At 42.0% G+C, this 72089-nt stretch overlaps 1 protein-coding gene across 1 annotated transcript; it reads left to right on the top strand.

Moving 5' to 3' along the window:
• Window positions 1–32286: 32286 nt before the first annotated feature.
• Window positions 32287–55598, top strand: tent5ba (terminal nucleotidyltransferase 5ba). The gene is made up of 2 exons (XM_021596781.3): window positions 32287–32912; window positions 53961–55598. Exons 1-2 carry the CDS (start codon window positions 32760–32762, stop codon window positions 54990–54992), a joined length of 1185 nt encoding a protein of 394 aa, XP_021452456.1. The 5' UTR covers window positions 32287–32759; the 3' UTR covers window positions 54993–55598.
• The last annotated feature ends 16491 nt before the right edge of the window (window positions 55599–72089 follow it).

Genomic DNA, 72089 nt, shown 5'->3' with positions numbered 1-72089 from the left:
GGAGGCCAAGAATTTGGTCAAAAAGAATGACACCGATTGGCCGATAGGTGGTGCTGTTATAAGCAGTCTCACTTAAACCTTTGTACCCCGTTTGACCTAGAGAATTTAAACCCAAAAGGTCCGTCAGGATAGATTTCCCTCCATCTTCAAAAAACGACCATGGTACGTACATCTCATGATGTAGTTTGAGAAAAGCTAAGGAATTGGTTAAGATATTGTTGAGTTACTGATACATCAGATTTTACATGTCCATTTAAACCCTTTGTAAATCCACTTCACAATGGGGCAACTTGAACTTGAATCATTTTAGTGTCATCAAATACTTGATGAACCATGTTGAGTTTGGCATTGATATCTATTAACAATTCACTTTTATTACTATGTAACACTAATGTTTGAAATAATCATTAAAAATAATATTCTCACAAAGTCAGATTCACTCAAAATTTGGTCTTTGAACTCATCACAATAGTCCCTGAAGTGTTTGAGAAAATAATGTTGATGCATTCAAAGATTAAAATCTTCTTCTCATGAACTACAGGACCAAATGACACCATGAAATGTAGGGCCATGGTACGTCTTAACTTAGTTTGAGAAAAGATGGGGGATTGGTGAAATGATGGCTGAGTTATTCACAATTGAAATATCACATTTTACGTGTCCTGTTGAACCACTGTAAATCCACTCCACAGTGGCCGATCAACTTGAAACTTGTCATTGCTATCACGGACGTCCCTAAGATGAACCACACTGAATTTGGTATTGATATCGCAAAAGACAAGGAAACTATTAACAACTCATTCAACTATATAATGCTAATGCTCAAAATCATCTTCTCCTCATGGACCATATGTCAGATTCACTCCAGATTTTGTATTTACATTGATTGGACATAAAGGAAGATACAGCTAACTTCCAAAATAAAGGAAACACCAACATGAAGTGTCTTAATAGGGCATTGGGACACCACAAGCCAGAATAACTTCAATGCACCTTGGCATAGATTCTACAAGTGTATGGAGCTCTATTAGAGGAATGTGACACCATTCTTCCACAAGAAATTCCATAATTTGGTGTTTTGTTGATTTTGGTGGAAAACGCTCTCTCAGGCGCCGTTCCAAAATCTCCAATAAGTCTTCAATTGGGTTGAGATCTGGTGACTGAGACAGCCAAGGCATATATGATTTATAGCATTTTAATGATAATCAAACCATTCAGTGACCACTTGTGCCCTGTGTATGGTGTAATTGTCATCCTATGGGGGCATAACCATGGTAGCCAAAAATATTGTCTTGCCTTGAATTTTTATACATGACCCTAAGCATGATGTGATTTTAATTTCTTTATTAACTCAGGAACCACATCTGTGTGGAAGCACATGTTTTCAATATACTTTGTATCCCTCATTTACTCAATCAAATGTTCCCATTATTTTGTCAGTTATCTATAGTTCCTACATGATAGAGTGCCTGCTTTGTTATCCAATGGATCGTATGTCCTTTCTGTCATCGTGTGAACCCTGTTCATTGCTGCTCGCACCAATGTAATTTTTTTACATGGACATTAATCAACATTTCTGTAAAAGTGCCAGTTTTAACCAGTTGGCTAATTTTCGACCGCAGTCCCTAGGCAGGTTATTAAAAACACTGACAATACAGACTGACAATAAGCACATACAGAGCAACATATAACTAGCAAAACTATGCCATGCAGATAGACAAAGTAAAAACACAAAAAGCAAGCAAACAAAATTACAAAAATGTGTCCATGTCTAAGAGATTGTTCACACACCTGATTATTCTTTAGCCATGTCTTTAGGTTCCCAGCTAGCACATAACATATTTTTAGCACATATGTTTCTTAAAGCTTGATGAGAGCATGGTTGTCCTATGGTTATGTTGCATACAACCTTCCCTCAATGTTTTGGGAATGGTGGCGGATACCCAGCTAGCGCGTAACGTTTTGAGAACCATATGTTTCTTAGGTGGGAATTTCAGTACTTCAGCATAATGGGGCCTAGTGGTTAGAGCGTTGGGTTGCTAGATCGAATCCTCGAGCAGACAAGGTAAAAAAATCTGTCGTTCGGCCCCTGATCAAGGCAGTTAACCCACTGTTCCTAGGCCATCATTGTAAATAAGAATTTGTTCTTAACTGACTTGCCTAGTTAAATACAATAAATCTTCATGGGTGTATTTAAAGTCATGTTCTGGGGAACGTTCCGAGAATGTTAAGAAACAACGTTCTTCTGTGGGATTTCAGTTCTTCAGCATAACATTTTCTGCAGATTTCCTCATGGTTATATTTAATGTTATGTTCTCAGAACATTAAGACAACTTTCCATAAAAAACACAAGAAAACATTAGTAAAATTCATAGAATGTTCTAAGAATGTTATTGAAAAACATGTTTTCAACATTCTCAACCTCAACAACACTCTCTATCTTGTTAAGTGTGTTCAGGTGTGTTGGCCGCGCCCACTAATTGGTCACACTTGAGCTTAATGAGTGCTTTTTTCCTTTGAAATGGGGTCTGTTTGAATAGACAAAAATGAACAGCTTTGTATGAGTTAAAAAACATGGCATGCTAGCTCCATCTTGGTGGAGCAGTGGACTTATTCCATGGATAGAGAATCGAAGATCATAGGTTTGAACTTATTGATGCCGTGCCACAATAAAAAATACATGTGTTTGCATGATGTTTGCATTAATGCCTGAGCAAATTAATTTTCAAGTGTCCTATCTGTGCTTGGAGTTCAAAATAGTTAACCTAAGCTAGCAGTGTTATTAAAAGTCTTATTGAAACATGTTCTGGGAATGTTAATTGAATTACCTTCAAACAACCTCCCTGCACCCTAAAATGAAGGGTCCCAGAACAGGCAACATTTTCACTTCCGTTCTCAGAACGTTTAAATTTTTTTATATTTTACTGGTCAGGAAACTTATGGCTTCATTCCCAGAACCAGTGGAGAACCAAAAATGTACGTTTCCACAACTTCCAAGGAACCAAATGTGCTAGCTGGGTTATGTGTGAAAGTGCAGTAGGTGGGGCAGTTCCATGTGTCAGAATGGAAGGTGAGGACACCCACACACAGTACATGAATCAAAGCCAACTAGGCCTGTGGAGTGTAAGAACATGAACTAAAACAGGAAGCTCTGTTGAAGTGAAATTCTGGGCTAGTGCATGTTATCTGATCTTACTGTGTGCATTTCAATATATATGTGTACCATGTCTTTCTAATGGGTGTAACCTGGGTTTTATTATCTCTGTGTGAGTTGGATGTGTGTGCATGGTGGTTGGTGGGCTGGGTGTGTGTGTATGCAGAGATCCAGCTAAAAGTAATTGGATCAATAGTGTGGCATGTAGGCCTATTGGATTAGACTGACCCTTGGGTACCTGAAGGTATGCTCGCTCTGCTTGCTTTCTACTGACACCTGATGGATCGAAATTCTTTATTAAATAGCTGGACATTGAGGGTGAACCTATTTGCATGCATAGACGTGGGAAGTTGTTTGGGGGTGGGGGAGCCGAGAATTTTTGGTTGATGACAACGACGGCGCTACAGATGGCTATATCTGTCCACTAATAAAGGACTAGTAAAGGCACGCCTTTACCGTGCCTTTACTAATCTTTTGTGAGATTTTTTTCTTCCAGAAATAAAATAAAATACGTATTCAGATTTTTCAGGGGGTGCTGCAGCACCCTCAGCACCCCTACTTCTCACTGCTATGTCTGCATGTCTCCTTTCCACATATGTAAGACCATTTTCTATGTGGGTCACACCTACCTGCCAGTTGTTTAATATGACATATAATAAATGCATAAGCTCTTTGCACCCTGTGAGACTTTCGGCCCCAATGTAACCCAAGTGTAGCCATTTCTTAATCATTTTTCATCTTGACTGGGTCCGATATTGATTCAGGTTGTTTCAGCAATCTCCCTAATATGGCTCTCGGTGCATCCTGTTCTGTTCTTATTGACGTTGTATGTTGGAGGGAAAGAAGTGCATGAGTGGTCAGCCAGTCCAAAGATCAGTGAGACCACCGCCTCAGCATTTTACAGTGTTTGGGCCTGCATGCACATTTCAATAGTTTACCATGCATGAGGTCATGACCAGATTTTGAGGTAAATGATTGAACAGGCCTTTGGACTTGGTTGCCTTTCTATCTCTCTGATGATGTGCGGTGCATATAGGCTACATGATTGTACTACAATTCTTTATGTAGCCTGTATCGATTTCCCATCTACATCAGGAACTCACTGTCCACATTTGATAGCAGAAAAAATATATATTTTGCAAGCTGCTATCAGTCATATAAATAGTGTTGAAATATGTTGGTAATATTATACATAGATATATTAAGCTTCTATTGTGGAAAAGTATACAATTGTGGAGAATGTTTGGAAACCTGAATGTGTGCCATGGAAAAGTCTCGGTGTACCAGGGTATCTATGGTTCAGGGCTTATCAGAGCAGTGCTTATCATAGTGGCTCTGTGATATGGATTTAATCACCATAAAATACCCTGGTTGCAGACAGCACATTAAACAGCAATCCTGACTTGTCAGCTTGTCTGCTTACAGAGTAATGTTTATCTAAAGACTGAAGGGAAACAAAGGCTGTGGAACTTCCAGAGAGACTAGAAACTAAATCCAGCGCCTTAGACCACTCGGCCACACTAACCATCTCTGTCCTCTTAGCCATACTTTCTCATCTGTTACTTAGGCCTGCTGCGCTCCCATTAATTTCGATCTCTTATTTTTTCCTTTTTTCCTTTTATTTTGTTCATTTATATCATGTTGCTTTTTCTTTAGGGCGGCTGGTAACCTAGTCGTTAGAGCATTGGGCCAGTAACCGAAAGGTTGCTGGATCGAAACCCCTGGCTGACAAGGTAAAAATCTGTCGTTCTGCCCCTGAACAAGGCAGTTAACGGTAGGCCGTCATTGTAAAGAATAATTTGTTCTTAATTAACTGACTTGCCTAGTTAAATAAAGGTTAAATTAAACATTTTTAAAAACGTGTTTTCGAAGAATGTGAGTTTACTTATTGAAAGGTTAACCCATATTTTGGCAGATTTCTGCTCTTTGATTATGTACCAACTGAGGCCACATTAGATATCAAAATGTACATACACAATCCCAACACTATAAAAACCAAAAAAAAACTAATTTATTACTCATGATCAAACAAAGGTCAACAAAAGGTCAACAGCAGTTAACATTTTGATTGGCTGTTGCATGGAACTAGTTGCATGGAGTTGAACAATTTGGAACTGGATACAACCAAATAACAGATCAGTTTTTTACTCATTGCTAACTAGGTGTTGCAAATCTCAATTGAACTTAGTTGCAATCAATTACATTTGTGTGCAATTGTGTAACAAAAGCCTAACAATCATAGTTCCAGTGCCTTCAGAAAGTATTCACACACATGGAATTGTTCCACATTTTGTTGTGTTACAGCCTGAATTGAAATTGATTAAATATAATAAAAACAAATTCACTGGACTACACACAATACCCCAATGTAATTTTAAATTTTACAAGTTGATATTTATTTTTATTTAACCTTTATTTAACTAGGCAAGTCAGTAAACAATAAACAATTAAAGCTAAAGGCACTGTATAATGGAGTTGATGCACAGTTCCCAGTCCGTCATTGAAAATAAGAATGTGTTCTTATTAACTGACTTGCTTAGTTAAATAAAGGTCAAATAATAAAATAAAATAAATGCTTGCCATCGGTCATTTGGACCTTGAAGGACTGAGAGCATAGACATTGAATATCTCAAGGACACTACTCAATAATGAACCATAAATGCTGTCCCTTGTATTATCTATAAGAACCATTGACAAAGCAAAACTTGCTAGGACAGTAGTTTGACTGAACATCAGTCACTTGGACATTACTTCTTTAGGAGCAATAACAATAAAGAAAGGTTGACAAGGCCTTGGTAATAAACATTTATTGATGCTCAACTACAACTATGCCCAGTCATGGTGGGATATGCAAATACATATACCCATACTAGCAGGGCAGGGACACAGAGACAAAGACATAGGCAGAAAACAAAGAGACAAATAGGCAAAGAAAGCTCCAGAAATACAGACTGTCGGGCAGAAACTGTGAGATGTACTGTATGTTGATGCGTAAAGTCATTGTGGGCAGCTACTGTTGGGTCTGTAACTCCAAACAGGCTTTGGCCTGCCTGCCCAATAACGCCTGTCCTGGGCCTGCTTTCATTTACACTTTTAAATCATAAAACTTAAAATGCCTCTTTTCAACTTCTGGCATCAGTTTGATTGCTATACATGTTTTATCTTTGCACATCAGTGTTCACAAATAAGACAAGGACTCAAGAATCAGGGAATTGACCATTATAATGGTGATATTTGAAAATAAGGAAATAATAGTAATTATCACTGTGTTTATGGTTGAATCAAAGTCCTGATTCAAACCACCCAGCTGGTGCCATTTGCCTCTCAGCACAATGGGAAAGAATGAACTAAAACTTATCTTAGCTTTCCCTGGAGTGTGATCTAAGAAAACCAACTGGCAAGTTACATGGCAACATATTGTAGCTGATAAATGTTAAAGTAAGTTGACAGACAGGACATAAAGCTGCTAATCCTGCACCAATATTTGAATAGGCTATTTTTTAGAAGTGCTGAACTGTGCTAGATGTGTGTGTGATCATGACCTTAGCTGATACTGCCACTGCAAGTGTTGTGCGTGCTAGTAGCGATTAGAAAGAGGAGTAGCTCTGTGTCTCTGATACTTTGCTGGGCCTGCAGGACTGTCTGTAGATTTATACAATGGCTTTCCAATGTGTTTTCCCCTGTTATATCCCAGACAGATCTCTACTTTCCCTATCAGCTCTTGGATGGGAATGGGGTGTTTTCTGGGAATTAAATCAGAAATTCTCTTTCAAGAAGGTTCACCCCCCATTTCTGTTAAATGGAACAGAGAGAGGAGGGGGTCACTTCCTCCAGTGTGTTTTTTCGCTTGCACACATGTCATTTACATGCTACTGGGCGATGGGAGAAAGCAATGGGGTGTCGTATTTGTTTATCGATGCGCATTCCCCAGCTCTGCTGATTCGATGGATTTTATCCCCTCTGTGTTGAGTAACCTAATACACAGGGAGGAATCATAACTGAATTGGCTTGCATCATGATTATCCCACTCTGATCAGAGATAATATTGTTGATAACAGGGATACTAGTTTGCTGTGAAACTCAAAGCTTGTCTGCAGCTAACTTTACAGTATAGGTTTTTGTTTATCAGAGCTCAAGAAATGTCTTAATGGGTTCCCTCTGGGTAGCAGCCAGGGGCTGCTTTGCTCCAGTCCTGGCAGGAAGGTGCTGTTGGGCGAGGGGTCCCAGCCCCGGCATTTTTTGCCTTTTGGGGTGTGAGTTGGCTGATGCGTAACAATGTTCCAAGACCCCAGCTATTTTTTTCTTCATTTATCTGACTTGAATTTATCTGCGTGTCCAGTCTTTATATTTAGGCTCACAATTTTCTTTTCAGGACAACCAGGGTTATAAGTAAAACAAAACTATTTGAGATAAATAGTTACATTCATGAGTTTAAGTGAAAAATGTCAATAAAAGTAAACAATTGATCAAAATGAATGTATATGAATGCTATAAATACAGAAATTGTTTGCTCAGTCAATAGCCCCAGTCCCCTTCAGGATCCGCCCTTGTCTCACAAACACCGCTCTAGCTCAGCCTTTGTTAATCACACAGAAATAGACAAATACAATGGTACAGCCCAGAAGTCTGTAGCTCAAACACACAATGTTTAAAATGGGTTAGAAGTCCAAAACGTGCTGACGTCACAGTGAGACTGTAGCAGAGGAAGCAGTTGGTGTTGGAATGTCCCAGACAGAGGGGGTAAGAGGACAGGATTCTCTGGATGCCTCTTCCCGATAGCTAAACAACCACATGCCTTCTGCACATGTGCCACTTGAAAGGCATGTTGTGCAAACTTATTTGCTGTAACTATAAATTACATAATGGACATGTTGTACAACCATCTTTCCCTGAAGTGTTGTAACTATAAACAACATAATGGACAAGTAGCCTACAAACATTGATTGCAACTATAACATTGACATGTTGTACAAAGTTGTATATGACATTTAGGAGTACACCACATCAGTCACTGGCTTCATCAATAAGTCGTCCCCACAGTGACTGTGCGTACATATCCCAACCAGAATCCATGGATTACAGGCAACATCCGCACTGAGCGAAAGGGTAGAGCTGCCACTTTCAAGGAGCGGGACTCTAACCTGGAAGCTTATAAGAAATCCCGCTATGCACTCCGACGAACCATCAAACAGGCAAAGCAGGACTAAGATCGAATCGTACTACACCGGCTCCAACGCTCGTCGGATGTGGCAGGGCTTGCAAACTATTACAGACTACAAAGGGAAGCACAGCCGACCAGATGACACGAGCCTACCAGATGAGCCAAATTACTTCTGTGCTTGTGTTGTGCATGGCAGAGATCTTCGTGGGCTATACTTGGTCTTGTCTCAGGATGGTAAGTTGGTGGTTGAAGATATCCCTCTAGTGGTGTGGGTGCTGTGCTTTGGCAAAGTGTGTGGGGTTATACCCTGCCTGTTTGGTCCTGTCCGGGGGTATTGTCAGATGGGGCCACAGTGTCTCCTGACCCCTCCTGTCTCAGCCTCCAGTATTTATGTTGCAGGAGTTTATGTGTCGGGGGGGCTAGGGTCAGTCTGTTATCTCTCTCTCTCTCTCTCTCTCTCTCTCTCTCTCTCTCACTCTCAGAATCTGAGCCCTAGGACCATGCCTCGGGACTACCTGGCCTGATGACTCCTTGCTGTCCCCAGTCCACCTGGTCGTGCTGCTGCTCCAGTTTCAACTGTTCTGCCTGCAGCTATGGAACCCTGACCTGTTCACCGGACGTGCTACCTGTCACAGACCTGATGTTTTCAACTCTCTAGAGATAGCAGGAGCAGCAACTGACATTTACTCCTGAGGTGCTGACCTGTTGCACCCTCGACAACCACTGTGATTATTATTATTTGACCCTGCTGGTCATCTATGAACATTTGAACATCTTTGCCATGTTCTGTTATAATCTCCACCCGGCACAGCCAGAAGAGGACTGGCCACCCCACATAGCCTGGTTCCTCTCTAGGTTTCTTCCTAGGTTCTGGCCATTCTAGGGAGTTTTTCCTAGCCACCGTGCTTCTACACCTGCATTGCTTGCTGTTTGGGGTTTTACGCTGGGTTTCTGTACAGCACTTTGTGACATCAGCTGATGTAAGAAGGGCTTTATAAATACATTTGATTGATTGATTGCTCGCTTTGAGGCAAGTAACACTGAAACATGCATGAGAGCATCAGCTGTTCCGGATGACTGTGTGATCACGCTCTCCGCAGTCAATGTGACTAAGACCTTTAAACAGGTCAACATTCACAAGGCCGCAGGACCAGATGGATTAGCAGGACCTGTATTCCGAGCATGCGCTGACCATCTGACAAATGTCTTCACTGACATTTTCAACCTCTCCCTGTCTGAGTCTGTAATACCAACATTCTTCAGGCAGATCACCTAAATGACTACCGACCCGTAGCACTCACGTCTGTAGCCATGAAGTGCTTTGAAAGGCTGGTCATGGCTCACTTCAACACCATTATCCCAGAAACCCTAGACCCAATCCAATTTGCATACTGCCCCAACAGATCCACAGATGATGCAATCTCTATTGCACTCCACACTGCCCTTTCCCACCTGGACAAAAGGAACACCTATGTGAGAATGCTATTCATTGACTACAGCTCAGCGTTCAATACCATAGTGCCCTCAAATCTCATCACTAAGCTAAGGACCCTGGGACTAAAGACCTCCCTCTGCAACTGGATCCTAGACTTCCTGATGGGCCACCCCCAGGTGGTAAGGGTAGGTAACAACACATCCGCCACGCTGATCCTCAGAACGGGGGCCCCTCAGGGGTGCGTGCTCAGTCCTCTCCTGTACTTCCTGTTTACTCATGACTGCATGGTCAGGCACGACTCAACACCATCATTAAGTTTGCCTTATGACACAACAGTGGTAGGCCTGATCACCGACAACGACGAGAGAGCCTATAGGGAGGAAGTCAGAGACCTGACCGTGTGGTGCAAGGACAGCAACCTCTCTCAACGTGACAAGACAAAAGAGATGATTTTGTGGACTACAGGAAAAGAAGGACCGAGCACACCCCCATTCTCATAGACGGGGCTGTAGTGGAGTAGTTTGAGAGCTTCAAGTTCCTTGGCGTCTACATCACCAACAAACTAACATGGTCCAAGCACAGTTGTGAAGAAGGCACAACCAAACCTATTCCCCATCAAGATTTGGCATGGGTTCTCAGATCCTCAAAAGGTTCTACAGCTGCACCATCGAGAGCATCCTGAGGGGTTGCATCACTGCCTGGTATGGCAACTGCTCGGCCTCCGACTGCAAGGCACTACAGAGGGTAGTGCACACAGCCCAGTACATCACAGGGGCCAAGCTTCCTGCCATCCAGGACCTCTATACCAGGTGGTGTCAGAGGAAGGCCCTAAAAAGCGGAATGTTGAGGACAGGTTATCTTAAGAGCGGGTGAGGTGGTGATGATGGGACTGGCTTCCTCTCTCACATCAAAACATACCTGCAGACGAGAGACAGATGGATAGAGAGAGAGCATGATTAAGCCTTGTTTTTTTTTATCCTAACACAGTCAGTCATCATAATCATCAGGAGGTGAAATGCAAAACTAACCTTGGATCATTAACTCTGGGACTACTACATCTCTGTCTGTATTTCAATGTAAAGCATCTCTTTAATAATACTTCCTGTTGACCCGACCAAGTGACCTCTCACCTATGATCATGCTGTGCCCTCTGTGTCAGCCAGTTCAGGTGCGGGAGGGGTTCACCAAAACAGCTGATATAACCTAGAGTATTTAGGGAGAAGGGGGAGAGGGATGAAGTGAAGGAGAGAGACTGTTATTGTGTGTGTGTGGTCTCACCTGGTGTACTTCATGCTTCATGAGTACTTCATGCTGAAAAACAGACACACGAGTACAAACTATAGAAGATAATGTCAATAGAAGATAGTGTATGTGACGGAGACACCTATCGGAGTGTACCTGAAACATTTGAATATAGAGGGTATATGTCTCACCACTTGGTTATTGCAAGGCTAACCCCCAGGGAAATCATGACTTGGCAGCAACAGATAGTCCAGTGAAAATGGATGTGTTTATGTGGTGTAAATCTGAAAATTAGCAGCTGACATCTTAAGGTTTTTTTAATTAATGCATGTGAGACAGGATCCATGTACAACAAGACAGGCGGAAGAGAGAAAAAGAACACAGAACAGTTTAATTACCTCTGGTTTTGGACACTTTTGCAAGCAATAAAGCTTCCACGGCCTATTCCTCAGACAGTGAACATCTGGCAATATCTACATTTTCGACCTCTTGATCAGCTCGCTCTCTGAAAGTAAAGAAAATAGCTTATTTTTTTTGTAGATATGAAAACAATAACTGAGATATGACAGTTCAATCTAAAGCAACAGATGTCATTTTCAGGGTACGTCAATACAGCACAGAAAGCTAAACACCAGACTGGTGTTGTTCATTAGGTGATGGGAAATATGCAATGATACCTGCACCATCTACACGCTGCAAAGACAACCCAAACTCTTTGTAACAGACATATTGTGTTCTATCATCCTTCTGTAAAAAAATATAACGGTTACACTGTCATGAAATATGATTATATATTGACTATGGAAGAAATATGACATGGCCTGCTTATGAGTTGGCATGAAAGAAAGTTAGATTTATTCAACTGGAAATAGCAAGAACAGGCGTTCATAGCTAAATGCTTTTGGTTAGTTTAAGAAAAATAATTATTATTCATTCTACGGTATGTATGTACAGTGCCTTGCGAAAGTATTCGTCCCCCTTGAACTTTGCGACCTTTTGCCACATTTCAGGCTTCAAACATAAAGATATAAAACTGTATTTTTTTGTGAAGAATCAACAACAAGTGGGACACAATCATGAAGTGGAACGACATTTATTGGATATTTCAAACTTTTTTAACAAATCAAAAACTGAAAAATTGGGCGTGCAAAATTATTCAGCCCCTTTACTTTCAGTGCAGCAAACTCTCTCTCAGAGGTCCGTTAAAAGCGCAGAGAGCATCATGAAGAACAAGGAACACACCAGGCAGGTCCGAGATACTGTTGTGAAAAAGTTTAAAGCCGGATTTGGATACAAAAAGATTTCCCAAGCTTTAAACATCCCAAGGAGCTCTGTGCAAGCGATAATATTGAAATGGAAGGAGTATCAGACCACTGCAAATCTACCAAGACCTGGCCGTCCCTCTAAAATTTCAGCTCATACAAGGAGAAGACGGATCAGAGATGCAGCCAAGAGGCCCATGATCACTCTGGATGAACTGCAGAGATCTACAGCTGAGGTGGGAGACTCTGTCCATAGGACAACAATCAGTCGTATATTGCACAAATCTGGCCTTTATGGAAGAGTGGCAAGAAGAAAGCCATTTCTTAAAGATATCCATAAAAAGTGTAGTTTAAAGTTTGCCACAAGCCACCTGGGAGACACACCAAACATGTGGAAGAAGGTGCTCTGGTCAGATGAAACCAAAATTGAACTTTTTGGCAACAATGCAAAATGTTATGTTTGGCGTAAAAGCAACACAGCTGAACACACCATCCCCACTGTCAAACATGGTGGTGGCAGCATCATGGTTTGGGCCTGCTTTTCTTCAGCAGGGACAGGGAAGATGGTTAAAATTGATGGGAAGATGGATGGAGCCAAATACAGGACCATTCTGGAAAAAAACCTGATGGAGTCTGCAAAAGACCTGAGACTGGGACGGAGATTTGTCTTCCAACAAGACAATGATCCAAAACATAAAGCAAAATCTACAATGGAATGGTTCAAAAATAAACATATCCAGGTGTTAGAATGGCCAAGGCAAAGTCCAGACCTGAATCCAATCGAGAATCTGTGGAAAGAACTGAAAACTGCTGTTCACAAATGCTCTCCATCCAACCTCACTGAGCTCGAGCTGTTTTGCAAGGAGGAATGGGAAAAAATTTCAGTCTCTCGATGTGCAAAACTGATAGAGACATACCCCAAGCGACTTACAGCTGTAATCGCAGCAAAAGGTGGCGCTACAAAGTATTAACTTAAGGGGGCTGAATAATGTTGCACGCCCAATTTTTTTGTTTTTGATTTGTTAAAAAAGTTTGAAATATCCAATAAATGTCGTTCCACTTCATGATTGTGTCCCACTTGTTGTTGATTCTTCACAAAAAAATACAGTTTTATATCTATGTTTGAAGCCTGAAATGTGGCAAAAGGTTGCAAAGTTCAAGGGGGCCGAATACTTTCGCAAGGCACTGTATGTAATATAGTAGAGTGTTATGAAATGACACTGAATCGTAGGAGCTAACTACTAACTATGTAAAAGTTGGACGGACGAACGCACAGTGCTGCTTTACTTGAGATGCCATCATCACAGTCCTTCTTCATAGGTGTCCGCTATGAATTCCTTTTGTGTCTGAAAAAAGTTGCTTTCATAACAATTATGAAAAAAAGTTTTGCTCTCGACAAAAAGACACAAATGTTCCTCCATAGCATATAACAATTTGCCTGTGAATAGCCACACCTTCATACAAACATGCTACTGGATGCAGAATTCTTGATACACAACCGAAGATGCTGCCATATCCTGCCAGCACTCCCACAAGTGAGCCACTCAGGCGCAGAATGATGACGCGTGGAAGAGGGAAAATAACAACAACAATTTGCTGCAAGTTGGGGAGGGGGCTAATAGCTGAACAATAGACTATTCAACCTTTACTAAAGAATAGTTTAATAGGGGGTGGCAGGTACCCTAGTGGTTAGAGCATTGGACTAGTAACTGAAAGGTTGCAAGATCGAATCCCCGAGCTGACAAGGTAAAAATCTGGCATTCTGCCCCTGAACAAGGCACTATGCCTAGGCTGTCATTGAAAATAAGAATTTGTTCTTAACTGACTTGCCTATTTAAATAAAGGTAAAATAATAGCAGAGCTAGGTGTGAAAACCCCCCCTGATATCACAGGCCAGATTTGCCCTAACAACCAAGGGATAGCTTGCTACTCAATATAGTAAAGTAATGACTTTTCAAATAAGTTACCTTACACATTATGTTGGCTGATAATTTGTTATTTACGCTGTCCTTACGAACCACATATCATTACAGCATTATGTACCAGTATGTTAGCTAGCTACCTAACGTTAGTCGTTGTACATCAAACTTGCCAGTATATTAACTATAGGCTATCTAACTACCCAACGTTTATTGACTTGATTATTCCCGTCATTCTTAGCTTAGCTGAATGGTATAGTTGTTGTGCGTTCTCAATGGTCATTCGGGTGCTTTTGTAAATTTGCTCTGGCTATCTATAGGCTGGACAAAATTCACCCATGGCTGAAAAACATCTAAAGAACTTTGGCTAAGCTGGAAACCTAGCGCAAACCCATATCAAATGAATGGAATCAAACATTCGCAGAGCCTGTTTTTACTGGAGTGATGCTTAGAATTCCAGTTCGCCTAAATGGCACAAAAAATGTATCCTTTTTATTTTACCATGACAATCTATTCGTTGGACGAAACTAGAAAAAAACGACTTGTGTAGAAAGTGAACATCCGCACCTCGATGATGTCAACTGTGCTTATGTCTGCGTAATGAGAAAGTAGGGAAAAAACTTTGGACTATTTTTGGTCTAGCGATCGATGACAAACGAGCTCACTGCCCAGACATAATTACAAAGAGGAGATTCTCCTGATTAAAATGGTGCCCAACTTGAAAAAATCTAAATATACACAGTGAGATATTTGGCGAAATAGACAGACATGCCTATATTTCCCCCATAGGACACAATGGGACGACCGCAGAGTTCCAATATTATTTAGTTGTCGTTTACATTTTAACTATAAAACAATGTGAGCAGGTCTCATTGCCAACAATAGCGAAGGAGGCATTTTGACGTTGAACAATAAACTGGGAATAGAAAGTTCGGAAGGCGAGTTGGAGCCACAATGCTTAATAGAACTAGAAGCTGGCCGGTTGAAAATGCACTCAAATAAGGCCTGTTTTTCGTGATTACTTCAAAACGAAATACGGAAATATGTTATGAAACTGGGCTCCACGGCGGAAGCAATGAACTAGTTTTTATCAGAAAAGTACGTTGTTAAACGTGTAATGTGTCCAGCCTATTATCTACATGGATTTCAGAGCACTCTCGTCTGAGTGTACCAGAGTGCAGAATAATTAATTTATTTCATTTATGAGCGCTCAACACCTGTTGAATATGGCCAGTGTCAGTAAACGTCGGCAAAAAAGCGTGATTAAATTGTTTCCAGCAGCACAGATAGAGTCCCCAACGCTCTGGTTAACACAAAAACTATCTTACAAGCTCTGCTAGGGTGAATAAAATGGTCAGAGTGGTCTCATTTGTGTCTGGAAGTAGTTAGAAAGCTAGCCAACGTTAGCTTGGTTGCTTGACTGCCGTTGTATGCTCAAATCAACACTACTCCTCAGCCCAAACGTCCAGTGTGCGCTCCGAGAACCAAATGGTCTGAATTTACAAACTGACAACCCTCTGAATTTATGAGCATCTGCATCACGCTATATAAACACAGAGGGTTTTTCATTTTTCATGGAATAGAAACACCATAATATTAATCTAATTAATTAAGCACCAGTCAAAAGTTTGGACACACCTACTCATTCCAGAATTTTTCTTTATTTTTTACTATCCTCTACATTGTAGAATAATAGTGAAGACATCACAACTATGAAATAACACCGGTCTCCCCTGAGCCCCGCATTCTGTAGTACAGACATGGCCTGCTCTCCCTTATGTAAGGATTTAAGCACTTTCCCATGTTTACTACAGTATGTATTGTTGACTGCACAGTAGCCTAATTAACAAAAAAACACATTTCGTTAATAAAATAATGATAAAAAATTATAATAAAAATGATAATAATGATAAAAAAATACTCTTTCAAAATGCAGATTTAGTTATGGATCCATAACGAATTACTATGGGAATAAACATCACTGATGTACAGAAACATTGGAACAAAGTTGTCTAATGAAGGCAAACAATTAGAATCCTCCAATCCTGTAGCCTACTCCCGACCGTCACGTTGTACGGCACTATATTTTCCATTCCATCCTAATGGAAAACCTGAGGGTTTCTTTTTTTCATTTTTCACTGAATAGAAACACCATAATATTAATCAAATAAATTAAGCCAAACTTATACTATGTTTTACAAAAAAGGCTTTAAATTATCTGGTATTGCAAGGTGTGCCACAGGAGGAACCACTGTAGTCTCTAGGCCTTGTCGAGTTCAACGAGGTGCCCCACTTGACTGTAGCTCGCTCGGTCTGACCGTGCAAAAAAGTAGGCCCAAAATTAAGCCTGACCTAAATTTGAGGTGCTTTTGGGTGACAGTGGCAGAACCGTTAAGGCTAGAAGCACAATTCAACCACAGAAAAGTTCCTAAGGTCCTCCTGATCTGTGCAAGCCTAACCGTGACCGTGTGGAATTAACCCGTAACAGTGAAAATGGGTGTATTTCTTATAACACTTGACCTCGACCTCTTTCCCCATAGGAATACATTGCCTGTTGCCCTAACTTCAACCTGATGCCTATGTGGGTTATGTTTGCCATATCAATCTATCTTTAATGACAATCCATCAGGCCACTAAAAGGATTACCTGTGTTGATTTTAAGCTTCCTGGGTCAACCGGAAGTGGTTAAATTGTTAGAGAAAAACACTGCATTCAAACCCTCTGTAAATCATTCAGTTCTTAGCGTAAAGACTTGAAAAGACTGGATTCTGTATAAGCGTGCCCCAAGGAAGATATGTGTTTACTTTCAGCTTCCCGTGACAACTGGAATTGCCTTAAAATAGGGGCTGTTTCGAAGGGTTAAAAAGGTCACATCTTTCCAAAATGTCATATGTGTGATTAGCTGTAAAACAGTCATTTCTCCCATCAGATGTCCAAGACAAAACTCTCACACACACAGCCAGGATGGAGTGACACAATGTGGGGCTTACAGACACACAGAGCCTGCAATCGTAACCGGCATTCGCACCATAATAGAACCGTCAGACCTAGAGCTCTGAAACTTTATAAACCTGTTCTAGAGCTTAAGTCGGTAGTGCACCGTGAGTCATGTGGCTCTAGAAGGTTTTAAGGCAGCCTCGTCCATTTGCAACGTATTCAATTATTTTTTAACATTGTGAAAATGATGACATTTAGAAAAGTCCCAGAATCACAAGACTAGGTGCATTGAAACAGCCGCGGCCCATAGAGACTGACGGATAGCTCGTTCAGGGACCCCGTAGCAACCGTCTAAATAGGTAAATTTACAGCATTAATTAAGATCTCTGCTCTGGCTCCAAATGACCTATCGAGCCGAAACTTGGGATTCGGGGTGGCCTCAGTGAGGCCTTCACATAATGTCAGAACTGGACCCGGAGCTCAAATGTAACTATGTTTTTAATTTAAAAAAAAAATGGTTTTAACAGAAGGCGCTATGAATTGTGGGCCAGCTCTGAAATATGTGATAGTTGGCTTCTAAAAGAGTTGGACAAAGTGAGTTTGGTGTCAGTATGTATAAGTTTAGTTTCAGTATGATATCTTATTGACTGATGGCTGACTTGATGGCAGTATAATGTATTGGCAATGTACATTTTATATTTCAAATGGACAGTGTACATTTCCAATGTATTAATGAGGAATTTACCATCACCAAATGGACAGGTTGAAATCAACACCAATGAGAAATTGGACAGTGTCCATTACAGTCAGTGTGAACATGCTCATCTGCAAGTTGACAGTGTCCATTGCCAATGTATATCCATAAGCACTTCAAATTACAAAATGGACATGCTGAATCAAAACCAATGAGAAATTCTGACTTCCTATGATCAAACATGACAAGTAGACCTTCTAGGTTGATTCAGGGCTTAACATAGTGATATACAGTATATTATTTGGTCAGTATATTGGCCATCTCGACATTATATATGCCATTTGCACATGGTTCACTGACTTTTGTGTAAGGAAGCCGACTTCCTATGATCATATATGGCAAATGGTCATAACATACTGATTTAGTACGTTCAATACTAATATATGCCACACTGATCCTTAACACTGGGGCCCCTCACGGGTGTGTACTTAGTCCCCTCCTGTACTCCCTGTTGACTGCGTGGCCAAACACGACTCTAACACCATCATTAAGTTTGCTGACGACGCCGACAACGATGAGATGGCCTATAGGGAGGAGGTCAGAGAACTGGCAGTGTGGTGTCAGGACAACAACCTCTCTCTCAATGTAAGCAAGACAAAGGAGCTGATCGTGGACTAAAGGAAATGGCGGGCCGAACAGGCCCCCATTAACAATGATGGGGCTGTAGTGGAGTGGGTCGAGAGTTTCAAGTTCCTTGGTGTCCACATCACCAACAAACTATCATGGTCCAAACATACCATGGCAGTCGCACAACAAAACCATTTCTTCTCAGAAGACTTAAAAATATTTGGCATGGGTCCCCAGATCCTCAAAATGTTCTACAGCTGCACCATCTAGAGCATACAGACCGGTTGCATCACCGCCTGGTATGGCAACTGTTCAGCATCTGACCGTAAAGACGCTACAGCGGGTAGTGCAAACGGCCCAGTTCATCACTGGGGCCAAGCTTCCTGCCATCCAGGACCTATATAATAGGCGGTGTCAGAGGAAATGCCATAAAATTGTCAGAGACTCCAGTCACTCCGGGTATAGACTGTTTTCTCTGCTACCGCACGGCAAGCGGTACCGGAGCGCCAACTCTAGGTCCAAACGGCTCCTCAACAGTTTCTACCCCAAGCCATAAGACTGCTGAACAATTAACAAAATCGCCACTGGACAATTTACATTGACCCCTCCCTTCCCTTTTGTACACTGCTGCTACTCACTGTTTATTACCAATGCATAGTCACTTCACCCCTACCTAAATGTATAAATGACCTCAACTAACCTGTACCCCCGCACACTGACTGGGTACCGTTGTCCCCTGTGTATATCCTCGTTATTGTTATTCTTATTGTGTTACTTTTTATTCTTGTTTTTTACTTTAGTCTACATGGTAAATATTTTCTTAACACTTATTGAACTGCACTGCTGGTTAAGGACTTAAGTAAGCATTTCACAGTGGTTAGAGCGTTGGACTAGTAACCGGAAGGTTGCAAGTTCAAACCCCCGAGCTGACAAGGTACAAATCTGTCGTTCTGCCCCTGAACAGGCAGTTAACCCACTGTTCCTAGGCCGTCATTGAAAATAAGAATTTGTTCTTAACTGACTTGCCTAGTTAAATAAAGGTAAAATACAAATATAAAATAAAGTTTGTTTTGATATGCCATTTGGACATGGTTCACTGACTTTTGGGTTCGGAAGCCTACTTCCTATGATCATATATGGCAAATGGACATAACATAGGCCTTATTGACAAACTCAATAAAATAAGACAAATGTATGTAAATAAGGTATTTCTGTTTTTTATATTTAATACATTTGCAAAAAATTCAAAAAACCTGTTTTCACTTTGTCATGGGGTGTGGATTGCGGAGGAATATTTGATGGGAGAGAGGGGGTTTTCCAGCAACCCCATCATCATCACCCCAGCTCCCACAACAACCCACACCGCTGTCCACCCCTCCTTCACCTGGATCTAGTGGGATTCGGCAAGCGCTCCCGAGGGTATACGATGGAACGGCTGCCGGGTGCCAGTGGTTCCTACTCCAGCTGGGGCTCTACCTGGCAACTGTTCACCCAGCTCCTTCGGGACGCGAGAGTGTAAACGCCCTCATCTCCTGTCTGACTGGTAAGCAATCGAATGGGCCAACGCAGTCTGGGGAAGGGAAGGACCGACGTTGGACAATTATGAGGATTTTACCCGCTTCCGGGCGGTTTTCGATCATCCACCTGAAGGGAGAGCGGCGGGGGAACGCTTGTATCATCTCAGACAGGGGATGAGGAGCGCACAAGACTTCGCTATGGACTTTCGAACTCTGGCCGCCGGCGCGGGATGGAATGAGCGGGCCCTGATTGACCACTACAGGTGTGGTCTACACGAGGACGTTCGTAGGGAGCTAGCCTGCAGGGACACCATCCTTATCTTTGACCAGCTGCTGGACCTACAGTGCCTTGCGAAAGTATTCGGCCCCCTTGAACTTTGCAACCTTTTGCCACATTTCAGGCTTCAAACATAAAGATATAAAACTTTATTTTTTTTGTGAAGAATCAACAACAAGTGGGACACAATCATGAAGTGGAATGACATTTATTGGATATTTCAAACTTTTTTAACAAATCAAAAACTGAAAAATTGGGCGTGTAAAATTATTCAGCCCCTTTACTTTCAGTGCAGCAAACTCTCTCCAGAAGTTCAGTGAGGATCTCTGAATGATCCAATGTTGACCTAAATGACTAATGATGATAAATACAATCCACCTGTGTGTAATCAAGTCTCCGTATAAATGCACCTGCACTGTGATAGTCTCAGAGGTCCGTCAAAAGCACAGAGAGCATCATGAAGAACAAGGAACACACCAGGCAGGTCCGAGATACTGTTGTGAAGAAGTTTAAAGCCGGATTTGGATACAAAAAGATTTCCCAAGCTTTAAACATCCCAAGGAGCACTGTGCAAGCGATAATATTGAAATGGAAGGAGTATCAGACCACTGCAAATCTACCAAGACCTGGCCGTCCCGCTAAACTTTCAGCTCATACAAGGAGAAGACTGATCAGAGATGCAGCCAAGAGGCCCATGATCACTCTGGATGAACTGCAGAGATCTACAGCTGAGGTGGGAGACTCTGTCCATAGGACAACAATCAGTCGTATATTGCACAAATCTGGCCTTTATGGAAGAGTGGCAAGAAGAAAGCCATTTCTTAAAGATATCCATAAAAAGTGTTGTTTAAAGTTTGCCACAAGCCACCTGGGAGACACACCAAACATGTGGAAGAAGGTGCTCTGGTCAGATGAAACCAAAATTGAACTTTTTGGCAACAATGCAAAACGTTATGTTTGGCGTAAAAGCAACACAGCTGAACACACCATCCCCACTGTCAAACATGGTGGTGGCAGCATCATGGTTTGGGCCTGCTTTTCTTCAGCAGGGACAGGGAAGATGGTTAAAATTGATGGGAAGATGGATGGAACCAAATACAGGACCATTCTGGAAGAAAACCTGATGGAGTCTGCAAAAGACCTGAGACTGGGACGGAGATTTGTCTTCCAACAAGACAATGATCCAAAACATAAAGCAAAATCTACAATGGAATGGTTAAAAAAAAAACATATCCAGGTGTTAGAATGGCCAAGTCAAAGTCCAGACCTGAATCCAATCGAGAATCTGTGGAAAGAACTGAAAACTTCTGTTCACAGATGCTCTCCATCCAACCTCACTGAACTTGAGCTGTTTTGCAAGGAGGAATGGGAAAAAATGTCAGTCTCTCGATGTGCAAAACTGATAGAGACATACCCCAAGCGACTTACAGCTGTAATCGCAGCAAAAGGTGGTACTACAAAGTATTAACTTAAGGGGGCTGAATAATGTTGCACGCCCAATTTTTCAGTTTTTGATTTGTTAAAAAAGTTTGAAATATCCAATAAATGTCGTTCCACTTCATGATTGTGTCCCACTTGTTGTTGATTCTTCACAAAAAAATACAGTTTTATATCTTTATGTTTGAAGCCTGAAATGTGGCAAAAGGTCGCAAAGTTCAAGGGGGCCGAATACTTTCGCAAGGCACTGTATAGGTTCTCCAGGGAGTCGAGGCAACTGGTGGATAATCCCTGGTGAGTAGGCACCCGACTCACCCAGAGCTTCCTGTTTCGCACGTGTGTATGTATAGAATTTCATTAGTTTTCCCCGCATTCCCAACATAAGGCGCTAGTAGATTCAGGTGCAGCTGGGAACTTTATTGATCGTTCATTTGCAATTAGATTAGGGATCCCTATTGGGATCCTGTTGATCTGCCCTTCCCTGTACATGTCTTAGATACTCGTCCATTAGGGTCGGGACTGATCAGGGAGGTCACAGCTCCACTATGTATGATAACGCAGGAGAGAATTAGCCTCTTTCTGATCGATTCACCTGTGTTTCCTGTGGTGTTGGGGTGTCCCTGGTTGGCCGATCATGACCCCACTATTTCGTGGAAACAGGCGACTCTCAAGGTTTGGTCACGTCAGTGCTCAGGAGGTGTGTAGGTGTTTCCATAGGTGCAACTACGGTGGAGAGTCCAAAACAGGTCTCCACCATGCACATCCCCCATGAATATGCCGATTTGGCTCTCGCCTTCTGTAAAAAGAAGGCGACTCAATTACCACCCCATCGTCGGGGGGATTGTGCGATAAATCTCATGGTAGACGCAGCACTTTCCAGGAGTCACGTGTATCCTTTGTCACAGGAGGAGACGGCGGCAATGGAAACATATGTCTCCGAATCTCTGGGGACAGGGATACATTCGGCAAGGTGCTTGGTTGACTGTTGGAGCATGACCTGTACGTCAAGGCTGAGAAATGTCTGTTCTTCCAACAGTCCGTCTCCTTCCTAGGGTACCGCCTGTCCACGACAGGGGTGGAGATGGAGAAGGACCGTATTTCAGCCGTGCGTAATTGGCCGACTCCAACCACTGTAAAGGAGGTCCAGCGGTTTTTATGGTTTGCCAACTACTACCGGAGGTTTATCCAGGGCTTTGGTCAGGTAGCGGCTCCCATTACCTCTTTGCTAAAGGGGGACCGATGCGACTGCAGTGGTCAGCTGGGGCGGACAGGGCTTTTGGTCACCTGAAGGCTCTGTTTAACTCGGCTCCCGTGCTGGCTCATCCTGATCCCTCTTTGGAATTTATAGTAAAGGTGGACACGTCCGAGGCTGGGATAGGAGCTGTGCTGTCTCAGCCCTTGGGTACGCCACCAAAGCTCCGCCCCTGTGCTTTTTTTTTCAAAGAAGCTCAGCCCGGCAGAGCGAAACTATGATGTGGGTGATCGGGAGCTGTTGACTGTTGTCAAGGCTCTGAAGGCGTGGAGGCATTGGCTTGAAGGGGCTAAACACCCTTTCCTCATTAGGACTGACCACCGCAATCTGGAGTACATCCGGGCGGCAAGGAGACTGAACCCTCGTCAGGCAAGGTGAGCCATGTTTTTCACCCGTTGTGTTTTCACCCTTTTCTACAGACCAGGTTCCCAGAACGCTAAGGCAGACGCACTGTCCCGGATGTAAGACACATACTTCCGGCTTCTTGCCTGGTGGCACCGGTGGTATGGGAGGTGGACGCGGACATCAAGCGGGCGTTACGTACAGAGCACACTCCCAACCAGTGTCCAGTTGTGCGTCTGTACGTTCCCTCTGATGTCCGCGATCAATTGATCTGTTGGGCTCACACGTCACCCTCCTCTGGTCATCCTGGCATCGGTCGGACAGTGCGCTGTCTTAGTGGGAAGTACTGGTGGCCCACTTTAGCAAAGGACGTGGGGGTTTATGTTTCCTCCTGCTCGGTGTGCGCCCAGTGCAAGGCACCTAGACACCTGCCCAGAGGGAAATTACAACCCCTACCCGTTCCACAACTGCCGTGGTCACACCTATCGGTGGATTTCGTGACGGATCTTTCTCCGTCACAGGGAAACACCACGATCCTGGTTGTTATGGATCTAAGTCCTGCCGCCTCCTTCCTTTGCCCGGTCTCCCTACAGCTCTACAGACTGCGGAGGCCCTGTTCAACCATGTCTTCCGGCACTACGGGGTGCCTGAGGATATAGTTTCTGATCGGGGTCCCCAGTTCACGTCTACGGTCTGGAGGGCATTTATGGAACGCCTGGGGTTCTCGGTCAGCCTCACCTCAGGTTTTCACCTCAGGTTACCGAGAGTAACGGGCAGGTGGAGAGAGTTAACCAGGATGTGGGTAGGTTTCTGCGGTCATATTGCCAGGACCTGCCGGGGGAGTGGGCGGCTTTCATCCCCTGGGCAGAGATGGCCCAAAACTCCCTCCGCCACTAACCTTATCTCCTTTTCAATGTGTACTAGGTTATCAGCCGGTCCTGGCACCGTTCCATCAGAGCCAGATTGAAGCACCTGCGGTGGGCCTCCGCAGAATGTTCCTGTGATGTTTTCTCAGAACCATTTCTATTGCTCTCACATTTTGTTGTGGCAGTATGTTCTAAAAACATTACTGGTACATTGTGTTATTACATTACCTGGAAACCTAATGAGAACATTTGGGGAATGTTCTGTGGTGGTTGTTACAGATGTTGTGCACCACGTTCCAAGGATATATCACTTAAAATAATTTCGGGAGAAAGAAAAATCATTCTTTGAATGTTTTGGGTATGTTATCATCCTCATAAGTAGAACTTAAAGGGAATCTTAGATAATGTTCTGGGAATATTTCCAATTTGCCTCGTACTTTCCTCCACTTGAATCAACAACTTGAAGTAGCCTAATCTGAAATGGTTTAAGACTGATCAGAAAGTGCCTTTGAAGCAGAATTACACTACCTTCAGATGTTAGAAACATGTGATGTAACTCTATATTAAAGGTTGACTTCAAAATGACAGAAAATACCTTTGCTCTACCTACAGGGCTGTACCTAACTTCTTCTGTCTGCAATTCAACACTATCTACTAATTACAGCTCTATGGCATATGCATGAAATGTCCACTCTTACATAATGATGCATTCTGAAAAGGTTTTATAGCCTTTTGAGGGTGATGGTTTTATCCTTCCCCGCCTGACTGTTTGTGTCCAGTTAGTCATTGTCAACCATATTGTCTGTGTCCCGAATGGAACCTTTTCCCTATAGTGCACTAATTTTGAGCAGGGACCATAGGGCTCTGATCAAATGATTTAGTGCACTAGGCCTATATAGGGAATATGGTGCCATTTGGGACCCAAACTTTGTTTGGTAACATCTATTTACAGCTCTGCCTTACAACATGCTGACGGCTTGCGTCATTCAGCCGTTTGAGTGACATTTATTTAACTGGATTCTCTGTTGTCTTTCTGTTGCTCTAGGGCCAAAGGTAGTCTATTAATCATCAATGTAGTCAATGCTGCAACGTACAGCCATTGATTAGCCTCCATTATAATCAGACTACACTTATCTCATTGATGTCTAAGATTGTGCCCTTAAATCAATTTCTCCATGGAGACAACTCAAGTGTCAAATACATCTTCTGTTCAGGATTAGATTGATGAAATTCGTAGTGGCTCCTTTTTTTTTAAACCTTGTTTGAGCATGATTAGTGCAGGATTAGTGGTTTGTTTTACGCACCATTTATTCAAGGTGTGATCAAATACTGCAAATCTCACCCCGCCTACAAGACTCACACTTCCAGTGTGCAGGACTCCACCAGGATGTGGCCTATGCCTCTGGGTCTGACATAGAGTTGGGTGGCAATAGAGAGTTTATTGGCTCTTGACCATTAGATACAGTAGGGATAGTAACTGATTATAATAGAGAAAAGTATTATCATTCAGCTCACAGTGCACACTATTTCATTCACTGCTTCCTCTGTCCTGTTTTTGCCTTTTTTTCTACAAATAGTGAACCCTTTACCTTGTTTGTATTGCACTTTGTTATGACACCTCTCGTGATGTCAAACACTGACACATCTGATCCGTCTTACCCATCATCACTAGGGAGCTGGAATGGCAAGTGCTTTGACATTCTACACGATCCAGGGTTGCCTCCCACAATGCCTGGCTGCCACATGGCAGGTTATTTATAGTTTGATGACGCAGGTGTCTCACATCACCACCTGTTGGACCCTTCGCTGGAGCTGCCTCTGCACAGCTGCCAAACGACTGATGATGTTGTTGCCACGGAAACTGGATTATGTTGACATGAAGGCCTTTGAAATTGTTGTCCATGGAGACAAAATCCATGGTCCCTCAACATGCAGGACGTGGTTATCAGCCTCCCATAGCTTCAATGAGTCACTACACAGCAAAGTCTAGCCGCCTGTTATGTGTGTGGATACACACACACACACACACACACACACACACACACACACACACACACACACACACACACACACACACACACACACACACACACACACAAGCACGAGCACATACGAGCCCACATAGTTATTCAAAGGGGAAATTAAGTGTGTGTGTTTCTTCAATGCATGACTTAACGAACACATGACAATAAACAAATCTCAATCAGCAAACAAACTTTACAATGTCATTAAAATTGCTCGGATGCTATAATTACAATTAAACCTGGCAGAGTCGAAGGAGATTGGGTGGGTATGTGGCTTGTGTAAAACTACTGTCTGAGAACACGAGAGACATAATCGGTTTTACCATTGGGTAAGAGACCATACTGACTACCTCTTATGTTATTCATTAGTCATCAGCACAAGACATTGCAAATAGTCAGCTGCAATGCAAAAAGTTATGTGCATTAACCAAACATGAGTTTCAGTAGAGACTCATGTTCGATTCTGTTTCATATTTAGTATATTGCCGTGTAAGGCATAATACGAGGAAAATTGCAGTCTAATTCAGTTATGAGTTCATGATTCATTACCACACTCCATTCTAAAACCGAAATGTAATACAGACAGTACATACAGTATGTGAAAGACACATAAAGTCTACACAGCATTTATACTGAGTATACAAAACATTGGGAACATCTGATCTTTCTATGACATAGACTGACCAGGTGAATGCTATGATCCCTTATTGATAATCCACTTCAATCACTGTTTGGGTTTTTCACGCTCAACAGTTTCCCGTGAGTATCTAGAATGGTCCACCACCCAAAGGACATCCAGTCAACTTGACACAATTGTGGGAAGCATCGGAGTCAAGATGGGTCATTATCCTTGTAGAGTCCATGCCCCAATGAATTGAGGCTGTTCTGAGGACAAAAAGAGGTGCAACTAAATATTAGGAAGGTATTCCTAATGTTTTGTACACTCAGTGTATATTCAAGATACTGCCGTCATTTTGTTTCTCACATTTTGAAATACAGATGTGCCTATACATTACATATTGAGATGAGGTGTTTTCAACAGCATTAATCCTGCCAGGAACCCTTTGTTTTGCATAATGTGACATAATTTCTGGTTTTGTCTGCAAGATTTGCATGCTATTTTAATCCTGAAGAGTCTACTGACACACCCGTGCGTCAATCTAAGTATCAAAATCCGGCAGTTTAAGCTAGAGATATCATGTGCTGCGTCTCAATTCACAGCATCCACCTATGTCAGCCTTCCACATCTGCGGTGGAAGGTGGTGTCATGACGTGGCCCTTTTTGGGTATAGATAGTTGCTTCTCCCTCTCTCCTACACCTAGGTTCTGTTATCTCAGATTGTAAATTCCTGGAGGAGACTTTCTCCCCCTGGCCATGCAGAAAGAGACACATAGAGAGAATAAATGATTTCACATGGCGAACTCCTAAATCCTCAAAAGGAGGATTTGATACAAAATGTCCACTTGTGAGAAGGTGGGAATGGTCCGTGGACACTTAAGGGATGGGTATGACGAGTGTGTTTCATTTGGTGACAGAAAACACACATAACTATATCTCTGAATATGTACATTTCCCAATTATGGGGTTTGCATCTAATTATTGTATAAAATGAATGAGTAAAGATGAAACTATTTGTGAAATGATGCATGGTGATGTTAAACCTTTAATGAAAGAGAATTGTATTCCCTTTAAAGTTTAACTAAGTCATTGGCCCGTCAGTGTGAGCACAGACATGATCTGGCGTCACGGAACAACCCTTTTCTACTGCTACGAATAAAAACCCTCCTGAGGAAATCCCCTTCAGACCATGTGTACCTCGGTCAGCTGAGGGGGCAAAGGTTTGAGTAGAGACCACAAAAACTTCAGTGTCGGCTAAGGTTGCAATGGTTGTTGTATTCCTAACCATACCACGTGGAGCATTGGCTACACGGGTGGAAATGGTTCAACTCTGAGACTATCGATCCTGACAGAATAAGAGCAAATCTTAGATACTAATTACTCGTCTACAGCTAGAAATGATGTCAACCTGGGATGCGAAGACCGACAACTGACGAAACATCTATTCGATGAGAATATTTCTGAATGGTACTCTGAAGTATCCATTCTAACCATGAAAGACTGATCTTCAGGGAAGCAGAGAGAGAGACGATGATGAACTGACTCTCCAACAGAAGGACTGACGATTCCAACAGAGATAACGACGACACACTGGGCATAAATATATATTGATTGAAATTATTCCCAAATGAGTAAGCGTTGATGTGCAAAGGATTAGCATTTCAATTAATCTAATTATCAACTGTATAGTGACTCCTTTTGTTCTTTCCCGCCTTTTCAGTTCCCCCCCATTTACCTTTGTCAACCAAGCCGTCATATCGGCTTAGCCCACTAGGGAACCTCCCCTATCATTTCCATATCTACTGTGTTGTTTGTTTATGCATTTCTGTGATTATTTAGTTAGTAAATAAATGATTAAGACAATTGATGTATGGGTGATTTATAGTAAAGGCTGGGTTCGTGCGGATAACCAACAATATATGACCTTTGGAATGAGACTAACATGAGGTAAAGAATAATTAATTTGTTAAGGTTTTCTTCCGTCGAGAGAGGAGGACCAAAATGCAGCGTGGTTATTTGTAAACATCTTTAATAAAGATGAAAAATACAAACAGTATACAAAACAATAACAGTGAAAACCCAAAACAGCCCTATCTGGTGCAAACAAACACAGAGACAGGAACAACCACCCACAAAACACTCAAAGAATATGGCTGCCTAAATATGGTTCCCAATCAGAGACAACGATAAACACCTGCCTCTGATTGAGAACCACTCCAGGCAACCATAGACTTTCCTAGACTACTATACTATACCACAATCCCATAACCTACAAAAACCCAAAGACAAAACACACCACATAAATAACCCATGTCACACCCTGGCCTGACCAAAATAATAAAGAAAACACAAAATACTAAGACCAGGGTGTGACATAATTAGAAGACTAATTGATCAAATATTAAAATATCTGATTAATTAGAAGACTAATTAATCAGATATTTAAAGAGTTATATTAAGAAAATTATAACTTTGTAATCTGAAGATTTTCCTTGGTGTCCCGACTTCCTAGTTAATTACATTTACATGATTAGTTGAATCATGTAATAATAATTACAGAGAATTGATTTGATAAAATAACTGTCTTCACTTTAATGATGCCAAAGACACGACAGTGGCCAAGCTAAAGCGGTGTTTGTCAGACCACGAAAACGTCTGTAGCGTCCAAACCGTTTGGCCTACATACTATGATCGTTTCCTCCGTTTTGCTCGACGACCCCCACAAGTGTCATGGGACTCGTCTGAAGGTAACTCATACAAATGAATGGAAATATATGGAGGTAGTTTCAAAACCTTATTCCTTATGATTTTTTTATGCAGTCTTTTTTTGCCATTCATAAATGTGTTATTGAATGCATTTCTATGGGCCATAGCAGTAAAGGCCAAATTCAATATTTTATGAAATAATCTTTTAAATTCGTTTTTGTTAGACCTAAAGGGGTCCCTTGGCTTTGACTTTTAGAAGATTAATGACATTCCAAAGGATAAATGTGTACTTTGTATTCTATGTTATTCTACGAATTAAGGGAACAACATGTTCTTTAGATGAAGAAGGGGAGTGGAAACAGCTGGTGATACTGTATCAGAAAGTATATAGAAAAGTGCAGCAGAAAGCTGTATGTGAATGATGGCTTTCCACATAACGGTTATCATTGACTTCCAACATTAATGAAATCAAAACACGACTGTACAAAACAAACTCACAAGTGCCACGTACAGCAAATAGACTTCTTCTGATACGCTTGTGGATATTTTCCATTAGTTGACTCAGACTACAGCAAAATGATTACATTTCTCCCCATATCACATAATGCCACTCATTATTGATAATGGAAATTTGAAAGCTGTGTGCGCTTGGAAAACAGAACATTTGTTTCATATTCAAGAGTTTCCTGTTATGTAACGCTTATGTAGTTTAAGCATCAGTAGGCTTAGCCCATGCTTTTTGCTTTGCAAGTCTTAGCTTTTGCACCTCAAGGTAAACAACATAATCAAAAGGCAATACATTTGCATAAAATGTTGCACAGTAACTATATGCTTGTGATATTATTGTTATGGTATGCTTTGACAAATAGTCAGCATTCGGAAAGTATTCAAACCCCTTGACTTTTGCCACATTTTATTACATTACAGCCTTATTCTCAAATTGATTAAATACATGTTTTTCCTCACAATACCTAATAATTTATTTTGCAAATAAAAAAAAGATATACAGTACCAGTCAACAGTTTGGACACACCTACTCATTATAGGGTTTTTCTTTGTTTGTACTATTTTCTAAATTGTAGAATAATAGTGAAAAAATACATATGGAATCATGTAGTAACCAAAAAAGTGTTAAACAAATCTAAAATATATGTTGATTTGTTTAAGTAGCCACCTTTTGCCTTGATAACAGCTTTTCACCTTCTTGGCATTCTCTCAACCAGCTTCACCTAGAATGCTTTTCCAACAGTCTTGAATGAGTTCTCACATATGCTGAGCACTTGTTGGCTGATTTTCCTTCACTCTGCAGTCCAACTCATCCCAAACCATCTCAATTGCGCTTAGTGGGACTGCTTTTGACTGGTGCTGTATATGTAAGGTCCCACAGTTGACAGTGCATGTCAGAGCAAAAACCAAGCCATGAGGTCGAAGGAATCGTTTGTAGAACTCCGAGACAGGATTGTGTTGAGGCACAGATCTGGGGAAGAGTACCATTGAAGGTCCCCAAGAACACAGTTCACACTTCATTATTCTTAAATGGAAGAAGTTTAGAAACCACCGGAGCAAATTACAGAGAAAAACCTGCTCCAGAGCGAGCAGGACCTCAGACTGGGGTGAAGGTTCACTTTCCAATAGGACAACGACCTTAAGCACACAGCCAAGACAACACAGGAGTGGCTTTGGGACAAGTTTTTGAATGTCCTTGAGTGGCCCAGCCAGAGCCTGGACATGAACCTGATCGAACATCTCTGGAGAGACCTGAAAATAGCAGTGCAGTGACGCTATATAATGGGAGAAACTCCCAAATACAGGTGTGCCAAGCTTGTAGCATGATGCCTTTTAGAAGACTCGAGGCTATAATCACTGTCAAAGGTGCTTCAACAAAGTACTGAGTAAAGTGTGAATACTTATGTAAATGTGATATTTCAGCTTTTTGTTTTTAATAAAAAATATAAAAACCTGTTTTTGCTTTGTCATTGTGGGATATTGTGTGTAGATTGAATAAATAAATACTAATAATAATTTTCATAAATTTTAGAATAAGGCTGTAATAAAATGTGGAAAAAGTCAAGGGGTCTCAATACTTTCCAAATGCACTGTATGATGACCATAATCTATGTAGAACTCTGAGGCATTGCCAACTAAACAATTTGACATATGTTTAGAATGATGGTAGCTTATTAATGATGGTAAGTGAACAACAACTTATTTTATTGTAAATTGTAACTGATCTACTGACTCGTTATTTATGATGCAAGTTGATTTGTAGATTAGTCGGTCTCGACTCGAGTTTAATGTCAGCTGCAATAGAGTTTGCCAGCTTTTAGTCCTTAAAAAACGGAAATGAGTTACCTCTGGTTTGTTCAGCGATTCATATGGTGGAAATGAATGGGGAAAGAATAGGGTTTTGTGTTAATTAAATGCCAAACATAAGATCTGAGGTTAACACAGGCTTAGGAGCTCTTATACGTTTTGTTCTATGAGATAATATCAGTCCGTTAACATGACCTTTATGAATTATGAAGCCTTTTATGTGCTTTATGTGCTTTTTTTATTACATTAATACTTACAAAATTAAGAAACAGTGACATTAGCTGATGAAGATTATCGCATAGGACTCAATGTACACGATCTCCTCAGCCTGTGTTTACAACATACCTTATTTTCTGCGTTTATCCAAAAACCCTACAGAAATGCATTTGTCCAACGAACCATGGCGGAGTTAGTGCCTTCAAAAATACTCTATTGCTCTCAATGTCGAACGCGCCCAATGTCTTGGGGGATATCAGTGAGTATGGAAAGGGGTGGAGGCTCTGGAAATGCGTCACTAGTACACAGGTTGTGCCAAACATTTCTCTGCACTGACTGGTGGCACTCGCAACAAGGCAAGGTCTTGATAATTAATGAGTGAACAAAAAAAATCAGAGCCTCTATGCAAATGAGGAGCCTTTATAGACCTTGGATGAGCTTTTTGGATAACGATTCGCTGCAAACTTGTGACTGATCAGCTTAACATCTGTGGATAAAGAGTTAAGCGTGTCTTGCATTTCAAACTTCAAGTATCTGACAGCAATCACGTCTTCATTACTTTGCTGAATGAGGAAACGGATACTGAACATTTGTAGGCTATTGGAATTTACCACGGTTGACCAAACTCATCCATTCATTATTCCCCCCTGCATTTTTAAGACGCACACCTCAACCGATTGATCCGGGAGTGATACAGCAAGATTAGACTACCGCATTCTTTCCAATATATTTTTAAACTCTGTTCAGTGCCACATCGCCATGTCAAGCGATACATCGGATCAGAGTAGGCGGTTCTGTGTGCTGTCTTGGGATCAGGTACGTCGTTTGAACTCAATCATCAGAGAAGCAATCCCGATTCACGGCCGCGGAAATTTCCCTACACTCTCTCTACAACCCCGGCAGATCGTTCAGGTATATCGCGTGCGCCACAACTTCTATACTGAGTATATGCTGTCTACTCTGAATCGCTTCATGTTTTGTGATGTACTGTTAGTATGCCAAGTATGCATGTGCTTTGTTGCAAATAAAATGTCCCTATGGCATATTAAAGTAGTCTATTCACCTATATTCTATTGAGTGATGGAGCCATGTCTCTGACCGACCTGGTCACAGAAGATGTATTATTCTGTATGTCAATCCGAGATACTCATTTAGTATGGCGTGTTACCTTTCGTATAGTATGCATTAATTTGTGGATGTCCATCACTCATTTTGTATGATACGATTTTTTTTTAAGTACAATATGTTACGAATTTGCGAAGCTTATGATATTACGAATTCTAGCTAGATGGTTAACATCAGTTAGGCTAGGAGTTAGGGTTAAATTTAGATTAAAGGGTTAGCCAAAATGGTAAGGGGAAGGTTTAGCTAACATGCAAAGTAGCTAAAAAGTAGTAAGTAGCTAAAGTTGCTAAAATGCTGAAGTTGTCCGTGATAAGATTTGCACCCGCAACCTTAGGGTTGCTCGACGTTTGCGTTTTTATGCCCACTATCCACCCCGACCAACCACCCAACATTAGTTCTTGCCATATGTTACGTTTGGTTACTTATCATACCAGGTTGAGTACCTCCGATTTAAATGTACTATGCATGTACGTCTAGTCTGAGACCAAACTGATGCCCATCATTCATATCTCTTCACTGTAGCAATAGTCATTCTCTAGTTCAGGTCAAAGTGTGAGCTGAACTCCAACCCTGCCCCATATAGGACCTTTACTGTTGACTTCCACTCTGTTCAGTAGTGAGCTTCAGTAGGTGTTAACCCATTAACAATAGCCATTGCGGTAACTCTTTGCAACAATTTAGATTTCTGTAACTGTATTTAAAGATAAGTAGCCTACAGCAATGTGCTGATTCATACAGTTAGTTAACAAAACAGGTCGCTTAATTTACCTTGCTGCTACAGTTTATGTCATCAAATCTCAAATCTCTCATCAAATCCCTTTGTCATCAGTCACCATAGTATATTAATTACCACTGATGAGTCACATTTGACTGGAAGTGTCTTGCACCATTATGGGTCTGTTTCTAATATCCTTCCAGATGGGAGTTTTGATATACTCCACTTTTCTGATATGCCTATTGACAATACCTTTCCAATTGACGGTGGCAGAAGGCTCGGTCATTTTGTATCATTAGAGAACAATGGCGGTCAATGCCAATTAAGATAAGGGAGGATGATTTTTGTTTTCATGAGCATATTACAGCATATTGGATGACTCTCATTCGTATTCCATTCACCCAGTTCAATGTAACATCGATACGTTTAGGCTACTACTTGATACTCAAATTTTCTCTATACCCATCATGAGGTTGCTACAACCTAGCCTATAAATGCAAGTTTACAACGTAGGTGCACACAGGTCGAGAGAGAAATTTGAGGTCACAGACAGTGACACATGGACAGACAATGAAATGAAATACCGTCGTGCACACTCTTGCCTGCATCTAGCTTATATAGTGTGTAATCATTAGTCCAACAGTTGCAAACGAGAGTTTCTATTGGACAAATTCAGGTATGTTATCCCCGTTTTGTTCCGTTTGCTTCCGTTTAAGAAACTTTTTCAACAGAATCAGCGGAATGAATACACCCTGAAACACAGTTCACTTTCATAGCAGCCACTTTGTCTTCCTCGTCACATCTATGCGCTCTACTCCTCTCACCTCTTCCCTTCGCTTGTGGACTTCAATGCACAACACATCAGCTGTATGGGATCAGGTGAAAAAACCTTTCCAAGCAGAACTGCTACACACAGCCTACATTGTTGTCACCATATTAGTTAAAGTGACGTCATAGTCAGCATATTCATAGTCAGCATAGCTAATAAAACTAACATGTTATTAAACCTGCTACAGTGTACAGTCAGAAAGCAGTTACACCGGCAGGCCCCGGTGGCAATAAGTTAGTAATACCAAAAGCTTACCTTGACTTGGAAGAGTTCCACTTTTGTGTTGGAAAGTCATAGCCAGCTAACTAACATAGTATCACTCTGTATGAGCAGGGTGTTTCAGTAGCCTTAACTAGCTAGCTGCATTTGCTAAGTAAGTGAAACTGAAAGTGGAAAAAAATAATCTTTCTTTATTTCTCTCTTGCTTCTCCTTAATTTTGGAAGAAATTAATTTGTTCAACTATTATCCTTCTCTCTCTTTGAGTCAACTACTCACCACATTCTATACACTGCAGTGCTAGCTAGCTGTAGTTTATGCTTTCAGTACTAGATTCATTCTCTGATACTTGATTGGGTGGACAACATGTCAGTTCATGCTGAAGGACGTCATCCGAAAGTTGTCATAATTACTGTGTAAGTGGCGCAGTGGTTAAGGGCGCTGTACTGCAGCGCCAGCTGTGCCATCAGAGTCCTGGGTTCGCGCCCAGGCTCTGTCGTAACCGGCCGCGACCGGGAGGTCCGTGGGGCGACGCACAATTGGCCTAGCGTCGCCCGGGTTAGGGAGGGTTTGGTCGGTAGGGGTGTCCTTGTCTCATCGCGCACCAGCGACTCCTGTGGCGGGCTGGGCGCAGTGTACGCTAGCCAAGGTGGCCAGGTGCACGGTGTTTCCTCCGGCGCATTGGTGCGGCTGGCTTCCGGGTTGGATGTGCGCTGTGTTAAAGAAGCAGCGGCTTGGTTGGTTGTGTATCGGAGGACGCATGACTTTCAACCTTCGTCTCTCCCGAGCCCGTACGGGAGTTGTAGCGATGAGACAAGATAGTAGCTACTACAACAATTGGATACTACGAAAAAGGGGTAAAAATTCAAAAAAAAATAAATAATAATAATTACTGTCTAAGTCTATGGAAGGGGTTGAGAACCATGAGCCTCCTAGGTTTAGTATTGAAGTCAATGTACCCAGAGGAGGACAGAAGATGGCTGTACTCCGGCTATATCATGGTGCTACCCTACAGAGTGCTGTTGAGGCTACTGTAGATCTTCTTTGCAAAATAGTGTTTTAATTATTTGGTGACGTGATTATATTTAGTATAATTTTATCTAAAAATGATCACTTTTTAAATGTTTTACCATTTACATTTTTATGAAATTGACTGAGGAGGATGGTCCTCCCCTTCCAGACAGTGGCTTGTGTTGTGTCTACCAAGGTGGTGCTGCTATCTGTACAGGTCTCTCTTGAAAAATAGATTTTATCTCAATGAGACTAACCATGTTAAATAATCTGGACTGGCCAGTACCCTGCTGTAACTCTCCAAAAAAAAAAAAAACATCTCCAGCCCCCGTCTGCTGGTTTTCATTAATGCCCCCCTCTACATCAGACATGTTCTTATGCATGGGATGGATGGTGGTTATGTAATTGAAAGATCATACCAGCTGGTTTAACAATTAACATTGATTTGACTGACAGTTATGTAGTTAGTCATGATTAATTAATCCAGGATTTTAGGATGTGGTAGTGGATATTTTCAACCTTTATGATAAATGCTTGATTGACTATGCAGGTGCTGTTCCATATTTTGGAACAGGGTGTTCCCCAGGATTAGTGAGAACCATATGTCATCTTCCCAGCCTGACTTTCATAACAACCCCATTTGCTTGCTGAAATAGTTACCAATAAACTGGACACACGTCAGTTCTGTTCAAACAAAAACTTCACATTTTACTCTATAAGCCTCTTCTGAAGAAAAGTAAGTGTAATAACAAACATGAATGAGTCTCTGAAGATCAGCTTGATTTTATGTTCTTTAAATAGGTTTAGTGTTTTTTGGACTTTCTTATGGCACCACTCATAGGAATAGAATAATTGTTACCCAACAGTGTTTTGGGAACATACGTTTGACAACATTTCTGCTGTGAGTGTTAACATACTATTCAAATAATGTGTTGACAATAGTGTTTGCGCGATATTGTCATCTGCTGTTGTCACTTGCCAGTCGCTATAGCATCCTCAAGTCAGGAACGTTCTCTTGTGATCAGTGGCGGTTCTAGCTTGTTTGGCTCACTGGAAATAAGAATTTGTTCTTAACTGACTTGCCTAGTAAAATAAAGGTACAATTAAATATGTCATCACACAGACGGCCATAGCGAAGGAGGTTTACATAGTTTACAGAGTGCATACTTCTCTGATCTGGAGAGATCGCAGGTAGTTGGTCAGAAGGTTCTGGAGGTCCTAGGAATATAGAGAGATGGATAGAGGTACTGAATGCAATTGAAAGAGCGAGTTAACATTTACATTGTTGATTATTGAGGACTACAAGGGTGCCTTCCAATCAGACACATGGATGCGTAAAAGACACAGCATCCCAATGGCGTTCAAAGTAGAGGTCGACCGATTAATCAGACTGGCCGATTAATTAGGGCCGATTTCAAGTTTTCATAACAATCGGAAATCTGTGTTTTTGGACACCGATTTGGCCTATTTTTTTTAAATATATATTTTTTTACACCTTTATTTAACTAGGCAAGTCAGTTAAGAACACATTCTTATTTTCAATGACCTAGGAACGGTGGGTTAACTGCCTTTTTCAGGGGCAGAACGACAGATTCTTACCTTGTCAGCTCACTGATTCAATCTTGCAACCTTAGATTAACTAGTCCAATGCTCTAACCACATGACTCTCATTGCACTCCTTGAGGAGCCTGCTTGTTACGCGAATGCAGTAAGCCAAGGTAAGTTGCTAGCTAGTATTAAACTTATCTTATAAAAAAACAAATCTATCATAATCACTAGTTAACTACACATGGTTAATGATATTACTAGTTTATCTAGCTTGTTCTGCGTTGCATATAATCGAGGCGGTGCGCATTCGCGAAAAAGGACTGTCGTTGCTCCAACGTGTACCTAACCATAAACGTCAATGCCTTTCTTAAAATCAATACACAAGTATATATTTTTAAACCTGCATATTTAGTTAAAATTGCCTGCTAACATTCATTTATTTTAACTAGGTAAATTGTGTCACTTCTCTTCTTGCAACAGAGTCAGGTTATATGCAGCAGTTTAGGCCGCCTGGCCTGTGTGAAGACTATTTCTTCCTAACAAAGACAGCCGACTTCGCCAAACGGGGGATGATTTAACAAAAGCACAATCGTTGCATGACTGTACCTAACCATAAACACCAACGCCTTTCTTAAAATCAATACACAGAAGTATATATTTTTAAACCTGCATATTTAGCTAAAAGAAATACAGGTTAGTAGGCAATATTAACCAGGTGAAATTGTGTCACTTCTCTTGCGTTCATTGCACGCAGAGTCAGGGTATATGCAACAGTTTGGGCCGCCTGGCTCGTTGCGAACTAATTTGCCAGAATTGTACGTAATTATGACATAACATTGAAGGTTGTACAATGTAATAGCAATATTTAGACTTATGGATGCCCCCCGTTAGATAAAATATGGAACGGTTCGTAATTTCACTGAAATAATAAACGTTTTGTTTTCGAAATGATAGTTTACGGATTCGACCATATTAATGACCAAAGGCTTGTATTTCTGTGTTATTATGTTATAATCAAGTCTATGATTTGATAGAGCAGTCTGACTGAGCGATGGTAGGCAGCAGCAGGCTCGTAAGCATTCATTCAAACAGCACGTTAAGGTTTTCTTCCGGTGAAGGAAAGGAGGAACAAAATACAGCGTGGTTATTATTAAACATCTTTAATAAACATAATGAACAATACAAAAACACTAAACGTAACGTGAAAAACCAAAACAGCCCTATCTGGTGCAAACAAACACAGAGACCGGAACAATCACCCACAAAACACTCATAGAATATGGCTGCCTAAATATGGTTCCCAATCAGAGACAACGATAAACACCTGCCTCTGATTGAGAACCACTCCAGGCAACCATAGACTTTCCTAGACTACTATACTATACCACAATCCCATAACCTACAAAAAAACCCAAGACAAAACACACCACATAAATAACCCATGTCACACCCTGGCCTGACCAAAATAATAAAGAAAACACAAAATACTAAGACCAGGGCGTGACACAGCAGCTCTTCGCTGTGCTTCAAGCATTGAACTACTTATGACTTCAAGCCTATCAACTCCCGAGATTACGCTGGTGTAACCGATGTGAAATGGCTAGCTAGTTAGCGGGGTGCGTGCTAATAGCATTTCAGACGTCACTCGCTCTGACACTTGGAGTAGTTGTTCCCCTTGCTCTGCAAGGGCCGCGGCTTTTGTGGAGTGATGGGTAACAATGCTTCGAGGGTGGCTGTTGTCGATGTGTTCCTGGTTCGAGCCCAGGTAGGGGCGAGGAGAGGGACGGAAGCTATACTGTTACACTGGCAATACTAAAGTGCCTATGAAATACAAATCGTATAGAGATAAATAGTCATATAAATACTATATTAACCTCAACCTAAAACCTCTTACCTTGGTATATTGAAGTCTCATGTTAAAAGGAACCACCAGCTTTCTTATGTTCTGAGCAAGGAACTTAAACGTTAGCTTTTTTACATGGCACATTATTGCACTTCTACTTTCTTCTCCAACACTTTGTTTTTGCATTATTTAAACCAAATTGAACATGTTTCATTATTAATTAATTTGAGGCTAAATTTGAGGCTACATTTTTATTGATGTATTATATTAAGTTAAAATAAGTGTTCATTCAGTATTGTTGTAATTGTCATTATTACAAATAAATTAACAAAATCGTCCGATTAATCGGTATCGGCTTTTTTTGGTCCTCCAATAATCGGTATCGGCGTCGAAAAATTATAATCGGTCGACCTCTAGTTCAAAGGGAGAGGTCAGTTGGGGAGAGGCTTGTGTTGTGCTGTCCGTCAGAAAAGTTGGAAAGACTCTCGTTCAGCCAATTAATAACGTAGAACAGCGTTTTCCCCGACCAAACAGCTGCATTGGACATGCGTTTTAGTTTGAAGGCAGCCTTACTCTGTGGTTCAAGTTGTATCTCATTTCCCCCTAAGTCCTCAGCCTCTCACCCTTGACCTTCCATTGACCCAGGGCCTCCTGCCAAACCCTCTGAGTCTCTTTGATAGGGAGTTCCTCCATGAGTAGACATGTTTATGGTGCATAGGGCTTCTCCACTCCTCATATTAGTGGCATATCTTGTATACTGAAGGAAAATGTAAATGCAACAATTTAAGATTTTACTGAGTTACAGTTCGTATAAGGAAATCAGTCAATTCATTAGGGCCTAATCTATGGATTTCACATGACTGGGAATACAGCTATGCCTCTTTTGGTCATATATAGAATACCTTAAAAAAAAAAAGCTAGAGGCGTGGATCAGAAAACCAGTCAGTATCTTGTGTGACCCCCATTTGCCTCATGCAGCATGATCCATCTCCTGGAAGAACTGGGACATTTTCAACTTCCAGGAATTGTGCACAGATCCTTGTGTATTATCATGCTGAAACATTAGGTGTTGGAGGCAGGTGAATGGCACGACAATGGCCCTCAGGATCTCATCACGGTATCTCTGTGCATTAAAATGGCCATCGATAAATTGCAATTGTTTGTTGTCCGTAGCTTATGCCTCCCCATACCATAACCCCACCACCACCATGGGGAACTCTGTTCACAACGTTGACATCAGCAAACCGCTCGCCCACACAATGCCATCCACGCGGTCTGCCATCTTCCCGATACTGTTAAAACCGGGATTCATCTATGAAGAGCACACTTATCCAGTGACGTTCGAAGGTTAACATTTTTCTACTGAAGTCAGTTATGACGCCGAACTGCAATCAGGTCATGACTCAAGGTTTGATTTTTCAAGAGGCTTTATTACTGCCACTTTAAATTAGTTTGGTACACATCCGGTGGATAGGGAGCCATTTATTATATTCAACATAGGAGGGCCAAGCACAGGAAGCAGCTCTTTCAGTAGTTTAGTTGGAATAGGGTCCAGTATGCAGCTTGAAGGTGTAGAGGCCAAGACTATTTTCATGAATGTGTCGAGATATAGTATTAAAAAACTTGAGTGTCTCCCTTGATCGTAGGTCCTGGCAGTGTTGTGCAGACTCAGGACAACCGAGTTTTGGAGAAATACGCAGATTTAAAGAGGAGTCCGTAATTTGATTTCTAATGATCATGATATTTTCGTCAAAGAATTTCATGAATTTATCACTGCTGAAGTGAAAGTTTGGGGATTGCTGCTTTTTAGTTAGCTTTGTGATAGTATCAAAAATACATTTAGGATTGTTCTTATTCTCCTCAATTAAGGATTAGGGTTAGGGCTCTAAGTACCATGCAGTATCGGTCTTTCCAAGCTAGTCGGAAGACTTCCAGTTTGGTGTAGCGCCATTTCTGTTCCATTTTTCTGGAAGCTTGCTTCAGGGCTTGGGTATTCTGTATACCAGTTTCTTATGACAAATGTTTTTTGTTTTAAGGGGTGCGACTGCATCTATGGTATTACGCAAGGTTAAATTGAGTTCCTCAGTTAGGTGGTTAACAGATTGGACTACAACAATGTCATTGGGTAGGCAGAGGGAGTCTGGAAGAGCATCAAGGAATCTTTGGGTTGTCTGAGAATTTATAGCATGACTTTTGATGATCCTTGGTTGGGGTCTGAGCAGATTATTTGTTGCGATTGCAGACGTAATAAAATGGTGGTCCGATAGAACAGGATTATGAGGATAAACATTAAGATACACAATATTTATTCCACGGGACAAAACTAGGTCCAGAGTATGACTGTGACAGTGAGTAGGTCCGGAGACATGTTGGACAAAGCCCACTGAGTCGATGATGGCTCCGAAAGCCTTTTGGAGTGGGTCTGTGGACTTTTCCATGTGAATATTAAAGTCACCAAAATATATATTTTTTATATTTGAATATGCCATGACTACAAGGTCCGATAGGAATTAAGGGAACTCAGTGAGGAACGCTGTATACGGCCCAGTAGGCCTGTAAACAGTAGCTATAAAAAGTGATTGAGTAGGCTGTATAGATTTCATGACTAGAAGCTCAAAAGATGAAAACATACTTTTTTTTTCTTAATTGAAATTTGCTATCGTAAATGTTAGCAACACCTCCGCATTTTGCGGGATGTGCGGGGGATATGGTCACTAGTGTAACCAGGAGGAGAGGCCTCATTTAACACTAAATTCATCAGGCTTAAGCCATGTTTCAGACAGGCCAATCACATCAAGATTATGATCAGTGATTAGTTAATTGACTATAACTGCCTTGGTAGTGAGGGATCTAACATTTAAGTAGCCCTATTTTGAGATGTGAGATTTCACAATCTTTTTCAATAATGACAGAAATGGAGGAGGTCTTTATTCCAGTAAGATTGCTAAGGCGAACACTGCCATGTTTAGTTTTGCTCATCCTAGATCGAGGCATAGACACAGTCTCAAAGAGGATAGCTGAGCTGACTATGCTAGTGGCAGACTCTACTAGATGGCAGGGTGGCTAACAGCCTGCTGCCTGGCCTGTACCCTATCTTATTGTGGAGCTAGTTGAGTTAGACAGGGCACTACATTCATAGATAAGATGAGAGCACCCCTCCAGCTAGGATGGAGTCTGTCACTCCTCATCAAGCCAGGCTTGGTCCTGTTTGTTGGTGAAGAGTGCCAATTATCTACAAATTCTATATTGTGGGAGGGGCAGAAAAGTTTTCAACCAGCGATTGAGTTGAGACTGCTGTAGAGCTCATCACTCCCCCTAACTGGGAGGGGGCCAAAGACAATTACTCGATGCTGATCTTTCCATCTGATTTACACGCTGAAGTTATGTTGCGCTTGGTGACCTCTGACTCTTTCATCCTAACGTCATTGGTGCCAACGTGGATAACAATATCCCTATACTCTCTACACTCACCAGTTTTAGCCTTAGCCAGCACCATCTTCAGATTACCCTTAACGTCGGTAGCCCTAACCCCTGGTAAAGAGTGTATGATCGCTTGATTATTATTTTTTAAGTCTAATACTATGGGTAATGAACTAGGGTGTTCTCGGGAAATGACTAGGGTGTTCAATTTGTCAGAGCTAATGGTGGGAGGCTTCGGCGTCTCAGACCCGGTAATGGGTGGAGGAGAGACCAGAGAAGACTCGGACTCTGACTCCGACTCGTTGCTTAATGGGTTGAATGTTTCTGTCGGCTGAATGAGTGACACCGGTTGAGCATTCCTACAGTATTTCCTTCCAGAAGCCATGAGAAAATTGTCTAGCAGCGGGGACCGTGCGAGAGGATTTATGCTACCATCTGTACTTATTGGTGGCACAGACGCTGTTTCATTCCTTCCTACACTTAAATGTCCCTTTCCTACACTTAAATTACCCTTGCCTAAACGATTGCGTCTGAAGCTGGGCTTCCTCGCCATAAGGCGATCGCTCTCCTGTATATTATGAGTACAGCGACTGCATTTAGAAAGCATAATGTTAATGTTACTAGTTAGCTTCGGGTGGTGGCGGTCGTGTAGAACCATGTCCAGATAAAGTGTCCGGGGTGAAAAAGTTGAATGGAGAAAAATAAAAAATATTAAACGGTAATTAAAAAGTAAAAATCTTAAAGTTGGCAGGTAGCAAAGAAATGTTAGCAACAAACCGCACAGCAGCACGTAAACAAGTTTACAAGTTGTGACCGGAAATGACGATAAGGAAAATGATGTTTAAGATGGTTAAACTAGCAAATATTTTATTTGTTTTCTCCTCTCATTTAAAGCTTCCTGATTTTTAAGCTAGCCAGTTGATAGTAATGCTAGGATGAATGTCATTACACTTCTTTGGACACTGTGTTATCAAACCTCCAAACAAGCTTCAATGCCATACAACACTCCTTCCGTGGCCTCCAAATGCTAGTAAAACAAAATGCCTGCTCTTCAACCGATCGCTGCCCAAACCCTCCCGCCCGACTAGCATCACTACTCTGGATGGTTCTGACTTAGAATATGTGGACAACTATAAATACCTACAGTTGAAGTCGGAAGTTTACATACACCTTAGTCAAATACATTTAAACTCAGTTTTTCACAATTCCTGACATTTAATCCTTGTAAAAATTCCCTGTCTTAGGTCAGTTAGGATCACCACTTTATTTAAAAAATTTGAAATGTCAGAATAATAGTAGAGTTATTTATTTCAGCTTTTATTACTTTCATCACATTCCCAGTTGGTCAGAAGTTGCCATACACTCAATTAGTATTTGGGTAGCCTTCCACAAACTTCCAACAATAAGTTGGGTGAATTTTGGCCCGTTCCTCCTGACAGAGCTGGTGTAACTGAGTCCGGTTTGTAGGCCTCCTTGAGTGGCACACGCTTTTTGATGGCCACTCCAATACCTTGACTTGGTTGTCCATAAGCCATTTTGCCACAACTTTGTATGCTTGGGGTCACTGTCCATTTGCGACCAAGCTTTAACCTGACGGATGTCTTGATGTTGCTTCAATATATCCACATAATTGTCCTTCCTCATGATGCACCAGTCCCTCCTGCAGCAAAGCACCCCCACAAAATGATGCTGCCACCCCTGTGCTTCATGGTTGGGATGGTGTTCTTCAGCTTGCAAGCATCCCCCTTTTCCCTCCAAACATAACGATGGTCATTATGGCCAAACAGTTCTATTTTTGTTTCATCAAACCAGAGGAAATTTCTCCAAAAAGTATGATCTTTGTCCCCATGTGCAGTTGCAAACTGTAGTCTGGCTTTTTTATGGCTGTTTTGGAGCACTCGTTTCTTCCTTGCTGATAATGATAATGTCGATAAAGGACTCGTTGTACTGTGGATATAGATACTTTAGTACCTGTTTCCTCCGGCATCTTCACAAGGTCCTTTGCTGTTGTTATGGGATTCATTTGCACAGTACGTTCATCTCTAGGAGATAGAATGTGTCTCCTTCCTGATAGGTATGACGGCTGCGTGGTCCCACTGTGTTTATACTTGTGTACTATTGTTTGTACAGATGAATGTGGTACCTTCAGGCATTTGAAAACTGCTCCCAAGGATGAACCAGACTTGTGGAGGTCTACAATATTTTTTTGGCCGATTTCTTTTGATTTTCCCATGATGTGAAGCAAAGAGGCACTGAGTTTGAAGGTAGGCCTTGAAATGCATTCACAGGTACACCTCCAATTGACTCAAACGATGTCAATCAGAACCTTCTAAAGTTGTGACATAATTTTCTGGAACCTTCCAAGCTGTTGAAAAGGCACAATCATCTTAGTGTATGTAAACTTCTGACCCACTGGAATTGTGATAGTGAATTATAAATGAAATAATCTGTCTGTAAACAATTGTTGTAAAAATGACTTGTGTCACGCACTAAGTAGATGGCCTAACCGGCTTGCCAAAACTATAGTTTGTTAACAAGAAATTTGTGGAGTGGTTGAAACACTTAGGTCGGAGTCATTAAAACTAGTTTATGTAAACTTCCGACTAACTATAGGTGTCTCGCTAGACTGTAAACTTTCCTTCCAGACTCATATTAAGCATCTCCAATCCAAAATTACATCTGAATTGGCTTCCTATTTCGCAACAAAACCTCCTTCACTCATGCTGCCAAACATACCCTCGTAAAACGGACTATCCTACTGATCCTTGACTTCGGCGATGTTATTTACAAAATTGTCTCCAACACTCTACTCAGCCAATTGGATTCATTCTATCACAGTGCCATCCGTTTTGTCACCAAAGCCCCATATACTACCCACCACTGCGACCTGTATGCTCTCGTTGGCTGGTGCTCGCTTCATATTCGTCACCAAACCCACTGGCTCCAGGTCATCTATAAGTCTTTGCTAGATAAAGCTCCGCCTTATCTCAGCTCACTGGTCACCATAGCAACACCCACCCGTAGCGCGCACTCCAGCAGGTATATTTCACTGGTCATCCCCAAAGCCAACACCTCCTTTGGCAGCCTTTCCTTACAGTTCTCTGCTGCCAATGACTGGATTGAATTGCAAAAATCACTGAAGTTGGAGACTTATATCTCCCTCACTAACTTTAAGCATCAGCTGTCAGAGCAGCTTACCGATCACTGCAGCTGTACACAGCCCATCTGTAAATAGCCCATCCAACCAACTACCTATCTCGTCCCATATTTGTTTTTGTGCTTTTTTACACACCAGTATTTCTACTTGCACATCCTCATCTGCACATCTATCACTTCAGTGTTAATTGCTAAATTGTAATTACTTCGCCACTATGGCCTATTTATTGACTTACCTTCTTACTTAATTTGCACACACTGTATACAGATTTTTTCTATTGTGTTCTTTACTATACGTTTGTTTATCCCATGTTTAACTCTGTTGTTTTTGTTGCACTGCTTTGCTTTATCTTGGCCAGGTCGCAGTTGTAAACTGCCTAACTGGTTAATCGGGATAGCCCCCCTTTTTTTAAATTTTCGCCTAAAATTACATATTAAATCTAACTGCCTGTAGCTCAGGCCCTGTAGCAAAATATATGCATAGTCTTGGTACCATTTGAAAGGAAACACTTTGAAGTTTGTGGATTTGTGAATTGAATGTGGGAGAATATAACACAATAGATCTTGTAGAATAATATACAATGAAAAAAACAACATTTTTTTTCTTCCTACAACCATCTTTGAAACGCAACAGAAAGGTCCCAAATCTAGCCATCACTCTGGTTGTAATTCTGATGGTGTCCACAAGAGGGCAGCAGTGTATGTGCAAAGTTTCAAACTGATAACTTGAAGTAGGAGCAAGCTACTTGACATTTAGAGTGAAGTCACCCAGGTACATTTGGGCTAATCGTGAAGGCCACATTTACATTTGCATTACATTTATCTGTAAGAATGTTGTCAAATCTGTATACTTAGACTTTGATTTAGCTCTTCCAGTATTAATAGCCATATTGTAAGTTCAACATTAGCAAAACACCCCGTTTTCAAAACTTCATAACTCTCCATATTCTTGCAATTTTTGTCTAAAAGGAAAAGGCTTGCTGTCAAAGGTCAGCAGCAACATTTTGCGACAGATACGGGGTTTCCGCATAATACCGCAAAGCCCAGCTCATTGGCTATCTAGCTAGCTTTGTTTGACCCTGATTGGTGCTTATTTGACAAAGTTAGTCAATCAAGTGAAGACCGCCTGTGTCATTAGGCGTCGCTCTCTGACCAAATTTGGTGTCCTATAGGATATACTACTCTCCTCATGATATAGTGAAGTCTGGTTACGTTCTAGGATCTCTGAGGAAAAAATAAATATGTAATTTGACTGGTTGAAACAACGTTTAGGGTAAAATTTTCAGATTCCCTTCTTTGCAAATTGAATGAGTGGAAATACAAAATCGATCGTGCATGCCATATGGACCTTTTTTATGGATCTGAAAAAGGATTTTATTTTTTATTTATTTATTTATTTTTATTTTACCTTTATTTAACCAGGTAGGCAAGTTGAGAACAAGTTCTCATTTACAATTGCGACCTGGCCAAGATAAAGCAAAGCAGTTCGACAGATACAACAACACAGAGTTACACATGGAGTAAAACAAACATACAGTCAATAATAAAGTATAAACAAGTCTATATACAATGTGAGCAAATGAGGTGAGAAGGGAGGTAAAGGCAAAAAAGGCCTTGGTGGCAAGGTAAATACAATATAGCAAGTAAAACACTGGAATGGTACTTTTGCAATGGAAGAATGTGCAAAGTAGAAATAAAAATAATGGGGTGCAAAGGAGCAAAATAAATAAATAAATAAATAAAATACAGTTGGGAAAGAGGTAGTTGATAGGGCTAAATTATAGGTGGGCTATGTACAGGTGCAGTAATCTGTGAGCTGCTCTGACAGTTGGTGCTTAAAGCTAGTGAGGGAGATAAGTGTTTCCAGTTTCAGAGATTTTTGTAGTTCGTTCCAGTCATTGGCAGCAGAGAACTGGAAAGAGAGGCGGCCAAAGAAAGAATTGGTTTTGGGGGTGACTAGAGAGATATACCTGCTGGAGCGTGTGCTACAGGTGGGAGATGCTATGGTGACCAGCGAGCTGAGATAAGGGGGGACTTTACCTAGCAGGGTCTTGTAGATGACATGGAGCCAGTGGGTTTGGCGACGAGTATGAAGCGAGGGCCAGCCAACGAGAGCGTACAGGTCGCAATGGTGGGTAGTATATGGGGCTTTGGTGACAAAACGGATTGCACTGTGATAGACTGCATCCAATTTGTTGAGTAGGGTATTGGAGGCTATTTTGTAAATTACATCGCCAAAGTCGAGGATTGGTAGGATGGTCAGTTTTACAAGGGTATGTTTGGCAGCATGAGTGAAGGATGCTTTGTTGCGAAATAGGAAGCCAATTCTAGATTTAACTTTGGATTGGAGATGTTTGATATGGGTCTGGAAGGAGAGTTTACAGTCTAACCAGACACCTAAGTATTTGTAGTTGTCCACGTATTCTAAGTCAGAGCCGTCCAGAGTAGTGATGTTGGACAGGCGGGTAGGTGCAGGTAGCGATCGGTTGAAGAGCATGCATTTAGTTTTACTTGTATTTAAGAGCAATTGGAGGCCACGGAAGGAGAGTTGTATGGCATTGAAGCTTGCCTGGAGGGTTGTTAACACAGTGTCCAAAGAAGGGCCGGAAGTATACAGAATGGTGTCGTCTGCGTAGAGGTGGATCAGAGACTCACCAGCAGCAAGAGCGACCTCATTGATGTATACAGAGAAGAGAGTCGGTCCAAGAATTGAACCCTGTGGCACCCCCATAGAGACTGCCAGAGGTCCGGACAACAGACCCTCCGATTTGACACACTGAACTCTATCAGAGAAGTAGTTGGTGAACCAGGCGAGGCAATCATTTGAGAAACCAAGGCTGTTGATTCTGCCGATGAGGATGTGGTGATTGACAGAGTCGAAAGCCTTGGCCAGATCAATGAATACGGCTGCACAGTAATGTTTCTAATCGATGGCGGTTAAGATATCGTTTAGGACCTTGAGCGTGGCTGAGGTGCACCCATGACCAGCTCTGAAACCAGATTGCATAGCAGAGAAGGTATGGTGAGATTCAAAATGGTCGGTAATCTGTTTGTTGACTTGGCTTTCGAAGACCTTAGAAAGGCATGGTAGGATAGATATAGGTCTGTAGCAGTTTGGGTCAAGAGTGTCCCCCCCTTTGAAGAGAGGGATGACCGCAGCTGCTTTCCAATCTTTGGGAATCTCAGACGACACGAAAGAGAGGTTGAACAGGCTAGTAATAGGGGTGGCAACAATTTCGGCAGATAATTTTAGAAAGAAAGGGTCCAGATTGTCTAGCCCGGCTGATTTGTAGGGGTCCAGATTTTGCAGCTCTTTCAGAACATCAGCTGAATGGATTTGGGAGAAGGAGAAATGGGGAAGGCTTGGGCGAGTTGCTGTTGGGGGTGCAGTGCTGTTGACAGGGGTAGGAGTAGCCAGGTGGAAAGCATGGCCAGCAGTAGAAAAATGCTTATTGAAATTTTCAATTATGGTGGATTTATCAGTGGTGACAGTGTTTCCTATCTTCAGTGCAGTGGGCAGCTGGGAGGAGGTGTTCTTATTCTCCATGGACTTTACAGTGTCCCAGAACTTTTTTGAGTTAGTGTTGCAAGAAGCAAATTTCTGCTTGAAAAAGCTAGCCTTGGCTTTTCTAACTGCCTGTGTATAATGGTTTCTAGCTTCCCTGAACAGCTGCATATCACGGGGGCTGTTCGATGCTAATGCAGAACGCCATAGGATGTTTTTGTGTTGGTTAAGGGCAGTCAGGTCTGGGGAGAACCAAGGGCTATATCTGTTCCTGGTTCTAAATTTCTTGAATGGGGCATGTTTATTTAAGATGGTTAGGAAGGCATTTTAAAAAAATATCCAGGCATCCTCTACTGACGGGATGAGGTCAATATCCTTCCAGGATACCCCGGCCAGGTCGATTAGAAAGGCCTGCTCGCTGAAGTGTTTCAGGGAGCGTTTTACAGTGATGAGAGGAGGTCGTTTGACCGCTGACCCATTACGGATGCAGGCAATGAGGCAGTGATCGCTGAGATCTTGGTTGAAGACAGCAGAGGTGTATTTAGAGGGGAAGTTGGTTAGGATGATATCTATGAGGGTGCCCATGTTTAAGGCTTTGGGGAGGTACCTGGTAGGTTCATTGATAATTTGTGTGAGATTGAGGGCATATCTAACAACTAAACTTAATATTATTTCTGGGACCCTTGGGATGATAAATCAGAGAAAGATTTCAGAATGTAAGTACACATTTCAACTTCAGAGGTGAATTTATCAAACCTGTCGCCGTGAAAAAAGTGTTTTGTTGTTAGGAGCTCTCCTCAAACAATAGCATGGAATTTTTTCGCAGTAATAGCTACTCTAAATTGGATAGTGCAGTTATATTAACAAGAATTTAAGTTTTCAGCCGATATAAGACACGGTCATGACACACGGCGCTCCATGATTTACATTTGGCGGAACTCTTATCTCTAAGATGTAATAAAGGTGAAATAAAAATAAATATATATAAAAATGAGCTGCTGTCAATTTAATCTGAAATGTACCATTGTTAAACAAATTACCGTTACTTTGTAGACATGACTTCTCCTCTTCAAGCTACTTCCTTAGATTTGATTGATGGAACAATCCAGCCAATGGTTGCAGCAATACTGCAAATATTTTTATACCAACGTACAAAACTTTCTATAAGCTTATGAATCTCTTGGTAACGTGACAAGTGTGTGCAGATAAATCTGCAAGTGTGTTTTTGATTCACAGCAGAATATTAATAGTTGTAAATGGACTTCTGCAAATCTTATTGAATGTCATGTTTCAAGTTTGTGACTAGGGATGCACCGATATGACATTTTTGGCTGATACCGATATCCTCCTTGCCAAAAAAGGATAGAGATATTTTAACATTTTAGCGGCCTTTTAAGCATTCTAGTAGACTGAAATAGTTTAAACACACACGCACTCTGACCCAAAAAGTTATACGTAAATGCCAACAAATTTTGGTTACTACAAGTTTTGGTTATTACATGATTCCATATGTGTTATTTCATAGATTTGATGACTTCACTATTATTCTACAATGTAGAAAATAGTAAAAAATAAAGAAAAACCCTGGAATAAGTAGGTGCCCAAACTTTTTACTGGTACTGTTGTTGGAAAAGTTATGATTAAATGACTGAACAAATCATTTTAAATGGAACTGTAACTAAGTAAAACTTATACTCTGTTTTATTATGTCTGATTAACAATATGAGTTCATAAGAAGGGATTGTGAGACACGGACAAGGAGTAATTCAAGTTAATGAACACCATTCCAACTAGGAAGAAACGAATGGGTTGTGGACTGTGTAAACACATAAGGTCGTTAGCTTATGGTTGAACCTACGGAACTGAGCTCTGGGGTTTTTAGATAAGACAGTGAGTGCATTCCTAAGTTTTCTGTTAATTAGAACTGTCAGCTCAGTGTTGATCGATAATGTTGAGGGGTCAAAAGTTACCTGGGAGTGTGTTAGTAAGTTAGAATGAACTTTTCACCTCACTTTGTCCCGGTCGAGAGGAGGGGATTCTGTTTAGCAATGAAATGACATCATGATTTGTATATAAACTGTTGCTCGTGGTAAAGTGGCAGCGCGCTCCGAGAATAAATTCTGTTACCTATTATTGAAAAGACACGTCTCCATCTATTTTATGCAAACAAGAATCTTACAAATTCTCATAAAATAGATTAAGGGTTTTCAATTAATGAAAGCACATTGGCATAATTAAATTACACTAGCAACTGTATGTAAATTTGCTTTCTGTATTACATTTTCAATAAATGGGTGAGAAAAAGATTATATTAATTCATTTGAATTCAAGCTGTAACCCGACAAAATCTAGGGGTATGAAGTCAAGAGGTATGAAACATTTCTGAATGCACTATTAAGTGTTGAGTCTAGTTTCACAGCATCTGTAGTCCCTGTCCAATTGATAACTGTAATCTGACTGGACACTGCTACTTTGTTGCAAAAAGCAATATAAGGCTACTGATCAAAAAGTTACTAAGAATTTAATATCATTTGGCATTAAGGTGACCCACACCATTCAATTAGCTTTAATTATATACATACCAATCATGGAGCCCATGTCTGTCTTTGCTGTAGAGCCCATGATGTATGTCTATGCGCTTAGGGGTGTACTGTTGAATGAAACTGCAGGCCTTTGTCTGTCTGCAGCCTAACCCATTATGTATAAATAGAGGCAGCTTATGATCTGATGGACATGATGAGAGTGTTAATTACTGTCAGACTGACACTAATCTGTCAGGACGAGGAGATTTGAAGGCTGCAATGGGAGGAGGTAGGGAGGTAAGAGTTGGAGAGGTGTTTTGCTAAAGTGTGATGCAAGTACTTGAGATATAATATGTGTAGGATCTGTACAATAGGTTAGTCCAGTTTCCAGTTGTATTTAAGATTGTTTGCTCTTTGATATTTTTTAAGGAATTTTTTTTCTTATTTACAACTGAGACCTGGCCAAGATAAAGCAAACCAGTGTGACACAAACATCAACACAGAGTTACGCATGGAATAAACAAACATACAGTCAAAAACACAATAGAAAAAAAGTCTATATACTGTGTGTTCAAACGGCGTGATGAGGTAAGGCAATAAATAGGCCATAGTGGCGATGTAATTACAATTTAGTAAACTAACACTGGAGTGATAGATGTGCAGATGATGATGTGCAATTAGAAATACTGTTGAGCAAAAAAGTAAATGAGAAAAGATTGGGGATGAGGTAGGTAGATTGGATGAGCTATTTACACACCTATCAGTGTGTGGGCTTTTTATAAACATTAGCTAAAATGATTAATTCTTAAATTAAAAGTTTCTCTGTATTTCATTGCATTTTACTGCATATTGTTACATGCAAAATCAGTTAAAAAATGTATGGTAGAACATGGTAGTACAGCCTACCATGTTCTACCATAATTTTTTTAAATTGGTGAAATGTAGACTACACATTTCCTAGCATCTAGCTTACATATCTGCCTGTGCTAAAGCCTTATTGAGAGTGTTGAGGATTCTGACTGAAAGCTGTGATCACTTTCAAATGCAAGTTACACCGATTCTTAACCGAAAGAGCTCTTTGGATTTTAAGAGTAAATTACATGTTTCCTTTACATGCACGAACTGTGCATTTTAATGGTGCCAACCCACCAAGTGGATTGAGTTTAGCTTTAGAGTGTGCTGTTAGTGCCACATCTTTGTATTTCCTGAGGTCTTCTAGACACACTTTCTCAGTGTGACTGCCAGTGTCTGTTAGCGTGCCATTCCTACCACTATCTAACTATGGAGCATAGACCCAGTGATGTCAGACTTGGGACACCCTCTTCACAGATGATTGTGGCGGTCTCTTTGCTGAACTGGTCCTGCAGATCACCGGGCCTCTGAAAGTGAAACCTTTGACCCAACGGTTGTGGAGATTGGAGCAAGATTTTCTCATTGTCTGCTCCACTAGGGCCTATGCTAAGGCAAGCGCTTACTACCGGTGTGAATCGCAGTGCAGGGGTATAAATCCTATAGCACTAACTGCTGCCGTCTGGGTTGTGTTCATTAAAGCATGCAACAGAAAGCGTTTGAAAAAGTTTTGCAATGGAAACCGAAAATTCGTTTTTCTTATTTAATTTTGTTCCTACTGAACATGGCCCTTGTGAAACAGGCATGACCCAGACAGTGAGTCAGATCCTCAGTGAGTAGTCCTAACTCTTCTGCTATCCTTCTGGGCCTGTTAGTTTCCATTCAAACTGATGGCGGTGATGATTAAATGTATTTTCGTGAGCAGTGTATTGATCTCTGCCTAGTGCTTACACAGCCTATTGACTTTTCCAGAGGCCCATGTTGGAACTTATTGAGAAATGTCTCAAGATGTTTACTTGAGTCTTTGCACGTCCGTGTGTGTGTGTGTGTGTGTGTGTGTGTGTGCTTTGGTTGAATAATGTTGGCAAGGAGGAGGCAGGTGGTCTGGCACATAACCAATTACATTTATATTACTTCAGAAATGTATTTTTTGTAATTGAACATAAAAATGAAAAGCGTTTGAGCGTATGTCTAATACATACTCTGTCTCCTTTACCCAGGTGGTGCGGGCGCGGCTGGAGGAGAGGGGCGTGTCAGTACGAGACGTGCGGCTGAACGGCTCTGCAGCCAGCCACGTGCTCTACCAGGACACTGGCATGGGCTACAAGGACCTGGACCTGATCTTCGGTGTGTCTCTGAAGGACGACCAGGCTTTCCGGCTAGTCAAGGACGTGGTAATGGACTGCCTATTGGACTTCCTACCAGCGGGGGTCAGAAAGGAGCGCATCTCGCCGCTGACCCTTAAAGAGGCCTACGTGCAGAAACTGGTGAAAGTATGCAACGACACAGACCGCTGGAGCCTCATCTCACTGTCCAACAACACGGGCAAGAATGTGGAGCTCAAGTTCGTGGACTCTCTCAGGCGGCAGTTTGAATTCAGTGTGGACTCCTTCCAGATTGGCTTGGACTCGCTGCTGCTGTTTGACCACTGCTCAGAGACGGCCATGTCCGAGAGCTTCCACCCCACCGTGATTGGGGAGAGTGTGTATGGGGACTTTGAGGGTGCCATCGGTCATCTGTGTCAGCGGATCATTGCCACGCGCAGCCCCGAGGAGATCCGAGGCGGGGGGCTACTTAAGTACTGCCACTTGCTGGCGCAGGGGTTCAGGCCCATCTGTGAAACAGAGATGAAGGCTCTGCAGCGCTACATGTGCTCGCGCTTCTTCATCGACTTCTCTGACATCTGCGAGCAGCAGCGTAAGCTGGAGGCCTACCTGCAGAACCACTTTGCCGGCATGGAGCACAAGCGCTATGAGTGCCTGATGACTCTGCACCAGGTGGTGAATGAAAGCACTGTGTGTCTGATGGGCCATGAGCGGCGCCAGACGCTCAGCCTCATCTCTATGTTGGCGCTACAGGTGCTGGCTGAGCAGAACGCCATCCCCACGGTGACCAACGTCACCTGCTTCTACCAGCCCGCACCCTACGTGCGTGACATCAACTTCAGCAATTACTACATAGCACATGTGCAGCCACAGCCACCGCTAGTTCACTACAGTAACTCTCACCATACTTGGCTGCACTGTAACTGAGCTAACAAGCATGTGCAGGGCAGAGGTGGATGTGGATGTGGCATCCAATGTTTCTCTCCATTGGGTTGGAGCTGCGGAATGGCAGCATTGCTCTTTGTCTTTCAAAATAAATAAATAAACTAAGCAAATGGAAATGTGACTTGACTGAAACGATCCTTTACTGCTGTATGATTTTAGCCAATCTTCTCTCAACAATTGTATTTCTCCTCACACAACGTTTGTTAAGTTGACGGTCCTTTTCACATGTAACAAGAATGTTGAAGTAGTTCCTTAAGTGAGAAAGAAATCTTAGATTTTTTTTAAATAAGAAAATAAAAACATTGATTTTGGAAGAAACAAACTATGAAGCTTTATTTTCAGACTGCTGCTTCAGTTATTTTTTAAACAACAGTTACAGGACCAAATATGTATTTTGTTCAGAACAGAAGGGATTATTGTGATTCCAAGTGCCTAAAATGATCTGAGCAATTTTCAAAAATGCCTCTGTAAAGTGAGAGCTGTGTTTTTTTTTTTAGGGGTTTGTGTTGCCTAGATTACTCCAAATCTCTTTTCAGGAACAGACATTCATCTTCATGCGATTTTAAATAAATAAAAAAAAAAAATATCCTCGTGTTTTTTAAATTCTGAAATATGTGTATTATAAGCATAGCCTGTGTAAATGGGAAAGAAAGGCCTTGATATTGTTGGGTTCTGAGAATATGAAATATACTTATTCATGTCACTGAGGGAGTGCTGAGGTTTAGAGTGTACACCAGAAGGGAATGGTTATAGGAGGAACGTATATAGTGTGCAATTAAGCTTGGAATGTGGCAGGCATTGGGGAGAGAGCCATGGATTAGTGATGGAGGGGGGTTCAGGTCAGGTCACATTAAGGGAGAAATAAAAGTTTACAGGATCCATAAACTAGTATCACTAGTGTCCTCCCTAGCAGTAAAGAACGATGTTTGTACCGATGTGTAGGAGTGCTTGTGTACATATCAGTGCTTGTGTGAAAATGTTTTTGTCTAATGCAGCTGCATTGATCCTCTGGGAAGAATAAACTTGGGTAAGCTTTCATAGTGTCTGAGTTTTTTAGTCTGAGAATTAGAACCTAACAATACCAAAATAGCTCCTAGTTTATGGATCCTGTCATCTGTTGTACATGCATCTTTAACTACCCATAAAGGGATAGGATTTCTACACCATAAAAACTGTGGGGACTGTAAGTTGCTCTAGATAACAACAAAAATGCAGCTGTCCACCCTTTTAAGAGGGTAATGTAGCTATGATTATCTTGATGACATACTGACAACTAAGACAACCCAGACCAGTTCCAGGAATTAGCCTGTGGAAAAACATAGTGTCTGTTGAGTGAGTGCCACTTCTTAAACTGGGCTTGTAAGATCCATTACAATCTGAGGACATGAACCATAAGAAGGCCTTTCTGAAGCACAATGGCCTCTCTCTGGTGTGATACTAAAGCTTTGACAAAGGCTGGTTTGTTCTCCCACCCATGTTGCCAGTGGAAACTGAATCCTATTTGCTTGAATAACGCCATATCCATGTTATTTTGCTTGTGTATATATCAGAATATGGTTGCGTCACTGGTTGAGTGGCCAGCGTGGATTAATACATGGTAAAATGTGGCGGAGGGAGTGGATGCCCATCTGGAATTGTCATTTCCTTTCACTTGCTTGATTGATACTTGGGAGCATACATTAATGGTAACATTAAAAACTTACCGAACATTACAAAGTGCAATCATAATGTGCAATCATTTAGCTTAAATGATCCAAATCCAGACATTCCCGAGAAGATGTATTCAGTTTAGCATGCATACACACATAATGGTACTCAAAATGTCAGTGCATGGAACGTGATGTAGCTTCTCTCTTGCTATGTCGCTGCCATTTTATTTTCTCTCCAACAAATCCAAAAACAACACATTGAGCTACAGTATACATGAGTAGTTTATATTGGTCTTAATGTGTACCAGTCTGCTTATACAGTGGCAAGAAAAAGTATGTGAACCCTTTGGAATTATATGGATTTCTGCATAAATTGGTCATACAATTAGATCTGATCTTCATCTAAGTCACAACAACAGACAGTCTGCTTAAAACTAAAAACACCAAAATGATTGCATTTTTCTTGTCTTTATTTAATACATAATTTAAACATTCACTGTGTAGGTTGGGAAATGTATGTGAACCCCTAGGCTAATGACTCCAAAAGCTAATTGGAGTCAGGAGTCCGCTAACCTGGAGTACAATCATTGAGACGAGATTGGAGATGTTGGATAGAGCTGCCCTGCCCTATAAAAAACACTCACAAAATTTGAGTTTGCTATTCACAAGAAGCATTGCCTGATGTGAACCATGCCTTGAACAAAAGAGATCTCAGAAGACCCAAGATGAAGAATTGTTGACTTGCATAAAGCTGGAAAGGGTTACAAAAGTATCTCTAAAAACCATGATGCTCATCAGTCCACGGTAAGACAAATTGTCTATAAATTGAGAAAGTTCAGCACTGTTTCTACTCTCATGAGGAGAGTTCTGCAAAGATGACTGCAAGAGCACAGCGCAGAATGCGCAATGAGGTCAAGAAGAATCCTAAATTGTCAGCTGAAGACTTACAGAAATCTCTGTAACATGCTAGCATCTCTGACGAGTCTACGATACGTAAAACACTAAACAAGAATGGTGTTCATGGGAGGATCTGGATGTTCCACAGCGCTACTGGCAAATATTCTGTGGAGTTGAGTTGTTTGGAAGGAACACACAACACTACAGTAGCTTGCAAAAGTATTCACCCCCTTGGCATTTTTCCTATTTTGTTGCCTTACAACCTGGAATTATAATAGATTTTTGGGGGGTTTGTATCATTTGATTTACAATACATGCCAACCACTTTGAATATTCTAAATATTTTTTTATTGTGAAACAAACAAGAAATAAGACAAAAAAACAGAACTTGAGCAATTCACGTCTGATTCTGAAATCCTTCCCTTACTCCCCCTCACATTCTCTCTCTCTGTCTGTCTGCAAGCCGTCCTCTCTCTGTCAGGGATGTTGGCTTCCAGAACATTGTCTAGATTAATGAGATCTATTTGCAATGATTCCACTTCTTTGGTTGACATTAATCTCTGATATGCAAAGATATGACCTGATTCTGGATGTTGTGCCATGGTAAAGTACTCTTGAATTTATGATAGTTATTCACCCCCCAAAGTCAATACTTTGTAGAGACAACTTTTGCAGCAATTACAGCTGCAAGTCTCTTGGGATATGTCTCGATTTGTATTTATTATGGATCCCTATTAGCTGCTGCGAAAGCAGCAGCTACTCTTCTTGGGGTCCAGCAAAATTAAGGCAGTTTATACAATTTTATAACATTACAATACATTCACTGATTTTTATACTACAAAGGGTGAGTCTATTCCTGGATGCTGGATTGGATTAGTTAAAACTGCATTCCAGCCAGTGTCTATTCCACAAGTTACCACCGGCTAAATGTATGATGTTGAAAAGCTTATTTACTCTGTTACGTCTGACTGCGCAATCCACTGTCTCATAAGCTCAGCCAGGCAATTTATATACTAGATCTACACTGTAGACATCATCTCCCATGTCTTTTAGACTAGCATTTGGTTTTCAACACTAGAGATTTGTAATAACCTTGCTGTCTCTCTCCCACATTTACAACATTGTTTCAATATTGAAATTTGACCTCTAGCTGTTCCATGGTATTTGTATTTGAATTTATTATGGATCCCCATTAGCTGCTGCCAAAGCAGCTAATATATCTACATTACTAAATCCGTGTGTGTGTGTGTGTGTGTGTGTATGTATGCATGTGTCTGTGCCAATGTTTGTGTTGCTTCACAGTCCCCGCTGTTCCATTAGGTGTTTTATTATCTGTTTATCTGCCACTCCTGTGGCAGGCCGGGCGCAGTGCACATTGACACGGTCGCCAGGTGTACTGTGTTTCCTCCGACACATTGGTGCGGTTGGCTTCCGGGTTAAGTGGGCATTGTGTCAAAAAGCAGTGTGGCTTGGTTGGGTTGTGTTTCGGTGGACGCACGGCTCTCAACCTTCACCTCTCCCGAGTCCATACAGGAGTTGCAGCGATGAGACAAGACTAACTACCAATTGGACACCACGAAATTGGGCAAAAAAAGGGGTACATTTAAAAAATATATTAATAATTGAGAAAAAAAGAATATTCCATGACACTTGTCAACTGTGGGACCTTATAGACAGGTGTGTGCCTTACCTAATCATGTCCAATCAACTGAATTTACCACAGGTGCGCTCCAATCAAGTTGTAGAAACGAGGATGACCAATTGGAACAGGATGCACCTGAGCTCAATTCCAAGCAAAGGGTCTGAATACTTGTGATATTCAGTTTTTTTTTAAAAGTATATACATTTGCAACATTCCACATAACAAAATGTGGAAAAAGTCCAGGGGTCTGAATAGTTTTACGAATACACCGTATGTGTGTGGTGTGTGGAGAAGAGATGACAAGGCAGAGACATGCTAATGACAGCTTGCTTTTCACACTTCCACAATTTATTATGGTCTGTAGCGTAGAAGGGTTGGTCCTGGTCGGTCCCTGGATGGGAGACCAGATGCTGCTGGAAGTGGTGTTGGGGGACCAGTAGGAGGCACTCTTTCCCCTGACCGCAAAAAAATATCCCAATGCCCCAGGGCATTGATTGGGGACATTGCCCTGTGTAGGGTGCCGTCTTTCAGATGGGACGTTGTTAAACGGGTACCCTGACTCTCTGTGGGCACTAAAGATCCCATGGCACTCATTGTAAGTGTGTCCTGGCTAAATTCACAATCTGCCCCTCATACCCTCATGGCTACCTAATCATCCCCAGCTTCCAATTGGCTCATTCATCCCCCCTCCTCTCCCCTGTAACTATTTCTCATGTCGGTGCTGTAAATGAGAATGTGTTCTCAGTCAACTTACCTGGTAAAATAAGGGTCCAATAAATACAATCTATAGTACTCATCTCCAGTAATGAAAAAGGGAATGTTCGCCAAAGGGAGGGTTCACAACCTCTTGATCCCCGTCATCTATGGGATTTGCTCCCAGGATTCTGCCCAGATTTCGTCTTCAAATTGTACGTTGTAGAACAGATTTCATTGTCTGTCAGATTGAACAGGGAATTGTGTCAGCTCTGTTGTCTATCTATGCAAAAATCGCTGAAGTTGGAGACTTTTATTTCCCTCACCAACTTTAAACATCAACTATCGGAGCAGCTAACCGATCGCTGCAGCTGTACATAGTCCATCTGTAAATAGCCCACCCAATCTACCTACCTCATCCCCATACTGTTTTTATTTTATTTACTTTTCTGCTCTTTTGCACACCAGTAGCTCTACTTGCACATCATCCATCATCTGCTCATTTATCACTCCAGTGTTAATCTGCTAAATTGTAACTATTTGCTCCTATGGCCTATTTCATGCCTTTTGCACACACTGTATATAGACTTTCTTTTTTCTACTGTGTCATTGATTTGTTTATTATGTTATTGGCTTGTTTATTGTTTACTCCATGTGTAACTCTGTTGTTGTTGTCTGTGTCACACTGCTTTGCTTTATCTTGGCCAGGTCGCAGTTGCAAATGAGAACTTGTTCTCAACTTGCCTACCTGGTTAAATAAAGGTGAAATAAATCAAATATAAAATCTGCAGGGTTCAGAATGTTTCACATCACTGAATACACTGCAAGTCCATTGAGCATTGGGAGACTGGCAGGATATAGGTGTTTTTCATGAAGCTTTATAATGGTGATCACATGGCCTTTAGTGGAGTTACGTCATGCTGTAGGAGTTGAAGGGAAACACCGATGTCACCGCTGAACGGGATGATGGGCCAGAACTGATGGGCCAACTCCAGCTCAGAGACGTCTAACGATTAGCTTTGCCATGGCACCACTTTCTGTCCCCCACCATTTGGGATTTTCACTCTATCCTCAGAATAGATTGAAAGATTGAGACAGTGAGGAATATGCATCTTCATTTTGTTTATCTCTGTCTCTTCAATATAAACTCTCCTATCTCTGTAATAAACCAACAGATGCTACCGCTTTCACACAGTAACCAGACGGTTGTGCACACGTGGGTGTATGAATGCCTGTGAGTGTCTGTGCGTGTCCATCTGCATGTGTCTGTGTGTGCATGTGTGTCTGTTTGTCTTTTCTGTTTCGCTCCATTGTCTTTGCCCTCTTTCAATGTCCAAAAAGGTATTGTTCATCTTGATGTCTTGAGTTCATCATGTGAAGTCTTTGTCAGAACAAAAAATCTAACTGTCTGGTAATAATGGTCACAGAAGTTTTCACTTATTTTAGCTGTAAGCGTATATTGTTGAAGACATCAGAATGTTGATGTAAGTTCTCCAGTTGCCTCCATATGAAACTGAAAAACAGTCTACAGTCGGATCAGGTGATGGGTTAGGACCTCACTTTTCCATGGGCCCACCTACACAGCCTGGCGTCATGTGGAGCTCGTCTAAGGCCCCTCTTTGTCTCCACAGCCTGCATTCCTGGAAGCAGACGGGATGTTTGATGGAGAAGGGGTCGCCTTGCTCTTCATCATTGGTGGAGAGGTGCTTCGCAGGCCTCTCAGTGGCTGTATCAGGAGACATGGTTCGTCCCCTGGGGTTGGTGGGTTAGATGTTTAGATTATTATCCAATCAGATGTCGGTTTGTTTTAAAGTTTTCCACATCTGATTCTGAAATCCTTCCCTCACTCCCCCTCATATTCTCTCTCTCTCTGTCAGTCTGCAAGCCGTCCTCTCTCTGTCAGGGATATTGGCTTCCAGGACATTGTCTAGATTAATGAGATCTATTTGCAATGATTCCATTTCATTGGTTGACATTAATCTCTGATATGCAAAGATATGACCTGATTCTGGATGTTGTGCCATGGTAGAGTACTCTTGAATTTATGATAGTTATTGTCCCGAAATGACATGTTCTTCAAACTGCTCCTCAGGAGTCTCAATAATCCAGACTGCAGTGTTCAATAATCCAGACACTGGTTCACAATGCATATGCTTTGGCCAGAGTTCTAGTTTCATCCGCAGTCTCTGGTTTTACCCAGAGCAGGTGCAGGCCTGTGTGGGATCAACAACCTATCTGTTTCGTCCAGTCATGTCAACTGGCATCACATTTACAAGCCTCCACTTGTCCAATTTTCCCTCTGAGGCCTGGTGGACCCACCCTACCCACCACTTTCTCCAGATGTGTAGTCCAAATGTATTGATATTTCTCCCCTGTCTTTGGACAATGGTTCATCCTGTTCACATTGCTTTCCTCTCACTGAAGTAAGGGGTTCCAGTCAGGGATGTGATTTGTAGCAGCTATCTCACTCTTGGCTCACAGGGAGGGAAAGGGGATTAAATCAAATGTTATTTGTTACATGCTTCATAAACAACAGGTGTAGACTATCAGGTGTAGAGGTCCTAGATAGCAGGGAGCTTGGCCCAAGTGATGTACTGAGCCGTACATTTTACCATCTGTAGCCCCTTGTGGTCGGATGCCAAGCAGTTGCCATACTAAGTGGTGATGCAGCCAATCAAGATACTCTCAATGGTGCAGCTGTATAACTTTTTGAGGATATGAGGGCCCATGCTGAATCTTTTTAGCCTCCTGAGGGGGAAGAGGCATTGTTGTGCCCTCTTAAAGAATGTGTTGATGTATGTGGCCAAGAATAATTCCTTAGTGATGTGGACACCGAGGAACCTCTCGACCTGCTCCACTACAGCCCTGTCCATGTGGATGGGGGCTTGCTCAGCCCTCCGTTTCCTGTAGTCCACTATTAGCTCCTTTGTCTTGCTGATGTTGAGGGAGAGATTGTTTTCCTGGCACCACACTGTCAGGTCTCTGACCGTCTCCCTGTAGGATGTCTCGTCGTCGTTGGTGATCAGGCCTATTGTCAGAAAACGTAATGATGGTGTTGGAGTCATGCGTGGCCACGCAGTCATGGCTGAACAGGGAGTACAGGAGGGGACTAAGCACACACCCCTGAGGGGCCCCCGTGTTGAGGGTCAGCGTGGTGGATGTGTTGTTGACTACCCTCCTCACCTATGGGCGGCCCCTCATGAAGTCCAGGATCCAGTTGGAGGAGGAGGTGTTTAATCCCAGGGTCCTTAGTTTAGTGATGAGTTCGGAGGGCACGAGGGTGTTGAACACGGAGTCAATGAACAGCATTCTCACATACAGTGCCTTGCGAAAGTATTCGGCCCCCTTGAACTTTGCGACCTTTTGCCACATTTCAGGCTTCAAACATAAAGATATAAAACTGTATTTTTTTGTGAAGAATCAACAACAAGTGGGACACAATCATGAAGTGGAACGACATTTATTGGATATTTCAAACTTTTTTAACAAATCAAAAACTGAAAAATTGGGCGTGCAAAATTATTCAGCCCCTTTACTTTCAGTGCAGCAAACTCTCTCCAGAATTTCAGTGAGGATCTCTGAATGATCCAATGTTGACCTAAATGACTAATGATGATAAATACAATCCACCTGTGTGTAATCAAGTCTCCGTATAAATGCACCTGCACTGTGATAGTCTCAGAGGTCCGTTAAAAAGGCAGAGAGCATCATGAAGAACAAGGAACACACCAGGCAGGTCCGAGATACTGTTGTGAAGAAGTTTAAAGCCGGATTTGGATACAAAAAGATTTCCCAAGCTTTAAACATCCCAAGGAGCACTGTGCAAGCGATAATATTGAAATGGAAGGAGTATCAGACCACTGCAAATCTACCAAGACCTGGCCGTCCCGCTAAACTTTCAGCTCATACAAGGAGAAGACTGATCAGAGATGCAGCCAAGAGGCCCATGATCACTCTGGATGAACTGCAGAGATCTACAGCTGAGGTGGGAGACTCTGTCCATAGGACAACAATCAGTCGTATTTTGCACAAATCTGGCCTTTATGGAAGAGTGGCAAGAAGAAAGCCATTTCTTAAAGATATCCATAAAAAGTGTTGTTTAAAGTTTGTCACAAGCCACCTGGGAGACACACCAAACATGTGGAAGAAGGTGCTCTGGTCAGATGAAACCAAAATTGAACTTTTTGGCAACAATGCAAAACGTTATGTTTGGCGTAAAAGCAACACAGCTGAACACACCATCCCCACTGTCAAACATGGTGGTGGCAGCATCATGGTTTGGGCCTGCTTTTCTTCAGCAGGGACAGGGAAGATGGTTAAAATTGATGGGAAGATGGATGGAGCCAAATACAGGACCATTCTGGAAGAAAACCTGATGGAGTCTGCAAAAGACCTGAGACGGGGACGGAGATTTGTCTTCCAACAAGACAATAATCCAAAACATAAAGCAAAATCTACAATGGAATGGTTCAAAAATAAACATATCCAGGTGTTAGAATGGCCAAGTCAAAGTCCAGACCTGAATCCAATCGAGAATCTGTGGAAAGAACTGAAAACTGCTGTTCACAAATGCTCTCCATCCAACCTCACTGAGCTCGAGCTGTTTTGCAAGGAGGAATGGGAAAAAATTCCAGTCTCTCGATGTGCAAAACTGATAGAGACATACAGCTGTAAGTCGCTTGGGGTAATCGCAGCAAAAGGTGGCGCTACAAAGTATTAACTTAAGGGGGCTGAATAATTTTGCACACCCAATTTTTCAGTTTTTGATTTGTTAAAAAAGTTTGAAATATCCAATAAATGTCGTTCCACTTCATGATTGTGTCCCACTTGTTGTTGATTCTTCACAAAAAAAATACAGTTTTATATCTTTATGTTTGAAGCCTGAAATGTGGCAAAAGGTCGCAAAGTTCAAGGGGGCCGAATACTTTCGCAAGGCACTGTAGGTGTTCCTTTCTTGATGGTGGGAGTGTGGAGTGCAAAATGCATGGAGTGCATCATCTGTGGATTTGTTGAGGCAGTATACAAATTGGAGTGGGCCCAGGGTGTCTGGGATGATCGAGTTGATGTGAGCTATGACCAGCCTTTCAAAGCATTTTATGACTACAGATGTGAGCGCTACAAGGTGATAGTCATTTAGATAGGTTAACTTGGCATTTTTGGGCACAGAGACTATGGTGGTCAGCTTGAAACATGTAGGTATTACAGACTGGGTCAGATAGTGGTTGAAAATGTCAGTGAAGACACTTGCCACCTGGTCAGCGTATGCTCTGAGTATGCGCCCTGGTAAACTGTCTGGTCTAGGGTGGTTGCTGTGACCATATTACTGCCACACCGGCAGTTATGAGTCATGAACGCAGTAAAATTCTATGTGATGGTAATCTCCTCTTATGTACTCTGGACATGTGTTGGTACTCAATTTGCTAAAGACCATCAGGTTAATAAAGGCCTGGTACTCAGGGCTCTATTGTCCCTGTAACCACACTGATATCAATGCAATCAAAAATCACATCAAACACTTACAGTTGAAGTCGGAAGTTTACATATACTTAGGTTGGAGACATTAAAACTAGTTTTTCAACCACTCCACAAATTTCATGTTAACAAACTGTAGTTTTGGCAAGTCGGTTAGGACATCTACTTTGTGCATGACAAGTCATTTTTCCAACAATCGTTTACAGACAGATTATTTCACTTATAATTCACTGTATCACAATTCAAGTGAGTCAGAAGTTTACATTCACTAAGATGACTGTGCCTTTAAACAGCTTGGAAAATTCCAGAAAATGATTTCATAGCTTTGGAAGCTTCTGATAAGCTAATAGACATCATTTGAGTCAACCTTCAAACTCAGTGCATGACATCATGGGAAAATCAAAAGAAATCAGCCAAGACCTCAGAAAAATATATTGTAGCCCTCCACAAGTCTGGTTCATCCTTGGGAACAATTTCCAAATGCCTGAAGATTCCACGTTCAACTGTACAAGCAATAGTACGCAAGTATAAACACCATGGGACCACGCAGCCGTCATACCTATCAGGAAGGAGACGCGTTCTGTCTCCTAGAGATTAACGTACTTTGGTGCGAAAAGTGCAAATCAATCTCAGAACAACAGCAAAGGACCGTGTGAAGATGCTGGAAGAAACAGGTACAAAAGTATCTATATCCACAGTAAAACTAATCCTATATCAACATAACCTGAAAGGCCGCTCAGCAAGGAAGAAGCCACTTCTCCAAAACCGCCATAAAAAAGCCAGACTACGGTTTGCAACTGCACATGGGGACGAAGATTGTACTTTTTGGAGAAATGTCCTCTTGTCTGATGAAATGAAAATAGAACTGTTTAGCCATAGTGACCATCATTATGTTTGGAGGAAAAAGGGGGAGGCTTGCAAGCCGAAGAACACCATCCCAACCGTGAAGCACAGGGGTGGCAGCATCATGTTGTGGGGTTGCTTTGCTGCAGGAGGGACTGGTGCACTTCACAAATAGATGACATCATGAGGTAGGACAATTATCTGGATATATTGAAGCAACATCTCAAGACCTCAGTCAGGAAGTTAAAGCTTGGTCACAAATGGGTCTTCTAAATGGACAATGACCCCAAGCATACTTCCAAAGTTATGGCAAAATGGCTTAAGGGCAACAATGTTAAGGTATTGGAGTGGCCATCACAAAGCCCTGACCTCAATACTATAGAAAATTTGTGGGAAGAACTGAAAAAGCGTGTGCGAGCAAGGTGGCCTGCAAACCTTACTCAGTTACACCAGTTCTGTCAGGAGGAATGGGCCAAAATTCACCCAACTTATTGTGGGAAGTTTGTGGAAGGCTACCCGAAATGTTTGATCCAAGTTAAACAATTTAAAGTCAATGCTACCAAATACTAATTGAGTGTATGTGAACTTCTGATCCACTGGGAATGTGATGAAAGAAATAAAAGCTGAAATAAATCATTCTCTCTACTATACTTTTATACTATACTATTATACTATGTTATACTATACTACTATACTATTATACCTAAGCGGTATGACGGATGCGTGGTCCCATGGTGTTTATACTTGCGTACTATTGTTTGTACAGATGAACATGGTACCTTAAGGTGCTTGGAAATTGCTCCCAAGGATGAACCAGACTTGAGGAGGTCTACAATTTATTTTCTGAGGTCTTGGCTGATTTCTTTTGATTTTCCCATGATGTGAAGCAAAGAGGCATTGAGTTTGAAGGTAGGCCTTGAAATACATCCACAGGTACACCTCCAATTGACTCAAATGATGTCAATTAGCCTATCAGAAGCTTCTAAAGCCATGACATAATTTTCTGGAAATGTACAAGCTCTTTAAAGGCACAGTCAACTTAGTGTATGTAAACGTCTGACCCAGTGGAATTGTGATACAGTGAATTATACATTAAATAAACTGTCTGTAAACAATTTTTGGAAAAATGACTTGTCATGCACAAAGTAGATGTCCTAACCGACTTGCCAAAACTATAGTTTGTTAACAAGAAATGTGTGGAGTGGTTGAAAAACGAGTTTTAATGACTCCAACCTGCTTGAATGATGCCTGTGAGTATAACAGAACTCATATGGCAGGCAAAAACCTGAGAAAAATCCAACAAGGAAGTGGGACATCTGAGGTTTGTAGTTTTTTAAAGCTTGGCCTACTGAATAAACATTGAGATATGGATGAGGTTGCACTTCCTTGGGCTTCCACTAGATGTCAACCGTCTTTTGAAACTTGAAAGAGGATTCTACTATAAAGGAGGGGCTCATGAGAAATGTTTGAGTCAGTGGTCTGGCAGAGAGCCTTGGTCTCATGACGCGCGCTCCTGACAGAGTCACCTCTCGTTCAAGTGCTTTTCTTCAGGCAAACGAATTCTCCTGTTAGAACATTATTGATGTTTTATATTTAAAACATCCTAACGATTGATTCCATACATCGTTTGACATGTTTCTAAAGGACTGTAACGGAACTTTTCGAGTTTTTGTCTGGATGAAATGCTCGCGCCTCATGAAAATGGATTACTGGGCTGAACACGCTAACAACAAGTGGCTATTTGGACATAAATGATGGAATTTTATGGAACACATCAGTCTGTGATTCCTGGGAGTGCCTTCTGATGAAGATCATCAAAGGTAAGTCAATATTTATGGTGTTGTTTCTAACTTTGTTGATTCCAAAATGGCTCTGAGTGCCGTTCTCAGATTATGCTTTTTCCTTTAAGTTTTTTTGAAATCTGACACAGCGGTTGCATTAAGGAGAAGTCTATCTTTAATTCTGTGAATAAGACTAGTATCTTTTATGAATGTTTATTATGAGTATTTCTGCAAAATCCCCGGATGTTTTGGAATCAAAACATTACTGCAAGTAACGCCCCAATGTAAACTGAGATTTTTGGATATAAATATGCACATTATCGAACAAAACATACATGTATTGTGTAACATGATGTCCTATGAGTGTCATCTGATGAAGATCATCAAAGGTTAGTGATTCATTTAATTTATATTTCTGCTTTTTGTGACTCCGATCTTGACTGGAAAAATGGCTGTGTTTTTTCAACTTGGTGGTGATCTAACATAGTAATATGTTGTGCTTTAGCTGTAAAGCATTTTTGAAATCGGACACGATGGGTAGATTAACAAGATGTTTATCTTTCATTTGCTGTATTGGACTTGGTCATGGCTGTGATCCCTGTACAGGGATCAACATCAGGGGAAAGTTAGCAGACTCAGGCCTCTGGGTGAAAACCCTGTAATAACAAATTACATTTTTTACATTATCACAAAAATGTGGATCCCCAGAATAGACCCAACACCTTAACATGCTGATGACACTACCATGGTACACCTGATCACCAGTGATCATGAGTACATGAAGGAGCTGTGGGACCTGGCATAATGGTGATAGGACAACAGCCTCAGCGTAAGCAGAACAAAGTAGATGGTTAGACTTAATGACCATTCTCCCATTTACTGTACATTGCCATGGAGATGATCAGCAGTTTCAAGTTCCTAGGCACCCTGATATCCTTTACTGCCCTTAGACACTTAACTCAAAGTCCCACCGGCGCTTCTCCCTAACCCTCATCAACTTGCTGCAACTACAGTGTCTGTTTTTATTGCCATAGCACATGTAAATGAAATGTTGTCCATATTTACTTAAAGATGTATTTATGGTAACATTGCACATATTGTAACATTGTATAGTCCCTTGACATACATTACTTAACCATATTGCATAATGCTCAGTTTACCCACTCTAAGAAATCATACGTTTATTTAAATATTACAGCTGCATTATGTATTAATGTGTCCAATTGATTCTGGTTGGTTGTAATGTTTTTGAAAACTTTCACTAAACAACTTTTTTGTTGTTCCTGTTGGAAACTTAATATATCAATAATTTTGGGACACATCACTGGCTGCAGTATTCCGAACTTTACTAGGTAGTCATGCAATAAACATTTAGGATTGTCACGACTTCTGCCGAAGTTGGTTCCGCTCCTTGTTCGGGCGACGTTCGGTGTCGCCAGTCTTCTAGCCATCATCGATCCACTTTTCATTTTCCATTTGTTTTGTATTGTCTTCCCACACACCTGGTTTCAATCCCATCATTACATGTTGTGTATTTAACCCTCTGTTCCCCCACATGTCCTTGTCCGGAATTGTTTATTGTAAGTGCATATGCACATTTATCTGGTGTGCGACGGGTTTTGTACCCATTGATTGTTTGTTCTGTTTCCGGTGGTTTTTATTATTAAACTGCTCCGTTGTAGTAAACACAGTTTTTGCTCTCCTGTGCCTGACTTCTCTGCCGCCAGTACACAACCTTTACAGAATTCCGGAGCAGCTATATGGAGTCAGCAGGAGCAGGTACGTCCGGGAGCACGCAGCAATGCTCCACCATCTTGGCACCGCCATGGATCGCGTTGTCCAGACAATGGACTGCTGGGAGAGACAGGGAGTTCTACCAGTGCCTCCACCAGCACAACCGGGGTCTCCACAACTCCCCCTTCCTAGGATAAGGCGCTTGTTGATTCAGGCGAGGCTGGGAATTTTATAGATAGATTGTTTGCCCATAGTTTAGGGACCGCCATTGTTCCCGTGGCTGTGCCCTTCCCCGTTCACGCCTTAGATGGTCGACCATTAGGGTCAGGGTTGATTAGGGAGGCCACCGCTCCTCTAGGTATGGTGATTGCAGGGGGTTCACAAGGAGAGAATTAGTCTCTTCATCATTGACTCTCCTGCGTTTCCCGTGGAGCTAGGCTTACCCTGGTTAGCTTGTCATGACCCCACTGTTTCTTGGCAACGGGGGGCTCTCACGGGGTGGACACGAGAGTACACAGGGAGGTGTTTAGGGGTTTCCGTTAGAGCTACCGCAGTGGAAAGTCTCTACCGTGCGCATTCCCCCTGAATATGCCGATTTGGCTCTCGCCTTCTCTAAGAAGAAGGTGACTCAATTACCACCCCATCGACAGGGGGATTGTGCGATAAATCTCCTGGTAGACGCCGCACTTCCTTGGAGTCACGTGCATCCTCTGTCACAAGCGGAGACGGTGGCTATGGAAACATATGTCTCCGAATCCCTGCATCAGGGGTACATTCGGTCCTCCACATCACCCGCCTCCTCGAGTTTCTTTTTTTTGAAGAAGAAGGATGGAGGTCTGCGCTCGTTTATTGACTATCGAGGTCTAAATCAGATCACTGTGAGGTACAGTTACCCGCTCCTCTCATCGCCACACGCTTCTTCACCAAACTAGATCTCAGGAGTGCTTACAACCTGGTGCGTATCCGGGAGGGAGACGAGTGGAAGACGACATTCAGTACCACCTCAGGGCATTATGAGTACCTCGTCATGCCGTACGGGTTAATGAATGCTCCATCAGTCGTCCCAGCCTTTGTAGACAAGATTTTCAGGGACCTGCACGGGCAGGGTGTAGTGGTGTATATGGATGACATTCTGATATACTCCGCTACACATGTGGAGCATGTGTCCCTAGTGCGCAGGGTGCTTGGACAATTGTTGGAACTTGACCTGTATGTCAAGGCTGAGAAGTGCCTGTTCTTCCAACAGACTGTCTCCTTCCTAGGGTACCGCATTTCCACCTCAGTGGTGGAGATGGAGAATGACCACATTGTACCCGTGCGTAATTGGCCGACTCCCACCACGGTAAAGGAGGTTCAGCGGTTTCTTGGGTCTGCCAATTACCTCCAGGGTTTTGGTCAGGTAGAGGCTGAAGGGGGCCTGGTGAGTTTGCAGTGGTCAGCTGAGGTGGACAGGGCTTTTGGTCACCTAAGGGCTCTGTTTACCTCTGCTCCCGTGCTGGCCCATCCGGATCCCTCTTTGGCATTCATAGTGGAGGTGGATGCGTCCGAGGCTGGGATAGGAGCTGTGCTCTCTTAGCGCTCGGGTACACCACCGAAGCTCCACCCTTGTGCCTTCTTCTCGAAGAAGCTCAGCCTGGTGGAGCGAAAATATGACCTGGGGGACCGGGAGCTGTCGGCTGTCGTAAAGGCTCTGAAGGCGTGGAGACATTGGCTTGAGGGGCTAAACACCCTTTTCACATCTGGACTGACCACCGCAATCTGTACATCCGGGCAGCGAGGACACTGAACCCTCGCCAGGCAAGGTGGGCCATGTTTTTCACCCGATTTGTGTTCACCCTTTCCTACAGACCAGGCTCCCAGAACGTGAAGGCAGATACATTGCCCTGGCTGTATGACACAGAGGAGCGGCCCATGGATCCAACACCCATATTCCCAGCCTCCTGCCTGGTGGTGCCGGTAGTGTGGGAGCTGGACGCGGATATTGAGCAGGCGTTAAGTGCAGAGCCAGCTCCCGTCCAGTGTCTGTGCATACCGACTGCTGTCCATGACCGGTTGATCTATTGGGCCCACACGTCACCTTCCTCCAAAAAAATTATGCAGACCGTCATCACAGTGAAGCCCCGGTGTTCGCACCGGGGGACCGGGTCTGGCTCTCAACCTGAAACCTTCCCCTCCGCCTGCCCTGCCGGAAGCTGGGTCCTCGGTTTGTGGGGCCATTCAAAGTCCTGAGGAGAGTGAACAAGGTTTGTTATAGGTTACAGCTTTCCCCCGATTACCGTATTAACCCCTCGTTCCATGTGCCTCTCCTCAGGTGGCTGGACCGCTCCAGGAGTCTGAGGTGCGGGAGGTTCCTCCGCCCCCTCTGGAC

Source organism: Oncorhynchus mykiss, chromosome 3, assembly GCF_057628025.1.
Source record: "Oncorhynchus mykiss isolate SJ-2025 chromosome 3, ASM5762802v1, whole genome shotgun sequence".
In the NCBI taxonomy this organism is placed as follows: Eukaryota; Metazoa; Chordata; class Actinopteri; order Salmoniformes; family Salmonidae; genus Oncorhynchus; species Oncorhynchus mykiss.
Note: the sequence above shows the minus strand (reverse complement) of the source record. Positions and strands in the feature narration are given on the sequence as shown.

What these genes read in the sequence shown, in the direction of transcription:
- tent5ba (XM_021596781.3), top strand. Translation starts at nt 32,760, where the DNA reads ATGTCAAGCGATACATCGGATCAGAGTAGGCGGTTCTGTGTGCTGTCT. An exon ending in AACCCCGGCAGATCGTTCAG is followed by an intron (nt 32,913 to 53,960) that starts GTATATCGCGTG and finishes TCCTTTACCCAG; the next exon opens with GTGGTGCGGGCGCGGCTGGA.